General features: G+C 42.3%; 1 protein-coding gene across 2 annotated transcripts; it reads right to left on the bottom strand.

The window, feature by feature from the left end:
* Window positions 1–4,957: 4,957 nt before the first annotated feature.
* CHST15 (carbohydrate sulfotransferase 15) lies at window positions 4,958–49,020 on the bottom strand. 2 transcript variants are annotated; one of them, XM_010714863.4, is made up of 8 exons: window positions 48,865–49,020; window positions 21,560–22,622; window positions 20,476–20,815; window positions 17,161–17,307; window positions 12,958–13,114; window positions 9,150–9,306; window positions 6,781–6,928; window positions 4,958–5,600 (listed from the first exon to the last, which is right to left on the bottom strand). In XM_010714863.4, exons 2-8 carry the CDS (start codon window positions 22,124–22,126, stop codon window positions 5,410–5,412), a joined length of 1,707 nt encoding a protein of 568 aa, XP_010713165.1. In that variant the 5' UTR covers window positions 22,127–22,622; window positions 48,865–49,020; the 3' UTR covers window positions 4,958–5,409. The 2 variants fall into 2 exon arrangements, with proteins under 2 accessions (XP_010713165.1, XP_085085205.1); XM_085229079.1 differs by lacking the exon at window positions 48,865–49,020 and adding an exon at window positions 47,815–47,835.
* Window positions 49,021–72,089: the final 23,069 nt, after the last annotated feature.

A 72,089-nucleotide genomic window follows, 5' to 3' on the forward strand; every position in this document is an offset into this window, starting at 1 on the left:
AAATAGCTCAGCCAGTTACAAGGACAGGACTGCTCCACAGCACCATCTGCTGCAAATACACTCGGACTGCCATCCGCTTGGAGAAGCACACGGATTAGCTGTTAAATCAGCCACACATCATGCTCCTGCGGCTTTGGGTTGGGAACAGATGTTGTAGGATTCACTTTGGGATGGATGATGCAGCACTGCTACGCAGTGATTCAGAGACTGACTCATACATGCCTGTTTAAGAGGTGTTACTTAAATGTGTGGATTTTTCAGTCTAATAACTTTTTTTTTTTTTTTCATGCTTTGGTAGTACTATCAAGGCAGAAAATGCTTCAGCTCCCCTTGGTTTGGTAATACCACCATAAGGCAACACCGTACTTAACAAATATATTTAAGTGGCCCAATAAATACTGAACAGACCACTTAATGCACAACTGCCACAAAAGCATTTTTCAGTGCTGAAAAACTGTTCAACCGTCCTTTTCCCAATGCATGATGCTGTAGGATGCCCATCACGATAAGATAAGGAGTTTTCTTTTGCTCCTTTCAGAATCCTTAGTGTTGCACTGAGGTTTGAGAAGGGATTTGTGCTTGGCAGCCTGGGTCAGGGCAAGCAAGAAGAGTGCTGGTTATCTCTAGCAGGAGAGCAAAAGGGGATCTCACTGTCAATACCATGATACAAACAGCATTTTAGCACATACCCTCTGACACACAGATGGTCTTCTGTGCACGTTTTGTTTCTTTACCCCACTCCCCACTCAGTTGCCCTGGGCTACACTGAGTTACGCTGCATACGAGTCAACGTACACACCTTTGCTCTGTGCAGCACTGAGAATCACTTTCCCTCTATCGCTCAGTGCAATTCTGGGGGAGATTCTTACAAATCACAGGCTGTGGACACAGCACTGCCTTCGTCCCTCTTTTCGTCCCACAGCACTCCGACCCTGCGAGCCGCAGCCGAATTTCAGACGTGCGCTGCCCTCTGGTGGAAAATCAGCACCTGGGGAGCCCCGAGCAGCTGCAGCCCCCTGCTGCTGTGCATTACAGATAATTAACCAGGGAAAAATTAAAGAAAACTCTCCCAGTGCTGACACTTCCCTGTTCTTAGCTATACAGGTAGCATACAGCCTCTCTCAGATTTTTAACCTAGTCAAGCAACACGTATTTTATTTCAGTCCTTTCCTACAATAATCTAGTTGTTTTATTCCCTTTAAAAAGGTTTCCCCCTGCCCATTCACAACTGCAGTTCTGGACTCTGCTGTACATGTCAGACAGAGGCAGCGTGCAGCCCTTCTGCAGATCCATCCCACCCAGCCTTGGGGAGAGGGTTCCCAAAGACCAAAGTTCATGGTGAGCTCAGCTGACACCTTCCCAGCCAAACCGACATAGTTAAGCCCACTTATATCATTATTTTCATTTCCTAAGCCTCTCCAGAAAAAATCTATTTCTCTTTCTGTCTGACAGCCAAATGCCTCTCCTCCTTCTGCTTATTTCTCTGTCCGATTTCCCCCCCCCCCCCCCCCCCACTTTGCTTGGTTTTATTTTCTTCAGTGCAATTTTACCTGATCGATTTCTCTCAGTGCTCCAGGATTTAATTTGACTCAACTGCAGGATTCCCTTTTCACCCATCCCCCTACACCTGCTGTGCCCTTTGGTCCTCTCCCCAGGTGCCACCAGACAGGAGTTTTCATCACTTTACCTCTGATCTCAACACACCAGGGGAGGAGTTGGGGTGTGTAGGCCCCACCATCCACAAATGGGAAGACAGGGGAACACTTTTCAGCTTGCTGAAGAGGACAGTACAATTCCAGGAGCTTGCTCTCAGGCTGGGTTTGGCCTTCCACTGCAATGCTGTGTGTGCAAGCACAACCCTTCTCTTTGTTCATTCCCATTCATTATTAAAGTAAAAGAGGAGATCATTTTCTGCATGAGATATAGCCAGACCAAGAAATTAACTGCGAATTAGTCTGAGAATGGCCTTGCTTAAGGACAGCTTTCCTGTGCATTCCTTGGTTAAGATGCACGTGCAGTGCCACCAGCACCATGCCATGAGTTGTTAGCCCAGCAACTGCTACTCTGGTGGCTAAATAGCACTTCTAAAGCCCCTACTGTTATGTTTTCAGCATCTTCATTCCAGATTATCCATATCAGATGGATGTAAATGGCCCGCTGGGAGGGGGGGGTGGACGTGGACTCCTTCTGTCCCCACCCAGACCCAGAGACACTAACACAGCACACCACCCTAAGCTTTTCCACCAAGCAAATGGATGCTCAGCAGCCAAGAGAAAAAGGGACAGGAAGCATTTCCTTCCTGTGAAATGCAAAATGCTGATGACTATTTTTGTCTCCCTAAAGCCTTATTTTCTGTTAATTGTGGCTTAGTGTGCACACAGCAGGCTTCTAATTTCCAAAGGTACATTTCAGCCTGGCAATCCATTAAACCCCTGCCACACTGGCAATCACATTAAGCACTCTTCTACCGAGGAAGGCAGCACAGAGAGCTGTCAGTTTCCATAGGAGCTGTGACTTAAAGGCAAAAGTACCCAGCAGGACACTGCCAAAACCTCTCAAACCTCTACTGCTGATGATATTGCGTCTCTGACTGAAACCATGTTAGAGTTGGTACAGATAGAAGCATGGACCAAACCCTGCAGCAGCATCTCTGCAAACCAGGACTTTATTTATTGACACCTTTATCCCAGAAGTACTACAAAAATAAAGTGACCCAGCAAATCTGGGGATGCTAAAAGGATGTGTCTCTCCATTTTATCTACCTTTTCTTTTTCCACTGTTAGGGGGGAAAAGGAGGAAGACTCATTTCCACTGGATGAAGTATTGTGCACATTTACCATAGGATGGCACTGCAACACAAGGGTTTCTATTCGAAGAATGGAGCAGCTCAGAACAGACACCACTGGGGAGAGATATCCAGCAGGAATAACTTCGTAACACAGTTGTGCCCCATCTCTCATAAAACAGCGCCGGCTACAAGATGGATTAATTTCTTGGTAGAACAGTATATTCAGTACTACGATAAGTTCGCTGTTTATCTTATTTAGCTGAAGCCTACAAGCCTGTGCGCTGGACTCAGCAGATAACAACGTATTGTTTTTCTGCATAAATCACAGCCCGTTCTTCTTAGCAGGAGAGCCTTTGTTCTCACTGCATCTTCCAGCCGGTGTGCTTGGCCCGAGCGAGCAAGGTCTTACAGAGAACACATTTCACATTCTTCTGCAGTAACAGCAAAAAAACATCTGGAACTGACCCCTTCCCTGGTGCCTTTGGATTCAGGAAAGCTGAGTCTTCACCTGATTACTTTTGTTCAGCAGAGATAAGAGCAAACAGAGAGAGGAATGCATTTTCTGAGCTCTTTGCAAAGAGCCACTGCTACAGTTTGGCATACGCGAGAACACACAGTCTTGATGGCACGTCCAGTTTCTTGGCAAATTACTGCTTTGGGGAGGTAGGCCAACTCAGTGCTGCACTGAATAATAGTGCTGATACTGTATTCTTTCACATCTCCAGCTGTCAAGACGAAGGGTAAAGGGAAGTGGAAGATCTTGGGATGGGCCTGCTGTGAGTCCAGAGTGAAGCCACCGAAGGTCAGCGGTGCTCTTGCTGCAGGGGAGTGGCCCAACACCCACCATTACTCAAGAAAATCAAGTGTTACGTGATTTTCTGGAGCTCATGAAAGGGAAGAGGTGATGCAAAAGCAAACCCATTGGAAACTTCACTTTTGGAAGGACTACAGGCTCCTGCCATATTGTTGATAGTTATGGCTCCTTCTCCTCACATTATGGGGCTACACATAGCACAGTGACACGTAGAGCACAGCTCTCTGCTGAACTTACCCACACTTGGGAACACGTGGCCATCACCATCCACCTTCATACAGGGAACCTGTGAGGGGTGCTGAGGCTGATCCAACCTGGAGCAGAGATTTTGGCCATGCAGCATGTTTTAATTTAGACTGCACACACAGGCAATGGGACAGAACCTCCCTGGCAAGTGGTGAAATTCACCATCATGCCTCAGCACAGCACAAACTAATTTCTTGAACAAATCATACACGCTATAAACAATAATAAAACTCACTAGCACTTAGGGCTGGTGAGGTAATATCACAGCATCATAGAATCAACTGGTTGGAAAAGACCTCGAAGATCATCAAGATCATGGGTCCAGCTGACAACTAACTAGAAATACATGGCCATGAGAGTTCAGCTTCCCTGAGCACACCGTGTTGATTCTAACCCAGAGAACATGAAGTAATCCACTCTCAGTTCTCTAAGAACTCTTGATCTGTAAGCACTTCTGAAACAGAGTTAACCAGTTCTGGTCATCCATAGCTACTTACCCAAACTACTTATTTTAGCCATTCCAAACATTAGAATGAATCCAAAGTTTCTTGTTTTTAAAATAGCTTTTCATCAAGTCTTAATTCCAGCCCCTTTTTAGCTGTTTATACACACTTTTTCTGGAGAGGGAAAGATACAACATGCAACTGATTCAGCAGCTAACATAACTTTCCCATGAGGACACATGGTGCTGAGCATTCTGCTCAGATCACTTGTGTAACAACCAAAAGAAAACTCCATAAAAGCTCACCATGGCCAGCACTGGACTTAAAATCAAGCCCAACAGCTGTTTCTTGGGAAAATGTGCGATATGAATAGATGATATATATTTGTATTAATATAAACAAAGTACAGAAGTCAAATGGATTTGTTACTCTAAACTTTGAAGATGGCCAATTATTTAAATTTCGATCATTCATTCTTACGTGAATAGAAAATTTCTTTTAAGACAGCCACAAGAACTGTGGTTAGGAAAGCCCATTTACTAAAGATATAAATTAGCCTTGGAAATGTATGCAAATGTGATTATCTGTTAAGGTTACTTTCAGAATTAAGGAGATACAGAAATCCTAGTGTGAGTGAAGACCATTTGTGAACAAGAAGAAACAAAATTTTGGCTGAATTCCATTAAAAAAATTTAATGACTATATGACATTGATAGTTTGAAAAAAAAAATGAATGAATTACATATATTGAAAATGAGATTATAAGTGTAGTTGTAAGAAAATGATGCTGACTCCGTGTCGCAGCATCTTAGATAAGGTTACACTTCAACATCCCAGCCAAGAGTGTAAGACATCACCTTTGTACTAATGCATTTCCACTCCATATTTCTGCTGGGGTAAAAGAAGTTGCAAGAAACTGATAAGCAAGATTCTTTACATTCTCACAAGGAAAATGTGATATAGCTGTCGTGAAGTGTGCTGACTGAAGAGGAGTCTCATCTCAATCGGCATTTCTTTGGAATGGGAAAAAAAAAATGTAAATATCCACACACAAAAATAGAATTTAAAAAAATAAAAACTCCTTTAAGCACTGTATTTTGTGGCACTAGATTTACAGATTATGTCCTCTTCCATAAAAAAGCATCATCAAAAAGAACTTGTGCCAGTTTTGTATTAAAAGGCCTGTAGAAATCTCTTAAAATTGCCTTTGTTGTTGGTAGCATAGGTCCCAGGCTTCTGTCTTCAGGTCGTCTGGTGTTTGACGCAGGACTTTTCGTAATCAGAGCTTCTTGTTTCTCACTTAGAGGTCCTGTGGTAAAACAGAATACTATCTTAATATCTTTCACCAGCAATGCCCTTGCTAAAGAAGACAAATGACTAACTTGGAAGGCATGCCAAGGGAAGACAAATGGAATTTGTGTTAGCAGAGACTACATTTCAGAATACTGAGTGCAGGCTTAGATTAGTAAAATAAATCACTTTTAGTAAATATGGAAATAATACGTTTTTCCTCTCACATTAATTAATCATCCCTAAAACCAGCAATATAAATCACTTCTGAAGGAAAAGATCTGTTTTCAGAAAACAACAAAGACATTGAGTATAAATCCCCATCTATTTCAGAGTCAAACTTATATGCTTATTTCTTTTTATGAGGTGAGTTGTCTAATATCTGGTAGAAACTCCATTAGACTCACTTGTGTCACGAAAGGCCCTTTGTTGTTGTTTTTGAGGCTGTCAGTGGGATCAAACTGACACATAGCTATGATTGTACATATACATATTCCAGGATTACATTTTAGCCCTTGACTATGTATGACAGAAAGATAAGAACCCATAGACTTTTCCAACGTAAACCATTTTCAAGAAGATGCCAAGCTCTTCATCTGTTCGATCTGCTACATTCAAACTTTCTCATTATCTAGACCAGCCAGACTATTTTGCAGCCATATTTTTGTCCTCTTGCTACTGTCAAATCAACACTGGGCAACAGTTGGCCTACAGATTAGCAACAGATATCTCAGTCAACACAGCAAAAACACAGTTTCCCCCTTCTTCCCAGCTAAAAACACAACCTTTCATCATATGCAGATTTAGATGCTAGATCATTTTTAGCTGGCAACAGCATTCACAACCTGGTAGCACTTTAAGTTATTTAAGCTGCATGAGATAGATCTTGCACCTATGTAAGCCCACAACAAACAAGCCCTGCCTGCCTTCAGAAGCAAGGCTGGTTTCTTTCTGGTAAGCTTTCTCTCCATGCTATGCAAAGTTTTCATTTTTTTTTTCCTTAATGCATCTTTAAGTTCTCTTAATACCAACTGTTCTATGGGAATTTGGGAATTTTATTTGACTCCAGGCAACAACATTAATGTATCCTTCAAGACAGATTCACACATTTGTTTTGTCTGCTGATAAAGCAAAAATGACCTAGAGAAAAGATAACAATTTTGTGTGTACTTATCTCCAAGCAGCCAGAGAACACCTACCCAGATCCAGAAACTGGAACACCTTGTGCATGGTGTATTTCACATTTGATGCATGGTCCTCTAAGCGAAGAACGAGTATCTGATCTTTGTCAAAAACAGTCAGCCAGTCCAAAAGATACACAACATAAAGCCCAACCTGCAACCTTACCTGTAAGCACAGAAAAAAAATAAGAAAATAATTCATTTACAACACTTTGAGAAGTAACAAACCAACACTTGCCTGTGTCTTGTGGGCAAAACTCCCAGATTTGTTCTCTAGAAGGGACCATGAGAAGACAGTACCTGAGAATGTTTTAATCTTCCTCTTGTTTGCAGTGCAGCTTACGGAAATCTTTGCAGATGGTCTCAGGATGGAGAAATCATTTTACAAACGGCCTGACCATGCACTCCAAATGGCAAAAGCACCAATTTGTACAAACCAGAGAGGACAAGAATGGATGGGAAAGCTTGCCCTGACCTAATCTGTGTTTCTCTCCCCGCCTTGGTTTTACATTACAAGTTGCAGTATTAAAAGGGTTGTCTGACATTCTTAGAAGTCCAGCCTCTGGCTATGCTTATGAATATTTTTCTAAATCTCTTCAGGCTTAAGAGAGAGGAACACAATTCCCACATCATAAGTACTTTTCATAAAAGATACTTAACTTCAAGTCACATTTTCTCAGAACTGATGAAGGCAGTTAACAAGTCTCTTTTGTTTCTTACATTGACTCATGAAACCTACGCTGACACCTGAATTCCAGCAAAATAATCCATATTTTGAATTACTGCTAAGTCATTATTATCATAATGTCTTTTCCTAGCTATAGAATCTTAATTTTCTACCCTGAAATATGTTGTACTGACTTCTTTTTCACCATTACCCTTCCAGAACGTTACATCCTTCTTAAGTCCCAGTGTTTCCCCTGGGCATCAAAAGGCATTAATTTCCCAAGCCATTCTCCCTCCCATAACATCTGCACCTGCACATTTGATTTGATCACTGTGACCCTGCATGCCTTTCTCCCATTAACAAATTTTTCACTGATTCTTCACAAGGACAAGCCAACAAGCATCCCTTTCTGTACATGCTGGCACTTACAGTGACAACATCTATGACATTCCCCTCTCTTCTTTCAGGAACATATTAACCAGTAGCAAAACAAAACTCTTCTGTTACAACAATTAGCAAGAAGTCACAATTGGCAATCGAATGAGCTCTTAGGGGAAAATAATCCCTACATCTGCAGCAAACGATGCACATAAAAGAGCCTATTAACTTGGCTGAAGAAGAGGCTGAGGTCCATCAAGGAACCGTTAGCATCTGTGTTTTATTACAAACACCTGCCTGTGTTCATATCATTTTCTGAGGGCTGCCTAAGACAACAAATAAAGTGTGCTTCTGAAGAAGAGAGGAAAAAAAAAAAAAAAGGTTCTTTCCCTATACTAGAAGACATTTGTGCAGTCAGATGGCTAGCAAGTATCATAATGCTGCCTGGCAGCAGCTCATATCTGTGAGGTCCTGGAGGCTTCCATCCAAGCCTGGCAGCTCCCATCTACCTGCTGAAGTAAGGAAGAGGAGCACCCTGCAGCTCTTACAGCAGTTTGGCAAACAACTCGTGGTACGCTATTTATGGTTATTTTATTGACTGGAGGAGGCAATAGCTTCACCCTGGTGACAAAAGAAAGCAGTATTCCCTCCAAGCCCTTTGAAGTCTTAGCAAATAAAACAGGATTGAATGGCAAACTAGTGAGACTTGATACTTCAAGCCAATCTCTTCCATATTATTCTGCAAAGCCTTTCTTCTCACCCTCAAGCAAAATTTGAAGCCAGTTCTACACTGAACATGTGAATTCTGGTATGACAGGCTCAGCATTCTGATCTCCTGGCAGCAGTTTCTGTACTTCTCATCTTTTTTGGATGTCCACAATTCTAAAAAGAAAGTTTTATCTAGTTACTGTTAGCCTTTCCTTGAAAAAGAATACACAGTTTTTTCTGATTTTGAGGCAATTTCATACCACAAATATCCTTGTCAGAGCTACTTTCTGAGAGATCTGCAAAAAGCTTACACATTAAACTGCAATCTTCACTAAATGTGCTCTCCATACGCCTGCACAATAGAACAACCATATTATTGCTGTTGGCATTCATCGGGGAACAGACTGGTGAGACAGCTGAGCCAATACATCAGCTTTTACATGCCTGCATGTATATTTATGCCTGCAGGTAGTTTTGTATTTATTTATATTTATATTTATGTCATCCACTTTACAAATGAAAAGAGAATTTTACTTCTTGATGCTTATAGACATAGTTACTTGGGCACTTCAATAACCTCGACACAGCGTGTTGTTACACAAGCAAGGAATCCAATGGCTTTGGGAATACGTACAGGCATGGCATTGTTCAGGGTGTTGTTGTAGACACAGGCTCTCAGGGAGTAATCCAGCATGCAATTCTCAAACAGCTGCAGCGATTCCGCCACTTTTTCATGAAAATCTTCCACAGATTTATTAGCACTTGCAAAGTACAGATAATCGGAGTACAATCTGTGAGTGAAATACGTGACAGTAAATGAGAAAGGAAATGAAAGACCATCTATTTACATAACAATTGCAATCAGTGGCATGAATTGAGAGAAGAGCCATGTGTGAGTAGCACTGCCCTCCACCCTCACTGTTCAGCAACATCACGTTCGTACTCATTTTGATGGGTTTTGGCTCAGAATGGCAGTTATTCCAGGGAGCTGTTCGCCCTCATCCCTGCTTGCAAGGTCAGCACCATATGAAATCTAAACCCTAGTAAATTGCTTGAGCAAGTATTTCCTTCTAAAAGCAAAATTTTTTTGGACATGTAGAATGGCTTAGGTTGGAGGGGATGTTAAAGAACATTCAGTTCCAAGTGCCTGCTTTGTACAGGGTTGCCATCCAACAGCTGAGGCTGCCCAGAGCCTCATCCAGTCTGGCCTTGAGCATCCCCTGAGATGGGACACCCACAGCACATTTGTGTAACATGCTCAAGTGCCAGCCTGTTCCAGTGAACATACATAATTTGAACGTATGGTAGAACGAGTCTCAGGTGATATTGGTACCCCTCTGTACCACATGCTCTACGCTGCTATGGATAGAAACAGTCTCAAAAGCTTACAACTAAAACCAAAAGAGGAATGGAATGAGTTTGAAACAGTGATTTTTCTGCAAATTACTAAACTGGTTCTAACAAAAATCAAAAGTAGGAAAAATTCCAGTTATTGCAGTTATTCCACCTCAAATCCCAAATAGTTTCTACATCGACTTCTCAAAATTCCCCCAAATTACCAGTCCCGCTCCATTTTTGAGAACAGCAGGACACGGCCCCATCTCTTGGTAGGAGCAGAGCCTTGTGTCAGCCACCAGCAGCAGGAATTCCTCTAAGCTGCACCTCAGGAGGTATCCCCTCATGGCATAATTCTTAGTACGTGTTTTATGGTTGTTTAACATTGCTCAGAAAAGATCATCTAAAATCTTGTCCCTTGGGGGAAAGTGGAATGGAAAACAGTCTAAAACCTAGATCCAAACAACAGATCTACTTGTGTGTTAATCCTTAAGAACTTGATTAAACTCTTCCAACAACACCTGGTTGAAAGAGACAATGCAGACACTGTAGCGTGGCATCAGTATTAAGACAGTGAACCATCCGTGGAACACGGTATTTTCATTTTCTTTCTTATTTAGTCAACCTTGAAACACCTGAGAAGGAATTGCTTTCCCATTGTGTTTGCAGCATATCACAGCTCCACAACACCACCCCCTCAAACAAGTCCATTGATCCCATCAGCCTCATTCAAAAGACAAAGGCTCGCTTTATTGCTGTGGCAGCCTTTTGTACTGCACTAGCTTTATTTATTTTTAAACTTCCCTAGATTGCCACAGGTACTTTAAAATCCCTCACTTTATTCGGAAAGATTCGGCTCTAATCCAGCAAAGCACTTAAGCACAGGAATAGCCCCCTCTGCACTTATTTATTTTGGTGTTTTGCAACAACAGGATCTTAATTCCCACATGACATAGTTTTCATTTATCTGTTCACTTAAAAAGGAAGAGAAGAGATGCATATGTTGCAGACTAGCTTTCATTTAGTTTTTACGCCCTTTAAAATACAAGTTATGGCACACTATAAAAAAGAAGCAGTAGCACCCAATGCCACAACTATTAAGAAAGAATGACAATCCTGATTTTTGCCCAGTCCTTTCCAACTGGCAGATACCAACTTAGCGCCTAGGTGATGCTGCCTGGCATCAGCCCACAGAACACAGGCAGTGCACAGCCCCAGCCACTGCATTCCACCTTTGTTCTCTGTGATATAAGCAGAAAATTCACAAAGGTTTCTCCATTTACAGAATTTACTCCATTTACTATTCTGCCATACCATGCACTGCATGTTGTGTTTGAGAACTGCTTGGAGAAACACCTCAGCAGACTGTTTGCATCAGTGATACTCTACAGATACTAATTTAATGCCGATTGCCTGAAAAAAAAAAATAGATATTGAAACTGGCAGTTTGCTTCATATTTTGGAAAAATTACCACAAAAGTTAAGGATTAGTCCTGTTTCATGAGCAATAAAAGAAGGGAAAAAATGTACTTAAATGGAAGGGCTCTGTTTCTGAGCACAGGGACAGTACTAAGCACAGTACCCAGACTATGCAGTGCTGAGGACATTGATGCCCAACAGTGCCTGAGGATTGCAACCATGAGCTGGGACAGAGATATGGGGCAAAGCAGGCATCACATATAGCATGGGCATGATGTCACTTGTTTGAAAGGCTTAATAGGAGTGCTCAGTATTTCTAGTCATCCATTAAAAAAAGCCCAGATTGTTAGACTTGCTGACATCTTATGGAAAGCTACAATATTGAAGACAAGCTCTCTCTATCTCTCTCTGCAGAGCAAGAGTTTTTCTATATTTCTTCCCATCTGTTTTTAATTCTGGGGACATCTGCTTGGAAATAAAACCTTCACTGATTGGGATTTCAGCTGTTCCAGCTCCTTAAAGTCATTACCCTCGATACCCATCCACTACAATGGGATATAGATGCCCACCGTCCCAAACCTTGAGATTCTTCAAACATCCTCCATTCTGGGGGGGCCTCTCATGCACCAGGCTCTGTGCAACTCCTTCACCCTCCCAAATATTGCATGGTGACTGTCCCCAGGTGCCCCTTCTGCCATTCAGGTGAGCTGTCACCAACAAGGGCACTGGGAATTGTAAACAAAAAGAAGCCAATCGATTATGAAGACAGTAAGGGAGGTGAAGGTCACTTTCCATCTCATCCTTATTATAGATGGCACACACATTATGGAGGATGGTTAAAGCAATCAGGGAATTTGTTGCTAATTTACATCAGGGAGCCACTTCAACTACTTCTCCTGCATAGCATTATCATCTGCTCACTCCTTAGGTCAGGAGAAGCAGTTAAAAGCAGCAAATCTGTATTTGCTGTCGTGGGAGATGGGAAGCACTTGCACAGCTCTGCAGCTCACGTGTAGGTGTCTGCTGACATCTGCATCCTGCTTGCCTCTGTTATAGGCTGGAAAAGACCACTAAGATCACCAAGCTCAGCCCACCCCCACCATGCCCACTGACCACATCCCTCAGTACCACACTTCTACAGTTCTTGAACACCTCCAGGGACAAGGACCCCAGTGACCTGGCCCAAGTAACCTGAATAGGCCTCCTCCACTCTCCCCAGTATCTATCCTCCTCCTCATCCTCCTCCTGCAGAGGACACAGCAGAAAGAAATCCCCTAAAAGACTGGAGGAAGACCGGAGGGAGAAAAAGTGAAACGTAGACAGAAAGGACATTTGTGGCAAAAAAAAATAAAAATAAAAATGGAAAACCATTCAAGAGCAGCTTACACTTTTGCAAAGATAGAGCCCTTCCTTCACAAAGATAGGAAGGCCAAGGGTGAGCTCCTGAGTAGCTGTTAGTTCAGCAAGATAACACTGTCTAACTGAGCATTGAGTGGTGCATTAGGCATTTTATTACTAAAAAAGTTTATCACTTGCTGATTCTGGAGCTCTTTGTAATCTTACTTATATGGAGTGGTATGTCCTTGAAGGCATACAGCTTATTATTCAATATGATCTGAAGCACTTCACAGGATTATTTACACTGAAGCATGTAAATGTTCTCGCATACTTTTACAACCCTTGCTCACCTTTCAACAGGATCTCTCAGCATGATGATAAGTTTGGCATTTGGCTGGAAGGCATGGATAAAATCCTGGATTAAGAAGGGAGGTTCTCCTTCGCTACTGTTGTCGTAGAAGAAAATCCACGCGTTGTTGTCCCACATGGTGGAGGCACTGGCTTCCCCTGGAAAAAGAAAGCATCTCTCCTGGTAAATCATTTCATTTCTTGTATCAGAGTGGAATTCTGATCGCTATTATAGACCATTTAAAAGCTGCAAACTCCAGCACACCTGCAAAGTCCAGCACACCCTACTGGTTCTTGCAGACCTCTCTGGCTGCTGCTCCCCAGAGATGGAACACTGCAAGCTACAGCTTGCAACAAACCAGTGAAAGAAGTGGAAACCAGCACTTCAGTAGATCAGAATTGTTTAGAACAGAATCAGGAGAGCTGGCGAGCACGTGGGAAATACAGAACAAACTGAACTGGCACTGAATTCAGTCACTGCAATTTGAAGCATCCCTTTACAAAAGAAGATTAACACATGGTTAAGTGTCAGATTCTTACATTCTTAGATTCTTAAACTACTTACTCTCAAAGCAGTGCTACAGGGAGAAGCACAAACAGCAGCATCCCCTCCAGAGCAAGGTGTGTGATGCTTCAACTACTGAATAAACGATCTGGTATGATGCTTTGAATGGCTCAGCCTTCCCACTCTTTTGAAGTCATACTGGCATTCACGTGGCATGGATATGTTAATAAAACATATATAAAAACCTTTTGGCAACTTCCAGACTTTGAAAGTTTAATGAAAGCTAATTCTTGTTAATGAGATTTTTCATTATTTTTTTTTTCTTCAAAGGTAATGAGATGAAAAAAAAATAATAATGTTGCAGACCTGTAGACTTTCACATGATTTTCCTTGTTTTCCTCTCTTGGGAAAGTCCAATAAAGACTTTAAAAGATTGCCAAAACACAAAGTGAAATAGGTATTTGTTCCAAACCAGCTTAGCATAATGTGATTCATTAGTAAAGTCTTGGAGTCGTTAGAAAACACATTAATCTTCTGTCATGTTCATTTTGCCTCATTTCAAAGGGAGGAGATGAGGTCTGTTGGCTAAAGCTGGGTGTCCACAACAGCTCTGCTTTTCCGCTCTAAATTAATTAACCAAGGCACTGCCTGATCATCAGCGTGCTTTGATTTGTCAATTAAAATGCACTCGGCCCAGGTCCCATGCTGAGCGAAGCAGCAGCATAAAAGACCTAAGAGAGGACAAGAGGAGATGGCCAGGCCAGGAAGCATCACACAGCTGTACCTGTGCCAGCAGAGAAGGACAAGAGGCATGCCCAGAGCGACGGGGTAACGCGCTGCAGGGATGGAAGGGCCTTGGGCAGTCACCACGACATCTCTCCAACAGGAAAGGCTGAGCTGAAAACACTTCCTGAGCAACGTCTGCTTCAATCATGCTGATGATTGAAGTCTAGAACATCATTAAGAGCCTTAGCCCTGTGCTTCGTGGTCCCTACAATGGGAAGCATTCTGCACAGCACGTGTCTGGCTCACTGTAGACCCCCACCATCTCCACATCCTCTTATACGCAGCCTCTTCCTCTTTGTTTTTTTCTGATCTTCCTTCATATTCCACTGCTCCAAACACTTCTGATCATATCTGATGCTCTCTATAGGATTTTCCTTAATTAGCTCATGTAGAGTGAACAAAACTGAACACAATGTCTGCATACACAGATGCTAGCAGAACCAAATAAAGTCATTGCACTTAGTCATAAATGGGATGATATTCTTGCCACAGTCCAGAATACTCCACAGAAATAATCTCAGCTAGATCAGCTGCCACTACCTGCTTCTGCCCCACTTGTGGATGCTAAGGACAATTAGAGACACCAAACAGTGCTGGAGCATTAACAGAAGCTTAAGGTGCTGCCCTAACGCACACAGCCCTGGACATCTTGGGTTCCACAAGGCAACTCTTCTCAAAACAAGATGGCCATCAGGAATTAAAAAGGGAAAAAATAAGTAAATAAAATCATTCTGTTCTCTCCTGACTCTTATAATTTTAGCTTCCTGATACATCCAAAAAAAAAAACAAACCCACCTCCTAGTAATTTGACAGTATTCTCTTCAGTATAATAATACAGATTTAATATCTGCACAGAGTGAGCCATACTAGACATGGGATAAATTAAACACTGCTGATAATTACTTCTCATTACTGCAGAGCAACCAAAAAAATTATCTTTTCTTATGGATTTAAAGAAAATATGAATTAATAAGCTGCCTAAAGAATAAATGTATAACTTCTATATTTGGTCATTAATGGATTATAATCACATTACATTTTCAAAAGACAATCTTGTGAACTCATCCTATTAACGATCACAGATAAACAAGTCCTGCTCAGAATGCCTCAAGCTAGAGCAGCACTGTCCGCTTTGGCTCACCTCTCAGCAGACATCATTCATTTGCAAAAATGCAATTACCCAATAATATCCAACAAAGCTGAAATTCTCAAAATCATGTAGCATGATGAACAACTGAAATGCTAACAGCTTTAATTAGATTTTTGTTACCAATCATTCAAAATAAGAAAGAGGAGAATTTTAAGCAAACCTGATATTCATACAAATTCAAGTTAGACAAGCTAGCCTTGTTTTAGTGGTGTTGTTGTAGGTTGTGTGTTTTGTTTTGTTTTTTTTTTTTTTGAACCAAGGTAATAAAAAAAATGACTTAATGAGAATAATCATTCAAGACTTTTGCTGTAAACTTAATAAGAAAGGTGAACAGAACCTTAATGAAACAAGAAATGAGACTACAGGAAAAAGAAACACAATTGAGCTCCAGAAAAAGCTACAACAGGAGGTAAGTAATCAAAGATGTACATTGCTGATTAGATTAGGGAATATAATTAGTATAAACACTTCACCCATAAAAGGGCAGGAGATATTACTGTAAGTAGGAGGAAAATCTGCAGATGTCTTTGATGGCAATATTTCTTAGTCTTACAAGTTTTGCTCAGCACCGAGTACTTGATAGTTCAGATGGCAGACTTCAACAGAGGCTGAGGTGGTGTCACACAGACATGACTGCAGCCAAGGCTGGGCAATGGAAGACAATGTCACCATTTCATCAAGTCAACAATAGGTTCATTATTCTTTCGTCAGAATGAGATGAAGATTCTGAGGGCGTTCCCTCCAAGGGAGGGAAGCAAAAACCCTAACTTCTGTAGGACTTCAGCTTACTTCAAAAGTCTATTTTCAACAAACCAGCCTTTTCATGGAAACATCTAGTTTCCCTGGTTGATTTTGAAGCCAAAGTGTCTTCCCCTTGGTTTTCTGCTTCTAGCAGAAAGCAAAACCAGAACTTAAGAACCTGCTGACTTTCCTCCCAGGCACCACGATCCAGTTGCACAATGGTGCGTTGGCCACCATGTGTTGTGGAGAGCAAATCCAGGCACCCCTCACAGAGCCTGGATCTGACCACAAGCTTCCACACAGAGAAACACAAATGCACTTCTGAACTGGGCCTTCATGTTTCTAATGCTGAGTAAGTTAGTATCAACTGGAGCCATAACGTTATCTTCTGATTGGATCCTGTACCGTGCTTCTTAGTTCTACAAGATAGCCTCAGCTTGACCCTGTATTTTCCTGCTAGGAACTTGTGTTATCTCTGCTGGTAACAAGACAGCTCAAGGGTTTCACCAAGTTTCTTTCAGTCCACCATAGGCTACATAGGGATGATGGCACACAAAATGGTGGCCCCTTCCTACACATCTCTTATGATGGAACCTGAGAAGAACCAACTGGAGTTGCGTTTCTATCATGGAAAGCGTTGCTCAGGATTTCTATAGGACTGTAAAAACAAATGGCACAATTTGTTATGCTTGGGGAAACGTACCACTGCAGCATTTGAACCTGAGGCTACAGGCAAACCCTTTGTAATAATAACAAAATGCAAACTATAATGGAAGGAGTAACCAAATTCCCTTGTTCTCTTTTTATTGTATTATTTAAATAAAAGCTGATGTTCATCAGGCGTGCTTTGCTCTCTCAGGCATCTTATAACAACTTCTGCACTACCCACACACAGCAGAGGAAACCAATATCAGCAGCCCCATGCAGTGAATCAGTCACACCTAAAAGTGCCCCCCTCACGCATCAACTCCAGATACTAGGACCCCACAGATTCAAACATTTCAGAAGCTGTATCTGCCCTACCAATTATGATGTTATTCATCTCGCTGTGCTCTTTTGCTGCCTCGCTCTGCAGCACACCCTGAATTTGATGAGCTGCTAAGTCAAACAGATCAAGGTAGTCTTCCACTGGGTAGCGATCGTGAAATCCATCCCTGAGACGGATGATTCCTAGAAACAGTGAAAAAAGAGAAGTTAAATATATATATAGTAGAACAAGATTAACTGCTGGGTAGATGAAGACAGCCTCGTTAACATCTCTGGATATGAGCCAGCTAACAGCAGCACAAAATTAGAGCCATGAAGCGTAACACTCAGAAGTGCCAATAATGAAGTAGCTGAGATGCAAGATACTATACGATTAAGCCATAAATTCACAATGATAGCAGATATCTTAAGTAATCTCTTTTATAGCTCCTGCATGAATAGCTTGTATTTATTTTCTTCTGAATTTAGCTTTAAGAGTGAATATAAAAAACCAGATTCTGCTTACATTTACAACAGTATAAATCGGAGTAATATCAACTCCCACTAGAGTTACTGTATTGAGACTAAAACCAGACTTTAATGACAAATACGCAAACCAACTTGCACTCAACAAAATCAGAACTGGGAAATCATTCATGTGTTCCTCTTTCAGAAGAAGGAAAGCAAGCTACACATTGGCACTTTATTTCTCCTCTCCCACCTCACACTCCAGGGCACATTCAAGGACACCAGCTTTCTCCCTGCATGCACAGTGTCATTTATTGTCACCCCACACCTGTGAGTGGAAGCTGTAGCTAAGGGCCAGTAAAGAGAGACAGACAAGCTGGGACAAAGTCCTGCCAAGCATCAGCTATCCCAGCAGAACAGGAAAGCCATGATTTGTGAAATGAGACCTTCCCAGGAGGGTTATTTGGCTTTAGCTGAAATTAGTCAGTCTTGTAAAAATCACTGAATTAGAGAATGCCATAGAACAAAGAGACTTTCTTCTCCAGATAAGTGTTAGAAACTAAACGACTTAATAGCCAGCAGCATAGGAGTCATACCCACAAGCTGGCTTTTAAAGGGCGCTGACTCAGTTTCACAGCTTAGACTATTTGTTTTATGCACCTCCCCATCCAAATAGCAACCACCAGATAAAGCACTTCTGGGGAAACAAAAATTTAGTCTTCCTGAATGGCAGACAGCCTGAAATGATGAACAGGTCAGTTCTACTGATCTCCCTTCCACCAGATTCCGGGTTCTGCAAGCTTTCCTAATTCTTCAGCTTTAGAAAATTAAAAACATCAAAAAAATTATGAAAAGAAAGTTATCATGGATGAGATACTCTCATGGAAAGAACAAACTTGTACAGATGGCTTTGCTGATGGTCCCTGCACCTTCAGACCCACAGAGAAGCAGTGTGGCACTCACAGCATCCAAGTCTCAAATCCACTTTCCTCACTCTGACTTTCCTCCCTCAGCCCAGAAAGCAGTTCTTATCAACTCCTCATCAGCTAGCCTCTGCCTGTGCAGAATGAGCTCCTTCCCATGAGGCTCCCTGGTAACCATGATGGCTCTTGTTTGAGTTCTCAAGTAGCCCCAGGCACACTGGTACCTCCAGCATCTCCAGAACTGGAGCTAATTACCTCAAAAGCAAAACTGTGTTTTCATCATTCTGCTTTAACTCTTAATTTATAACAGGAAGTGTCTAAAATACTTTGAAGAGGATTAATTGTATTCAAAACCAAGAAAGCCAAGCTCACTGCTTCTGAGCTACTTCTGTGCTATGCTACATATGAGCTACCACTCAGAGTTTGAAATGAACCACTTTCTCACAGCACTTGCCAAGAAAGAAAATACAAATCCTGAGAAGAAAACAGAGCCATTTGTGTATAGGTTAGAAATCCCAGATCCATGGCTGAGCCCACCCCAGCAAGCAGTGAAGATCAAAACTCCTGTAATAGAAGTGTAGATAACCAGCATCTTCCTTCTGGAAATGGTTATATCACTGGAAAGCCTGTGAACTTTGATATGAGTGTCCCAGCTCTGAGCAGCTGGACCCAACCTCTATTATAGTGGGAAAACACAGAGCGTTCCTGGGTGGAATAAATTGAGTACTAAGGAAAGCACTAAGCACAAAACAAAGCCAAGAACTAAAATTGGACCGGTTGAGTCTCATCTAGTCTTTAACCACAAGACTGACCCGTGCTGGCACCCAGGGGAAAGAGAACATGAAGGACATAAACACTTCAGTTGAATAAAATGATGCAGTCAGGTCCATGGCTCTCAGCCACCCTTTGAAGAAGCAACCACAAGAAATGGATGTGCCTTGCTCCAGCAGGCTATAACCTCAGCTGCTGTCTGCCTCCAGAGATGAAGAGTCATGTCATGAAATATTGATGCCACTCAGGAGGAAAAGTGTTAGAAATACGTCCAGGTTCCTCAGTGGGAGAGAGCTGTCTCACACAGAGCATCTGACTACAGCTGTATCACTAGCTAAGCTGCTACCAAAACCAGCTGTATTTTACTGAATCAGAAGGACTGAAGAAATCCATGTATCAAATACCAACCCAGCACTATTCATTTAAAAAAGGCTTTACAGAAGAACACTGCAAAGCAAAACAGTTATTGTTATTCTTTAAATCTCCTATCACAACCTAGCTGTTATTCTTCCCGCTTTTACAAAACAGCACCACTTTTATCCAGGATTTCTTTTTTTTTTTTTTTTTCCCTATATTTTCCAAACCACTGCTAACAAACCAGATGAAACAAAGTCATCACAAGGTGGGAAAGAACCTACAAGATCATCTAGTCCATCTTAATATCACTAATACTACCCACTAAGCTACTAAACCATATCTTGTAGCACCTCATCCAGACTCCTCTCAAACACCACCAGGAACAGTGACTCCACCACCTCCCTGGGCAGCCCCTGCCTGTGCCTGACCACTCTTTGAGAGATAAAGTTTTTCCTTATATCTAATCTAAATCTCCCATGGTGCAACTTGCGGCCATTTCCTCAGGTCCTGTTTGTTGCCTGGGAGAAGAGGCCAAACCCTCCTCATCACAACCTCCCTTCAGGAAGTTGTAGAGTGCAATGAGGTCTTCCCTGAGCCTCCTCTTCTCCAGACTAAACAATCTCTGCTCCTCATAAGACTTGTGCTCCAGACTCCTCACTCCCTCACGTGCATCATCTCCAAAGGTTTAACCCAAAATATCACCAAACAAAAGCATTTGTCACTTGGATATACATTTTTTTAAAACAAGGTAAGTCAGTATGCAACAAATCCAGCAAATTCATCCCGGACACATACAAGAAGCAAAGCTTCATAGAGGCAGTTCTCCTGAATACCAGAAGGCACGTCGACTCACCAAAGCGCTTCCTCGTCCACCAGTGAGGCTCCTTGATGGCTGAGAACCTAACATCGGGGTGTAGCCGAAGCCTGTCGTACAGATCTGTCGTCCCACACTTGGGCTGCCCAATGATGTAGAAATGGGGGAGACAGCGCAGCCGGTAGTGTTTGTCCTTGTAATGGTACAAGTGGTTCCAAAACACCTTCCTGAGGTAATCGAATATGGTTCGAAAACGCTTTGAATAGAGTGCATAGGAGTTTGTTGTATAAGGGTCTGTGGTTGTGTTTCCTCTGTACTCTTCATACCAACAAGGATTCTTGCTATTTGGAAGGAATTTATTAGGAATTACTGAAAACATCTGCAACATAAAGAACAACAATTTCAGTACAGGCAACAACAAAAAAAAAAAATGGCAACTCTATTTTTCTAACTTAGCACAGTAAGCAAACAATAGAAACAGTATTTGGACATAACTCCTTAGCTCTTTAAAAAAAAAAGAACTTTTTTCTTCTAGTGGCATTGGAACCAAATCCAGTACAAACAGTTGGATTGGGAGAGGAATACAATGGGAAAGGCTTTGATTTTTAAGGCCAGAATCCATACTTCCCCACCTCTCTGCCACCCCAGGAATTAACTTTTCAAGTCAAAGTTGTAATGCTCAGATTAACTTCCAGTCTGAACTACAGTCGCTCTGAAGCACCAAGTTTGCAATGTCCACTTTTTTCAGGAATGCATACTGCTGACAGAAAGGCTGTTTTCTTATTTATCATTTCAGGTTGCTGGCAAATGTGACCAACTCAGAACGACTTTGAGTGAGACAAGGTTCTCAATTCAATTAGATTGTACAGCCATCGGAAGACTGCCTGATTTTCTGTTTCAGGTGTCAAGACCATTTAGACAGCCCATCCATTTTGCCTGTGACTCAGAAGGATGCGGTCTGTAATATCAGCTTTTCAACAGGAGTAAATCAGGAGGCTCTGGATGGCGTGAATCACAATGCATACATCAGAGTAGCTGCACTGTTTTGATCTCAGAAGATCAACCCCAAATCCTCGAAACAAACCAACATGCAGCAGTCTCAGATGCTTTAATTCATACTTACATGTGGCTCTTGTTTCCTCAGCTCTTCTAAACCAGGGCGCTGTCTCGTTATAAACTCTATCTTTGAAGTAATAGTGTCAATAATTAATTTAATGCTTGGATAATCCTTTACGTATGAAATATTAATTTTAGAAGGCTGGTAATGGTCTTTCATGTCACTAAGGCTTTCATTGTCCATTAAGCTTGGATTGCTAGTAAAAGCTCCGTAATGGAAAGGAGATGGTATTAACAACAGGCCATGCTTGGCTCCAGTCAGTACATAGGATGCCATCACTAGAGTCATTATAATCAACCCAAATATTAAGCTGCATAGCTTCCCCTTCTTCAAGCAGAAAAATCCATTCCAGCTTTCATTGTGATCAGTCCTTACTTCCAAAACTGCAAGCAACTTCATCTGCTTGCTATCAGCGTACAAAGGGATCCTATTCTCTCCTTTGCAAACAGGACACTTCTGGTTATTGTGGCTATGGCCACGACATCTGAAACACTGTCTGTTCAAGTCATTTGGTAATAAGTGTATGCAACAATTAATGCAATGCCTCATATTAATACTGTTAAACTCCTGCATTAACAAGCCAAGGACAGCCACAAAAACATTTCTGAAGCATGAGTCATCTTCTGCAAGACTGAAATTATTTAATTCCTTGAGTGATTCTATGAATTCTCTTCAACATAAAAGGGCAGGTTCAACCCAGAATAGTTAGCACTCCAAAAGCGACGTGTAGCATATGCAAAAAAAGAACACCAGCTTCAAAAATAGACGTACTGTGGACGTGATTTCCAGGAATTTGGCTCAGGAGGAGGAACGCAGCAAAGTGAGAATCAGCTGCACCATTGGCTCAAGTTTTTCCCATTGAACAAAACGGGAAAGAAGAAAAATTGTTACGTAGTGTGAAAATATGCAAAAAATAAAATGAATTCATTGTCCTCTGATTTATACTGGAATAGGCAAATGTGGGTAGAAATTCCCAGATATTCTTAAAGCACTCAGATTCCAAACCAGGCTGCTGCTCCTGGAAGCTTCATCATCCCAGAGATGCTCTCAAGGATCTGTGCTGTGTAACCTAAAGAAACAAAGCCGTATATACTGTCAACCAGAAGAACAAACTGAGTAATACTCACATTCACCTTCACTTGAGGTTATGGCAGAACTACAATCCATCACCAGCAATTTCACGCTAGCATTTGAAAGATGTCTCCTGCATGCTAAGGACGTTAATTACAGTACTCACAATATTAAACCTGGGAAGTGCTTGGCTTCAGGTCTACAACGGGTTGCTGTTTCTTTTCACCCACGCTCCTGCCCACATCAGCAAATAGTTGTGGCAGCCACAGGTAACACCACTGTCTCTCCTTCATCTGGTCACTGACCTCTGTAACAGCTTTTAATCTGCTTTTTTTGGGCAGCAGCCAGTAACACAAGTTAAATTCCCACCCTCTGTGCACAATAGCCTTACATTAACTTCCTTCAAATGGAAGGTCAGAAGATGAGGCAGGGACAAGACAATAGCCTGCTTTCAAGATCATAGGGAAGAAGGTCAAACAACAGCCAACCGAAGAAGCCACAAGGAAAGCATTCAGTAAATTGAAGGGCTGAAATATAGATGTAAGCAAAAACTCGCATCAGGATCTCTGGCTTCTGGACATAACGGCTCTGGGACAAGAGCAACTACCAGTAACACAGAGAAAAGTCAGCAAGATGCTTTCAGCATTCCTTGTCAAATATATCTTGAAAACATACTGCTCAATAAAAATGTCAAGATGTGTTAGTTAAATGAAATGTACAATCAGCACAGCAAATCCAAGACAAGGCCTTGACCCAGCAAATCCTCTCAAATGCCAGCACTTCAGTGCAGGCGAGGTTGTGCAGGAGCCACTCAAGTGGATGTTTCCTCATTCCAAGCACTTGAGCACTTGTGGGTGCCACATTCAGGCTGAAGGACCATGCTGCAAAAGCCACGTGCCACCCTGTAATAAGCACTTCTCCACTATGGTTGCTCAAAGCCAAAGAGCAGCCAGAGGTATTCAGAATCGTTTGCGCTAATCTTTGTGCTTATATTTGGCATTGTTAGGGTAGTATGGTTAGGCTGCGGTTGGACTTGATGATCTTCAAGGTCTTCTCCAACCTGAGCAATTTTGTGATTCTATGATTGCAGGCAGAACTCAGAGCAGACACTTAAATGCATAACCAAGTGATCAGCCTTCCAAGGGATGGTCATAATTAAAGCGCATTAAGGTGTAGTTCCTCTAGACTTCCTGGTTTTGGAGTGTATTAAATCCCTCACTGGGAATACTCCCATTTTCAGGTCAAAAGCAAATCTGTTTGGAGAAGACAAATGATCAAATACAAAAGCTGACAGATGATACATGTGCTTCAATATTCTAGCTAATACTTACGTTTTGTATTTCTAAGAATCCTAAGAATTACTTTGGTTTGAGAACTTAAGACGGGAAATATTTTAAGGCAATTTTGAAAAGCCAAAAATGAAGTAATAAACTTAAGAAAACCTGAAAAGGGAAATAACAGATGCTGAAAAAAATGAAGTTGTAACGTATGCCTTTGCAGGCCAACACTTATTTTGGCTTTTGTCACTTGATTTGGATAGAATGGTTCCATCACTTTGACACCCTTTGTCTGTCCCCATGTGGACATCTGCGAGAGCAGCCACCCGCTTCTCCCAGCACCTCCATTCTTCAGCACCAACATAATGGCAAGGAGAGAGGAGGATATAAGATTGAAGTGGGAAAAAGGTCAGCAGTTCTCTCTCATCAGGGAGATCACCTGGTCCAACACCATGACACGGACAGTCCCAAGTGCTGGAGAGAGTAAGGACAAGGAAGGGAGATTTTGGCAACAAGAGAAAAGTTTCCCCTTTGTCAGTCAACTGTTCAGGTGGCAATATGGCACCTGAGCAGGTAATTTCACTGAGGAAAAAAGATTGGTGGGAGGAGGCTGAAGGAGGGCTGATTTGGATATCATTCATGGAGGATGGAATAGAGGTTCCAAGAGGAGAAATCATGAAAACAGAAATAGTTCCATTTAAAAATAAAAACAAAAAACAAAAAACACTGCACATAAAGAGGAGATGGAAACAAGGGCCTCAGTAAGAAAATGGAGGTGAAAGCAGCAACCTCTGGGAAAAAAAATGCAGAAAGAACAGACAGCAGGTTATGCTGGTAGCTATAACATCTGGGTAGCTAGAAAAAACCATACAGCATCAGTACAATTAAACATACTAGGTGATACACATGTACTTTTGAGCAGTCCTTCCTCTCTAAGCTCCTCCACTCTGACACTCAGCCCACATCTCACAGGGACCAGTTACTATGCACTGCTAAAAGAAAAATCTATTTTTATATTCCAGTCCTCCTCTAATTGGGACCTAAAACTCGTTTGGTGTTAGCGCCTGAACAGATTGATCTGAGACACTCCTGCACAATCAATTCAAGGTTTGGGTACTTGATATTTAAACTTCTTGAAAGAGCCATCTGAGATGCATTAATGGATCCAGAGCACAGGATTATACAAATGCTGCATAAGCTTCTCCATACAATTTTATGTCCATTTGCATGTTAATAAAATGGACTGGAATTTATTGAACCCTCGTCAGGTGCAGTGAATATATTATAAACTCAAAGAAAAATCTTACTAACTACATCTTGGCAAGCTGAAGAAAATGCTTTATGGGGAAGGTGATACAAGGGCAAAAGAAAAAAAGAAATATGCTTAGGCTACAGCATAAATGAGATCTTAATCACACCAGTCAGGAGGGAGAATTTGAAGTTCACCAGCAACCATAACTCTGCCAGCTTACACACTGCAACAAGCTGCTTCAATAGATGATCTCTGAAGACCTACCACAGGGCAGTATGGCACTACTCAGCTAGCAGAACACAGAGAGGTGGGTCTGTAAGTGTTAGTTGCAGACTTGCATTTAATATGATTTCCCACTGTCGTGTTCATGCCATAAAACCCCACTGTAATAAACACGCGAAAGCCAGAACATAATTCCCTACAGCCACTCCCTTTCTTCACCAAGAGGTTTTAATTAAATTCATTCCCCATTCTTTCACTGTGCAGTGCAGGATGCACGCCAGGATTTTCCTCAGTGAAGCAGCCCAAGCTTTCCTCATTCATCCTACAAAAACAAGCCATCCAAAGCATCTCTTTGTCACTTCTCTCATTCAGCATTTCCAGTAGTTGTACTCACAAGCATAGTTTACCTTTTTTGTATTTCAGTACTGACTGAAGTAGGAAGCAAACTGCAGACAGAAGAAAATCTATGAGACTTGAGTTGATAATAAACCATTTATGTCTTTTTATTTTAGTTGCAAAACTGCTATTGGTTCACTGGCAGAATCTTACACTCTTTACACAACAGGCAGCGTCTTTGTACATTCCTGAATTATGTAGCATGTAATTTCCTCTTGTTGAGATGAATGGTGAATTATTTATGATCATGTCTACGCATGTAAATAAATATATACCAGCTGACGAAGCAGGAATCCACAGAAACCTTTTCAAGTGCCTTGGCCAAATCAGCTCTCTTCTTAAAAATGAAAATATCTGGGAAATCTCCTAAGTAGGAGACATAAATATAATAGAGAGACAACACACCAGAATGGGGAAAGAATCTCTATCTCAAATTTCAATAAAATCCTGCTGAAGCCAACGGGTCCCACGTTATTTCTTTAAACTGAAGCAGACTCCAGCTAATACAGATAACAGAGGATTTAATAGGACTATTAAAACCAGATTTTGTATATTTAGTTTCTCTGTGCAACTCCTTATTTATGTACATCTGTCCCATACTGCACAGGCTGAGCAGCCAGAAGACTGAATATGGAGTATCCACCATATCTTAATTATTACCAAAGCAAAGCTAAATAGGATAAAAAGATAGATACCACCAAGAATAAATAAATACTCGTGTATTTTCAAATACCATCTAGAAAATACTTGAAATTTTATTTTATGTATTTTAAATAAAGACTTAATATAATCTTCCTCCTTTCTTTTAAAGGATTGTAGGGGAAGACTAATCAAAATAACTATGAAAAGAAGTTACTTTCATATGTTCAGCCAAAATCCCCTTCCTCGAGAATAACATAAACTAGATGGAATAGATTTTAAACATGGACACACATCTTCCGGACATCTCAGCATACAACTTCTACTTTTCAGGTCACCGTCCTTAATTTTTAATGTACTGTTCCTTTCTCCTATTTCTTTAAAACGAAGACAAATTTTCACTAGTATGCTTAATTCTGCATTTTCTATTAGCCTTGTTATTCTTTAGATATGATCAGCTTTTCCTTCTGCCACATCAAAGAGTGGCGTGCTGCAAATCCATAGTAAACACACTTCAAGTAGACCAGCAACATATTTCCCAAATAATATGATGTATAACAGTTCTTCCCTGTTTGATATCAGTGGAGCCACATCACTTTGTTTCCTTTCTTCACACAATATAATTAAAACATGGATCTCAGCAAGGCCAAAAGTTAGAAAGCATTTAGAAGACACTAAACAATAAATTAATATATTGATGGTTGCTATCCCTAATTCCCACAAGCTTGAAGAGCTGGGGTTGGGAGAATCTATAAATATCTGCTCATATCATTCTTTCACTGAGTAAGGCCATGCTCACTAATGGCCACGGCCAGAGGCAGAAACCAGGGACAGAGACATCAGTGCCATTAGAAGATGAAACCTGGGAAGGTTGTCCTGTTAGGCAAGTCACAACCTGAAAGTGTCAAAGACAAATTACAAAACCATCCACCAACCAGATGAAAGGAAATCCAGCCAACGCACACCCCTCACACACCTCCCACAGATGGGCTCTGCAGTCTCACCAATTCAGATTCGAGATTTTCTCTTTTCTGCCAGTCCATTTTCCTATCACCACCCATGCCAGGCACACTAAGGTTTTGTCTGCTGATGTATGTTCTTTTGTCATTTTTGTTGTTGTTGTTGTTTTTTGTTTTTTGTTTTTTGTAAAAACACAAGAGAAAGAAAGGTTTTTTCCATAATGAATCTTCTTAATTTTGGGTGTAAATTAATTTTTGGTGGGAAAAAGAGTGTAATGCATTGGAACAGGCTGCCCAGGGAGTTGTTGGAGTCATCATCTCTGGAGGCATTTCAGAACTGTGGAGATATGGCACAGAGGGTCACGGTTAGTGGGCAATACTGTTCTATCCATAGTTTTCTGATAGTATTTATCCAGGCTGCTGAAAACAATCTGCCTAAGCGCTTTCCTTGCAGAAAATCAGCGCAATTCAAATTCACAGTTTGTGCTTTTAAGGCTTTTTGGGATCTCAGAGCAAAGCTCTGATCCCACATCCTCCAGGAAAGCTTCAGACACTAGTTCACCTCTAGTGAGAGCTCATGCCCGGAGCTCCTGTGAGGCCGCACAAGATGATGTGGGGCTTTAAGCAAAAGAGCTCACAACCATATCATCACAAGGAGCAATCAGGGGCTGTAACAGGCTGCCCGCAGAGGTGGTTGAGCCACTCTTCCTGGAGGTGTTGAAGAAAAAGTTAGATGCTGTACTGAGGGGCATGGTTTAGCGGGCAAATATTGATGGTAGGTAGACAGTTGGACTGGATGATGTTTGGAGGTCTTTTCCAACCTTGGTGATTCTGTGATCAACTTCCATGACTCACATGAAGAGAGAAAGGAAGAAGAGAAGGCTAGTACCATGAAATCATCATGAAATTTTCATATAAGAAAAATAATTGATACTCCAAGCACTGCAGCACAGTCACATCATTTATTTCCCTTTCCCACATCGCCTGTTGACCCAGTAGCTTTTTTTCCCCCCCATACAAGCTTACTGAAAAGGACAAGGCCAAGATTAGAGGCTGCACAAAGGTTTCTGCTTTCAAACACAGTCTCATCCGGGCAAGCCAAGGTATTTGTGCAAGCAGTGCAAGGAAGTTCATCCTGTCAGTGGGCAGGAGGCACCCATTCTATAAACAAACAGTACGAGTAATAAAAACTGGGTCTATAGGAAAGAAAACAAGCTCAGGAAAGGAGAGGAATAATTGTGGATTTGCTCTGTCCTGCTTATTGTACACATTTGGCTGCTCAAGTTAGCACTTCTAGAAATAAACTTTGCCTGAACTCTCCCCTATTTACCTCAAAGAAATCAAACAGCTGCCAAAAAAAAAAAATAATGATAAATCAATAAAATGAGAATCTTGATTCACTAATCTCTGCAACCTCCTTGCAAGATATACAAATAAGCATTAAATAAAAGAATAATCCAAAAATGCTCCTGCAGAGGTTTTAGAAAAGCACAGCAGCCTCTTGCAGATTGAAGTTGTGTAGTTCCTCCATTTGCTCAAAACATGAATGTATATTCATTTATATATATTAAAAAAAATAAATAAATGCAACTGCCAAGAAATGACATCAAGCCACCACAGATGTTCTTAAGGCAATCACTTAAGAACTGGTTGCAGTTTAAAAGCCAGAATATAGTGGTCATAACCCATGGTTATACACTCAGTCTGTTGAGCAACTGCTGAACACTTGTTCACGAGCACAATATTCTTCAAAGCATGCAGTCCTAAAGCCTTTGGAGCCAAAGCAAACCTCCTGAATCGACACTAAATTGCCAATCTTGCCAAAAGCATAATTGCGGCTTCTTCCCTAACTGAGATGGTTTCTTCCTCAAGATCTAAACCAAACAGACTCTGCTCCTGACTCATCAAGGGACTTCCCAGGAAAATGCAAGAAGGGAACAAGTAAAACCCTCTATTTGCAGAAAACCTGCAAACTCTCTAAAATCATAGCAACACTAGTATTTTCAGTCACATAAGGACCCACTCTTATTATTTGTCCAACAGCACTCAGGAAACAGTTACTAAATTTGAGTCGCCACTTAATTAGGGCATGAATACTGCCAGAGTAAAGGGATTATTGGAAGCAAGGAGAAAAAGGGAGATGTGGAAAGAGGAGCAATGCCTTCCCCAGAAACCCATCACCACATTTGAAGTCTCCTGCAGGTTCCTGGAAATGATGCAGGCTTCTTGCTGCTGTGAAAATAACGGTTCAGCCTGATATTGTCCACTTTTAAGTCAAATTATTTTTCAGTAAAAGACACATCACTAAAAATTTCCACAACAAAACAAAAATCCTGTATCTTAACAATTCACTTGTTTTACCTTGACCTAGAATCAGGCCCATCATTTCTTTGAGTTAAGTGCAAATCAAAATGTCCAGACAGCCACCCTCCGTCCTACTGATAAACACCAAAGCACATCATGGTCTCTCAGTTAGACCTAAACTAGAATTAAGGTTTAGAAGACAAGGGTTGCATTCCTCCACATTTAAAGCAGGGACAAGGCCTAGTCAGTAGTTGCCGTAGATTCACACAAGGGCATTTTCTAAAAACAATTCCCATGCAAGATCTATACCAAAGATGAGAGCTGAAGCAAAGTGTAGAGTCTTTGGGCATGGAACAGGCTGCCCAGAGAGGCTGTGGATGCCCCGCCCATCCCTGGAGGTATTCTAGGCCAGGTTGGATGGGGCCCTGGACTGCCTGGGCTGGTATTAAATGTGGAAGTTGGTGGCCCTGCATGTGGCAGGAGGTTGGAGATTCATGATCGTTGAGGTTCCTTCTAACCCTGGCCATTCTGTGGGGCTTCATCTGCAATAAAAACCCTAAAAGAACAAAAACCACCACAGCCAGCCACCAGGCTGCTAGCACCGCATGTCCCATGCACTGAGAATCCCTCACCCCACGTCCAGATGGAGCTCACACCACTGTGTTTAAGACACTCCTCCTCCCCAAGTATGGAGCAAAATGTTATGCTGACGTATTTATAAGGATAACTCAGAGCAGAATTTTGCCTACAGTGCTCACTGGGCACACAGCACTTGATCAAAGAACATTGCTGTGATGTGTAGCATCTCCAGCAATTCATCCTTTCGCTTCACTTATTTTCTATTCATCTCGCATAGCGGATTGCTAGGGAAACACTAATGGATTTATACTGAATATGGAAAAAGTTGCACACTGTATAAAAACTTCATCTTTACCTTAATTACAGCAGTGCATGCCTTCTCACAGAAGAGCCATTTTAAGTCTGAATCTGGCTTAGAACATTATGCATGGTCAAAGTTCAGTATCCTTTTTTTATTATTATTACTCACTAGTTACTGTAAGCAAGCTCCTGATATAGCCTACACAGTTCTTGAGGTCACTCTACAAAAACAGAGAAAGTGATGCATCCATTCCGTATGGTTCACAGATTCCTTTCCCAAAAATAAGGAACCAGACTTAAAAGTCATGGCATTCAGAATACAAGCAGAAATCAGATCCATTTAACAGCTATCAAAGCAGCTGGCCGCTCGCTGAATGTGACCAAGTCACCACAAGCCAGACGTTATGCGAAGTACCGGTGTTAATCTCAACTAACTTTTATCCCTTGCTGGAAGAAAAGTCATGTTTTCTTAAATCTCCAGAAAAATATCCAGTATAAAATGTAAGATCAAAACAGACAGGAGGTTAAACCACTCAGCAGTTTAATATCACTGAAAATTCTTCAGGATGGATTTGCCATATGCATTTTCTTTTGTTATGAAGCAAAAGAAAAAGAATCAAGAAACTCATGGTAGAGGCAAAGAGAACACCCAAAATACATCTTCAGGCACAGCAGAACTGATAAGCCTGGCTGTGCCACAAGCGTTTTTATTACGTATTTAATAAGATTAAACAGCCCTTGAAGTTTCATTTTCAGTACAGGATATCATAGTACTTCACGATGACGAAACTTCTTGCCTACATGCACTTTGAAGGAATAAATCACACCGTTATCCTGCAAATCAGTGGCACTAATTAAACACAGAAACATGAAACAAGGGTTTAATCTGATAAAGGATTTTTCCACTCCAACTATTTTTATCACCAAAATCCAGGAGAAGAGAGACAGGTAGGAAAAGCTTTCATATCTAAATACAGCTCCCATACACCCTGTAATCAAAGACAAATAAGTACTTCAGAAAGCTCCAGAGGCAAAGAGCTGCTGTAGTACAGGAAGAATTCACTTACTAAATGAAGGCTGTTTTTTTTTTTTTTATCATGCACTTCTTTCTGGCTGCGGTCCATCCCACTTTCTTTTTAGACTCCCAAGCCCTCTCTCCTGTCTGGGTCCCTGGACAGGCATTGCTGTTATTCACTTAAAAGTGCTCTTCTGGAGCAACTCGTTTAACAGAGATATGCCTTTTGTGTTCCTGCAAAACTGGCTTTGGTGAGGACAGTGTGCTTGTTTCCATCACCTTATCTGACCACGTGAAAATTGCTCTCCATGCTCACACCAGGACACCAAATAGTCCTGATACACTGAGTACAGAACACACAGATACTACAGCAGTGATGGCTTCCAAGCCACTAAGAGTGAAGTTCAGCAGTGAGCTTGGGTCAAGCTCTTTCTTTCACCAAAGAACAAGACTGTGTGGCTTGTGCAGCCTTCAAGGCAGTCAGACAGCACACAGCAAGATCTTGGGCAGATAACAGCTCTTCTTGAGCACTGGGCAAGCACTAATCTTAAAATTGCAGTACACGTAACCCACAACAAAGATAACCTGGAAGGAGAAGATGTCCCCAGCACTGCCTTGTCATTCCTGAGACAAACAGAATTTCCCCATGGGGATCTGAGAGGTCTTTTCCAAGCCAAGTCCAACCCCAGCCCACCCTCACCATGCCCACTGCCCACATCCCTCAGTGCCACATCCCCATGGCTCTGGAACACCTCCAGGGATGGTGACCCCACCACTCCCTGGGCAGCTGTGCCACTGCATCGCCACTCTTTCAGAGAAGAAAGTCTTCCTAATATTCAAGCATTCTACTTCCTTCCAAGACCTAATGTGTTAAATACAGACACCCTAAGAGCAGAGACACATAAATTTAGATTATAGCGCAGTCGTCTCACGCCATTTACCAAACTGTATAAACAAGAGTATGATTAATGCAGTGAAGCAAGTAAAAGTCCGTTCTCCAAGCTTTTGTAAAAATAACATCTCTGGAATGTATATTATTAGAGCATTAACCTGCAGAAGCAATGCTGCTTGTATCTGCCTGCACAATCCAGAACTCATTCAAAAAATAAGCGTTTCCTGGGTGTGTTCAACCAATCTAATTTTAACCAAGCAGCTTTATAAATTTACACTGGGTGGCAAGCCAAACCAAGTATCCATCTGGCAATTCCATACTTTTAGTTTTCCTCAAAAACATTGACAAATTTGTGTTTGAGCTGAAAGTCATGGAATCATAGAATGGCCTGGGTTGGAAACTATCATAATGATCATCTAGTTTCAACCCTTCTGCCACGGGCAGGGTTGCCAATCACCAAACCAGGCTGCCCAGAGGCTGCATCCAGCTTAACGATGCACTCACACCTGAAGACCCACTTAAGAAAACCAAAAATCAGAAGAGATGAAATTCATCAGGAAAGTAGATGCCACAAACCTACACACAATCCAATCACGCTGGACATTCAAGAGTCACCTGTTGGGAGCAGCCAAAAGAAAAGCCACATCCTCGGAAAGCCTCTTTCCTGGGCACTGGTTGCAACATGAAAGTCAAGTGACTGTCTCAGATTTAGGCTTACACCATCCACACCCCTAAGGTGAGATGCACACCAAAGCTTCACCGTGCTGAAGAGAAATAAATCTTCACATTCAGAGCATCTAACGACTCTTGCTCAAGAAAGAGATGCAGATAGAGTATAACACAGCTGAATTTGCAGGAAGAGATCTTTTGGTGCTGAAGAGTTATTTTCAGCATGGGTCTTTGTCTCCTGCATTGATTATGGGTCCAGAACCAACACGTGGGAGATAAATGTTCCCAGAGTATTTCCAGCGGTCTTGCCAAGCATTTTTAGTCTCAGCACGCTGCAAAATAGTGGGCATTCACAGTTATGTTACTCTGATTACCATCTTGTTCTTTTTACACATTTGATTTTACTTGATTTTAGCAGCTGCTACCTCAAGTTTAAAGTGAGAAACATATTCTTTCCACCATCTGAAATCTAATACTTTCTGTCACTTTGCAAACAGTAGGCAGTAGAAATGGCTAAAACTTGTGGGCTGTGAGAAATCAGCTGCTTATTTAAGGATGCTTTTGAGGGATGAATAACATTATATGGAATAAATAGAATATCCATAATATGATGCCTTCAGTACCCGTTCATGTTATAGTTTGGTGAAATTTATCTGCTTACAATAGTACTACAAAAGGGCATCTACTAGAATCCATTTGATACACCTTCATGCTTCAATAAATAGGCAGCCTTTCTGAAGGGGACTGGTTGATGCCCAAGGAGGCTGTGGATGCCCATCCCTGGAGGCATTCAAGGCCAGGTTGGATGTGGCTCTGGGCAGTTTGGTCTGCTGGTTGGCGACCCTACACATAGCAGGGGGTTGGGACTAGATGAGCATTGTGATCCTTTTCAACCCAGGACGTTCTATGATTCTATGATGCAACAGTTAAACACAATATTGTTCTGGCAACTCTAGAGTATATGCTAGAAGTCGCTCTCTGATTTTCTGACTGGAAAAGGGATTTTCCTCCACCTCCAAACTGAATTTTCTCCATAAACTTTGTTATCTTAACCCTGTCATCTGAAATTTGCCATCGTGACTCATATATGGTACCTTCTCCATGAGACATGCATTAAAACGGATGGAAAAACATATCTCATCTGTGCATAAGTACCGTGTAAGTACTTCTTCATGAATAGGGCATTTCATCTCTCATCTAGTGCTGAGTGTGTGAAAGGAAACATACACAGCTGCATCCTGAAAAGACAAACTGAATATTAGAGTCTGTCATTAAAGTTTCTTGTAAATTCAAACAAAAATTAGTCAACAGAAACTAGTCATTGATACCAGATCACAACTGTGGCTTTGTCTCTATACATAAAGAAAAGAAATAAGTGTTCCAAGAGCAGCAGTAACTTCTGTAAACGCTCAATAACTTGCATTCTTTAAGTAATGATACAGCAGATAAGTCTCAGCCAGCTAAAGTACCATGAAAGTACACATTTGCACCAAAGTGAAGTCAGTTCAGAGCCTGAGAAAGTCCAAGTATTATCCAGTACTTGCTATCTTCCTGATGAAGACAGCATGACTGCACTCTGTTATCTGTTGATACCAATCTGTATATTCAGAGGCAGAGCACGTGATAGATATGGAACCTAATGCCATTTGATAATGGCTTTATTGCTTATCATCCTCTCATTTCTTCAGATAACCACAGTTAAAGGATAACATTCAGACCACAAACTGAAGGAAAGTCAAATATCTTCATTTGCTGATACTTACTACTACTGCAAAGAAAAGTCTTTCATCAGCCTCTCACAAATTTACTGCTCTTCATGCAGCTTTCATAGCTCAGAAAACTATAGCCCAGTGATCTTTTAACAGCACAAAGATCCCAGTTTACAATGGAACAACAAATAAAGCTATGCCATATATGGGACCAACCTGTTCCCAGTAAGCACACACCAAAATACCCAAGAACAACAATACCATAAATCTATTCCTTATCCACAGGGTCACTGGTTCCTTGGACTCGGCCGTGTGCTCCTATAGATTTTGCCCATGTTTGGTTTTGCTGTATTTATTTTACTCTAGGAAAGAATATAAGCACAAATGTTTTTGCGTGCTTTATGTCTCACTTAACCAGACTGCAGATTGTGAACAAACACAATAAAAATCTGAGAAACAGGTTAAAAAAAAAAAAAAAAAGAGAGAGAGAGAACAACCTCCACCTCTGCTTACCGATGAATGCACCAAGAGAAACTTGGCATGCATTCTCCTCACCTTTCCTCTTCTGTAAAGTCTTCTCTAACATAAAGGCAGCATTTAGCACAGCAATCCAGACAGTCTTTATCTGTGGCTCAGAAGTCAGCCAAGGCAAGCTCTTGAAGAGAATCTTTTCCCAATGGAGATGTTAAGTAATTAAGTCACAATATGAAGGGCTCAAAACTAATTTCTTAAACCTTTGCATTGAGAACATGAAAAAGAAAAACTTCACCCTTAAGGCACCTCTACTTGAGCACCAGGGGGAAGCTCACAGGAGGACAGATGTTCCTTAGGACACTGCAGCTGAGATCTAGACCCACAGAAGTTACAGAGCCCGGGTTCCTCTTCTTGTAATGAATCGTTTACTGAAGCAATTCACAGAAAAATGGAAAGTGACAAGTTCTAGCAATTACAGTTGGCAGCCAGTTTCTCCAGAACAGATGCCTGACTGTAATGAGAACATAAAAAGCTTAGTTTCTATCTCAAATTTTCTGTCATTAGAGTACGGGCATTACAAAACTCCACGAAGAATGAGAAGCACCTACAGAAAACACCTCGAGAAATGTTTTGTGAGGACTTATGAACTCCAACTTTAGCCAAATTAATGTACCTAATCAAAACCAGCTCCAGCAGAAGCACCTCTGAAGTGTTGAAATACATTTCCATCTGTTAGATTTCTCTTTTTCCAATAGTGTTTACTCTACCTCGAATTAAAGACACAAGTCTTTGATTTTATGAGCTTAATGCAATAACTTAATTTAGGTTGTTTATGTGTTGAAGGCCTTCAGACACCCAGGAGACTCAGATAGCATCAGGAGCATACAGATGCTTTTGGAGGGGATATTTCTTTTTTTTTTTATGTGAAATAAACTGTGAATTCCTTAATATATGTCTGCAGAAAGGTCTATACTGAAATAAAAGCTTAAAAGGGTGTCTTAGGGCTAGAAGAGGTGGTTTCCAAGCCCACTTATGGTTTCTAACCACAACTATGCAATATAAATAATGACATCATAAAAAAAATCCCTAAAATACTGTCTATAAATGACAACACAAGCATTCTAGGAAAGCAGGGTTTGTTTCTCAAAAGTGATACTCATTGCTACAACAAGGACGAATAGAATGTGTGTGTGTTAGGCAGATAACGGTGTGGAAATATGCCTCTGTTATGGTACATTTGGCAGTGGAAGCGCAAGCTGCAGCTGATGCATTAAACTGCAGCTCAATGGATGGCCCTTGTTTTAGGGCCTCAAGTCCAGAGAAATGTGAAAAAAAAGGCTCCGTGCTGACCTGCTCTATAAATAATGCTATTGAATTACGCCTCCAGCTTTATTAAGGGCACCAGAAGGAGTTTTATGGTTTCAGAAATACGGCATTGTACAATTTGGTCTGCGCTTGGTTTCCTTTAATGCTTTCCACCCTCAAGAATGCTGTTAACAAAACACGCCGTGCGCTGCAGAAGGTCATATCAATCATTGTCTTCTGCAAAGATCACTCCACGCCTACACCCAAAGTCAGCAACATGCAATAAAGTGCTGCTAAATGCCACATCTCTCATCACAGCTGAGTGTGACTCAGCAGCCAGCAAGAGCCCGCTCAGATGGAGCAGCCCTGCAGCACAGAGGTGTAAAGCTGGCTCTGTCATCCCTCCGTGTCTAAAAACACCTCCATCACCAGGGCAGCCAGAACATCATTATCCACATGTGGGGGTCTCTCAATTCAAACAGTAAGGCTGTCAGCCAAACTGGTTAGTTATTATTATTATTCAATCATTTTGCTTTGGCCAACGAGAACTCTCCACCTTTTGGCACTAACACTAGTGGTGCACCCAATGGACAAAGGCTTTGTAGTGTGCAAAAGTGAAGCCCACTGTGAAAGTCACTCACCTCCTGCTTTTACAGCACCTAACCAGTGGAGAAATAAGGCAAGCTAGAAAACCATCCTAGTGGCACAGGAGAAATGAGAGCCTCGTCATTGACCATTCAATTTAATTCATAATTCTCTCACTTGTTTAAATCCTGAAAAATGCTTTCACTATCCAAAACTTTCATCAAAGTAAGTGGCTCCACAGGTTCTGAATAATCCATAAACCCAGACAATTTCACAGCTGTCCTCACTACACAAAAAAGTTACATGGTGATGTTCCTCAGTTTATTTATTGCATAACTCAGTACCATAAATTAGACTTTGATAATAAAAGCTAATCAAAATAAAGACATACAATTCTACATTTTTTCCTTCCTTTGAAAGTTATCCCTGCGTTTTCCTCAAAGATGCTGCTTGTACAGGGCTAAGCTAGACCAGCAAAACCAATATGGAAAAGACAAAATGCATTCTCCAGACATGAACAATTAAAAAATGTAAAGACAATATTCTTAGCTGCAAACACTTATGGCTAAGCAGCAGACTTGGGAGGATGACAGAGTGCACTCACACTTACTCAGAGGTTTGATCGGATCCTCGTGGTATGGACACTATTTATTTATTTTCCATGGAGCATCATCCAGTGGCAGATGCCAGATGCATTGCAGAGGTACTCTTTGGTTTGTGGATGACAAAATGACTGAGTACTGATATATGTTACCTATATTGCCATATGGTGTAAAATGGTAGAATTCCAAGAACAACCTAGATATCCAACCAACCAGAAACCCATTACTCAGGGATTGAGGGACACTAGCCAAAATTCAGACAAGCACTGTACAAGTGCTGGCAAACCAAACTCTAAATAAACCATCTAAAGCAGCACTGAATCTTATAAATTCCCCCTAGTAGCCACACTAAACCGGGCAAACCTCAATCTCGCTGCGAGCTTCAAAAGAATAAGCAGATCGTTTTTAAGTGACGCACGGGACGCACCGCTTCCGGTAGCGCGGAGCGCTCCATGGGCTCACAGGGCACGGCCGAGCAACGCCCCCCGGCCCGCCCTGCCCGCGCTGGGCCGCCCCACGCCCCGGTCGCGGTCGCAGGTGGCATTTTGGAGATACTGCGGCGAACCCTGCAGCTAGGAAGTGAAACCGTCGGGCTCGTAAACAGCAGTCAGTTAATACACTGGAGCCCTCATTAATATAATCAGTTTCGTATTAGCTGCTAAAACAACAGTTTGCCCCATTTATTAGTCAATGCCGTTTCTCTTAAGCAATGTGTTGTTCTCTGGTTTAAAAAAAGGGGGGGGGAAAGAAAGGTCTGTGTCATAAACTCTTGCCTCAAGTTACTGAATGTCATATTAGAGCACATTTTTCACCATGGATGAAAAATGAAGGTAGGTAGTCTTTCAAAACAGCTACTCCTGAGGACCTCAAAGGAAGAGATGGGAGAGAAACAACATTGTTTATGTCAAACAATGGATTTATGCCCTCCAATCTGCATGAGACACACAGAACAATGATGACAACAACCCAAAATGAAATCTACAGTGGAAACATTTAAAACATTAAAAACAAACAACAGCAAAGAAACAAAATCAGAAAAGCACTAATCATCCCCCCCCCCCCCCCCCCAAAAAAAAAAAAAAATCCTCTTTTCAGTCTATTTACTTCAAGTCCAGTAAATTCAGTTTCTACTTTCTCACAGTACTGTCTTTGGAAAAAGACCAAGTATGCAGCAGAGATTTAGCATCACCGGTAATGGGAGGGAAGAAACACTGCTTAACACAAGGACCCAGAACATGAGCTCTTTGCTCACCAGTGAGAATAATCAATCAGCCATCACATCCTACTCTACTCACTGAGACAGGTTATGCTCATTGGAGATGGAAGAAGTTTTACATTGGGCACCAAGTGTTTCTTCTACAGTTTAGAACACATCTATCCAGATTTACATTCTGCTTTAAAGACTTTAAAACCAGAGGATGAGTGGATGCTGTTATCCAGTTTTAGAAGTGGCCCTTCCCGTCTTCACATCCTTCCACCTTGCTTTCAGTCCTCCATGAGTTTGATTCATCTCACTGTTTTTAAATTGACCACTGATGTAAAATCTTGCTTAAGCATCTTTAATAATTGTGTAGTTCATAATAAAAGAACATGTCCTTTCCATAAAATGTAAATTCATCCTTCTGAAAATTCAGTAAGCCTATTAATTATGCTTTTAAGGATTGGAATTCAAAATGTCACTGCTGACATTTAAGGCTCATAAAAAATGCAATGTCTATCTTGTCTGTGAGAAACAGGACCATACAATCTATTTTAAGATGAAAATATTTATTAAGGAAGGCAACTTGCCAATTATGAGTACAAACAGGAACAAATCCATTTAGAGCAAGCTGCTATTTTTCTTTTTGTAATGTTCTACACTCAGGGACACGTTTCTCCCCAACACAGCGCACAAACTAAGTGACATCTGGTGGCTACAGGCTGTAATATAAGTCAGCAAGTCATCACAATGCTGTTAACCATTTCAGTTAAGTTTATTGCTTCCTAGTAAAGCCCTGAAGCTTCTTAGATGTTTTATTTATTTATTTTGACATAGATACTTCTAAGACTCTCATTTACTGTGATCCCCAGCAATGGTGACAACTGCTGTTAGCTAATTAAAGTGGGGTTGTCACATTCACATTGGGGAAAAGAAGAAAAAAAAAAAAACACCACAAAAACACAGGATTCCAAAAAGGAATTAGCAAAGCATAGCAAACCAGCACTGAGGTTTAGCCAAGCTACCCCAGTGCACATCCCAGAGCCAGGGCGTACGGAAAGGCTGCACACACACAGTTTTGAGAAGGAAATCCTTCAGGCACTCAAATTATTGAATATTAGTTTGGATTTCTCCAGATTGTTAGATTTTAATTTGCTAACTTTAAAAACAAAAACAACAACAACAAAAAATAGGTGTGATTTTTATGTTGGGTTCAGCAACATGCTGATAACTAAGCCTTTAACAAACCTGGAAGTCTTTGCTCTTTTCATCCCTTCTCAATCCTCACCAATGGTCCCATCTAATCCATTTATGCCCTCTGCACCTACACTTGCACTGCAAGTGAAGCAATTAGAGCTGCCCTTCCAACTCCTGCAGCCAGAAACATTGTTTCCTTTTAGAAAATAATAAGCCTTTCTTGGATAATCAGCAAAGATGTGGCCAGCTATGGTTAAAATTACAAAACTGCCATCAGCACATTTTCAAATCTTGTGATACCAATCTCCCCAGTAATAAGTATTTACAGAAAAAAAAAAAGTCAGTAAGCACTATCTAGCAGAAAATCAGATGGAATATAAACAGAGTCTAAATATTTATCAGCAAAGGAAGTTCAAAATTATCTCTGCAAAGTAAAGCGGATGGCAGGCTAAATCCAGAGCCACTAAGTGTTCTTCAATGGATGTGCTAGGAGGAACTCAGTTTTCAGTTTGACATCACTAAGTCAAATTAATTCCTTCCTCCTATTCAATTGCTACCTAAAAAAATCCTCAGTGCCAAAAGGACAACACTAGAAATGGCCCTAAGATCATTCCTGGATGCTGCCCCAATGCAAAAGGCTGAACTCCTATTCACGCAATGCAATAGTCTAAATAAAGAGGTAGATTCTGGGGGTTGCCATCACCTTTAGGGCCTAAATATCCATAGCAGGGAAATCCACCTGCACACTCAACTTCCCTTAACCCTGAAACCTGCACAACTCCAAGGTACCTGAAAAAAAGGGGACCCCTGGCATGGAGTTGCATCAGGAGAGAGTAACACTGGGGGATGGGGAAAAGCTGTGCCCCAGAGGGCGGTGGGCAGAGAACAGGACAGAGGGCACAGCCCCTTGCTGCTAGAGCTCAGGGAACACTGGGACAATGCTCTCAGACACCGGGTTTGGACTTTGGGTGGTTGTGTTTGGAGGCAGGGATTGGACGCAATGATCCTTACAGATCCTTCCCAGCTGAGGACATTCCCTATGCTCTATAAATAATGCTCTGTGAAGTAATAGAGCAGTAGTGGTGTTATCAAATGAAAGCATCATCCCCTTTCACGAGCTCTCAACCCCAGCAGACATCACTTCCTCCTTCAGACTTTCCGGCTGAACTAAGGAACATGTGCACAGAAATCTACAGCTGCATGACTCCAGCTTCAGCAACTCATCGAGAAAACTTTTTAAGATCTCATTTCAATTTATTTTTATTTTTTAAATCCTGGCATGCTTAAGTCAGCAGGAAGAGTTTTCATTGATTTTGATGAAGCCAGAAGTTTATCCTGAGAACTGCTGTGCTGGAATGAGCACAGCATTTATATTACCTAATTTGAAACCCTGTAATTTGTTGGTAAATGCAGCTTAATGATACTGCCTATTGCAGAATTATTTGTTACCTTCAAGATACACAAATAAAGTTATTAAAATATTGCAGTGTAACATTTTTTGGGATTATGGTTGGGAGAGTCCTGTTTCAGTGACAAGCAAGCAGGTTTAATGCACAAGTTGTCATAAAATTTCACTTCAGTTTCTAATACTGAAAAGCCTGTGCAAAATACCTAGGAATTACAATAGCCCAACAAAAGCCATTTACATGGCTTTGGTATTTACATGGTTACATGTATTTTCAAAGTACATTTTTCAGTATTTCTGTCATTTATTATCCAACGTAGCAGTACAGCAAGATGAAAACCTACATAACTGGAGAGATTACTACACCCACTTAATGGCTACCATTAAAAGACAAAGCTATTAAGTCACAGCAGAAGCTTTTTATGCATTCCACTGTATTAGACCAAAAACGAGTTACTGCAACATAGAAACTGTTATTTCCAGCAGCAAGAATACCGATTTATTTATTTATTTATTTTAAGCTGCAGGCAGAAATAAGCAGTAGATGACTTGAAGCCACCTAGGAAGGATACCTTATCCAAAGAGTTACTGAAACCTGTCTAAAAAAGGAAAAATAATAATAAATAAAAAAGGCAGTAGAGACTTAGATTCCTTACTGTCACTGTCTAGCAGCGTTAAAGGCACCAGAGAATACTCCAATCCACTCCTGATTCACACAGTCAATACTGAACCTTTCCAAAACAACTGGAAAACGTTTCCATTGCACACAGATTGGAAAGCCAAATACTGGTTTACCTTACATAACAGAACCAGAAAGTTTAGAAAAGACCACCAAGACCATCAAGTCCAAACATCAACTTACCACTACCATGCCCACTAACACCATGCCCCTCAGTGAACACTGAGAGTTGAGCTGCTCCTGACCAACCCCAATGCAAGAGAAACCCATGTGGGATTTCCATGGATACCTATATATATATATGTTCCTTTTTACTACAGTGAGTATTTTTAATTGGCTGCTTTCCTTAGCAATGTGCCAAGGATCTCCTCTGAAGAGTTAAACAATTCAGTATTTAAATAGCCTGATGTTAGACAAATCAATTTTTCCTCCCTCTTGTAATGAGAGCAATGAGTTTAGGATCCACTGTTCCCTTCTGCTCACCTCTCACAACTCATTTCTTGTTCAAACTGTTTTAAAGCTGACATAAATAGCTTTGCAAAGTAATTCTAATACTGAATGTCAAGAGCAATAGTGGTTTCATTCTGATTTATTCTTATCTCTTCCTCAGGCAAGTTAATCCTCAACCTGAGATACTGTTTTCATAGCTCTATAATTTATGATTTCTTTTTTCATCTAAGTTATTTTCCTTATGAATAGGTCCAACGAGTTGCTCAAGGCCTGAAGCTGTAATAGTCAATGCTGAAGTGCTCAAGAACAAGTTTTTGTCCTTTTATACAGGGAGACAACCATAGCTCATGCAGCAATTGCTCTTGGTAGCTTCTCACCCAGCAAAACTCAGTCACTTTATCTGAGCTCTGCATTTTCAATAAATGCAAAACTACTATCCAAATATCGTGGTTAAAATTCCAGAGAGCCAGCAAACTAGCAAGGAGTTCCTGAAGCACAGCTGCAGAGCGTGAACCCATCCTCCTTTGTGGAGCTGACCTGCCATCAGCTCTGCATGAGCTCAAAGCCTGATGTACACATGCAGACTGCCCCTCTTCCACTTCAACAAAATAGCATCTAAAATGCTTTACAGAAATGATCCCAAGCAATTTTCTAAAGTCTCAGCAATCAAGCCAAAAGGATCAACTCTATACAGCAGTAGTTTACTAACGTGCTAACCATGACTGCAGAGGGAAGAGCACAACCCTTGGCATCCCACTGTGAAACAGATCTAAACCTCAGTTCTTCACAGATGTTCCTTAACAGTCTCAAATTTTAGATTTCTGTTTTACTTATTTAACATTGCCTGCTTCGCATTATCTGTTTTATATCTTTATCTGTCTCTGTTGGAAGATAGATTTCTGATCTAACAAGTAGCCAAAGTCCAAGAGGTTGGAAAGGAGTACAAGGTAAGCCATGTGAGGGCCCTGCAAAAGAAGTATTGGCTTTAAGACTTTTTAAAGAGTTTTCAAAGGATGAAGCTTCCTAGGGAAGAGCTGGCCTTGCAGGCAAAGCCATCTCATTACATGATAAATATTCCTAATATTAAATGATCCCTTTCAATTTCCTCCCATTCCTTGCTTTACACAGTCAGACCTTCTGGCTATACCAATCTTTCTTCTTTGAAAGAATAAAGTCTGGTATTCACAGGTCATTACATCCTAGCTTAGGCACCATACAGTTAACACTGCACTCAAATGCACAACTTAAGGATCTACAATCCAGGACCTACACTGACTCCTGCATTTTAGATTGCTTCCAGAGGATGGATTGAAAGACCAAAACTGCACCTGGATTGGGGCTGCCAGAAGGATACTGCAGAGCAGTTTCAGTCTGGAGAAGGGCCACAGTGCTTCACTCTCACAGAATGGACAGGGTTGGAATCCTCAAGGATCGTGAATCTCCAACCCCCTGCCACACGTAGGGCCACCAACCTCCCCATTTAATACCAGACCAGGCTGTCCAGGGCCCCATCCAGCTTGGCCTTGAACACCTCCAGGGATGGGGTATCCACAGCCTCTCTGGGCAGCTGTTCCAGCACCTCACTGATCTCATAGTAAAGAACTTCCCCCTGACATCCAATCAAAATCTTCCCTCCCTCAACTTAAAACCGTTTCCCCTTGTCCTGCAGTTATCTACCCTTTCAAAGAGTTGATTCCCCTCCTGTTTGTAGGCTCCCTAGGTTCTACCAAATTGTAGGTGCCATGTTAGATACTGTGTCTTTCAATATTTCACTTCCATCTTATCATGAAATTCTAAAGCCTGTGGCATTTCCCTACTACTACCTTCATCTGGGTCCAGCAGGAGTAGGCAATGGGCTGGTGTTGTCCAACCACTGACTCCAGCGTGCAGCCACAGGAGGACACAGAGGACAGTCACCCATCGCTACCCAACTAGATTTCATTTCAAGTGTTTCTTCTTGCTAGGCACCAAGCACCTCACCTGTTTACCTCTTTAACAAGGATGCCATGCCCCTCCAAGGCGTGTTTGCAAGCCGTATCCAACAGCTGCTGGAAGCCAGGTGTAACATAAATCAATAAATATTCCACAGCAAAGCTACATTAACTGCTTGCCCCTAAAGTGCTGTTTAGTGGCATGTCGGGCACAGCTGTGTAATCAAAGGATTACAGAGCTCCCATTGCAGCACGTCTGCTGCTGTCCAGCTCCTCGCGAGCCTTCCCTTCTCCCTCGCGTGTAAAAACCAAACCAAGCAACTGGGGTAGAATCGTAATCACGTCCGTCCGATCAGAAACACAAATGGAAAGGTCGTACAGACAAACAGCCAGTGTGGCTGAGCACACAGCGTGCTTTCTGTTAGATACACACAGGCAGCCCAACATATTTTTAAGGGAGCGGGTCAACAATGCTACGCATAACCAGGCAGTTTTACTGAGATGGCAGTCAAAGTAGAGAGATCAGTGTAATTCAGGCTGCTTTGAGATAAGAGCTTGTGGGAGCTTACAGATCCCGTCCCCTCGTGTGAATAGCTGTATTTAGACTCCAATCTGGCACCGCAGTTCTTCAGTTAAAAAGCAATGCTGCACTCCACTAATTGCTTAAATAAATAATAGTAATTTGTGGGGGGAAACACTGAAAAATTTGTTCTTTTATTGGAAACGTAACTTATTTTTCCACTGTGGTTTGCATTCTTCAGCCAAGAAGTGTGGTGGGAATGCAAGGTAAGGAGGAAAATGGGTGGGGTGGGACTGAGCCTGAATAGAGCCCTGCTCAAGCCAGGGGAGGCTCCTGTAAACTCTGAGCTGCTGGAAATGAGGCAATTCACATCACCTGAGTTTTCAGAGCAGCACCGAGTGATTTAACAGCACATTTCCTTGCAGTTTCTAATAGCAGGATACATAGCCCTTAAGGACAGAGTAACTGCAGGTGTAATTAAGACCTAGGAGGTAGAAGGAGTATATTGACACCTATTTAAGTCATGGCTCTCTTTGCCTGAGCAATGCATCAGTACTGAAACAGCAGCACAGCTAAATGTTGCAGCTCCCTGGGTCAGTATGCCATTTGGGCAACATTAGCTGCTGCCTCTCTCTCTATGGAAAGGTTCTGAACAACATTTAGAACCCAAAATGTAAAAGTAACACAGTGTTGAGTTACAGCTTCTTAATATCACAGAATGGCCTGGGTTGAAAAGGACCACAGTGCTCATCCAGTTCCAACCCCCTGCTGTGTGCAGGTCGCCAACCAGCAGCCCAGGCTGCCCAGAGCCACATCCAGCCTGACCCTGAATGCCTGCAGGGATGGGGCATCCACAGCCTCCTTGGGCAACCTGTTCCAGTGCCTCACCACCCTCTGTGTGAAAAACTTCTTCCTAATATCTAATCTAAGCCTCCCCCGTCTCAATTTAAAACCATTCCCCTTGTCCTATCACTATCAACTCATGTAAACATACAATAAACCCATATATATACATATCAAGTAGTATGCTGCATCTTTGAGCAATGGAATTTTTTTAATAATGAGAAGGATCCCCCATCCAGGCAGCAGATAGACTTTAATAAAAAAAGTAACCCTTACATGGTGATGGGGATGTAGTATCATAATCAACAACAACCCGTGAATGTTGGGAGCTTACTGCCATCCCTAACTAAATAACAATTGGGCAAAAATGCTGGGACATGTTCCATTATTGAAAATAACTCCCAATGAAATCACCTGGGCTACCATCTCTGCCTATTGAAGCACCTGGTTCTCATACAGCTCCTGCCACAGGTGTCTGCTACCAGCCCACAAAAGCTAAAATCACCCTCCATGGCACTTCAATAAGGTCTGAGACTGTTATGGAGTGCTGGCAAGCACTGCGAGGTCATTAGCATCATGATAAATCACAAAACAATGATTTATCAATCGGTATTAGAATTGTTCATCCCAATTTGTGACCATTTCTGGCACAAGTGCCAATGACTTTCTGGCTACTTCCATTTTTCCCACCATAAAAACCTGCCATGTGTTTCAGATTATATTAATTTGATAGTTACCAGCCTGTTTCTACCAAATCAACCCATTCCAGCCAGTAACTACAGAGCAATATTCTGTACTTCAAGACGACAGCTCCCAAATCACGCTGCCTCCAGGTACAAATAGCACAGTGTCTGTGTTGCTTAAAATAGCTGTAAAATATCAGCAGAATCTTATTTGCCTCTCTTTGATTATGCCCACATAATCCCATCCTTCCTAATGCTGCGAGTGGATTATATAACTTCATCCTTCCACTTCAGCCACACGAAATAATCCAAACTCCAGAGCCTGCTCCAACCTGCTCATTTGGAGTTCCCAGATAACTCCTTTTTGTTTAGCAAAGAAGATAAAATCCATTACTGTCTTCCACTGCATTAGTGGAATTAAGTGTTTTGTCATGCAAATCTCCACTGTTTCATCATGTTCCTGTTCCAGACCTTCAAATAAAGCACTCTGAATTTAAGATTAGTCTTCCTATTACAAAATTTGAACCATAAAACTGTTTTGTTATTGATTTCAGAACTGCACACTGGCTGCACTTGGAGGCACAGGATCTAAGTGCCATTTAAAGGGGAAAAAAAAAACACGAATTAGTTTCCCTACTAAATCACCATAGAGGTAGTTTCATCTTTTCTGCATGCAAATTGATTTTGTTCCTGGTGGCACACGAAGAGCCAGATGAATACTTTGACTCAGTGCCCAACAGTGGGATGGCACCAGGAGCAGAGGAGCTCTCAAGTCAAGAGATGTGGGTGGGACAACATTTTGATTGCTATCAAAGAAAAGCTCCAGGACACCTATTCCATCAGTATTTACTGTTTAAGGGTGAGTATGTATAGATATGTGTGTGTGTGTCTCTATATATGAAATACTTGTATCAGTTTATGTGATTGGCAACAATCGTGTACACACAGATTCACAGAGATGCTGTAACATCTCACTAATGGAAATTTCCCTTCTTGCCAGAGACCAGGCATCCCCAGTTAGCATGAAGTGCAATGCTGTTCGTTTAGGCACCTGTTTACACCCATGAGCACATAAAATTTTCAGTAAGACCTTAAAAATATTTACCCTTCACGAATAGCTCCAGCAAACTTGGAGTTCTAACCTGCAATCTGCTCAGCCCTTTTCTTGCTCACCACACACGAAAGGCACACGCTGGTACTCTGGATGGTCACGATTTTCAAGAAGCGAAACTTTCCTTATGTCACATGCAAATAAATCAGTAGGAAGACACCTTTAGGCCCAAAACCATAGACTACAATGAAAGAAAAAAAAAAAAAATTCTATTTCTGAAAGTTTGGTCAGTGTTGAGATGCGTCATCTAAGAACTGAACTCTGTCATCCTGCTCTATCATCCCAGGGCACTGCAGAGTAGCGTTACAATCAAGCAGCCACAGGAACACAACAGACCAACCCACCCTCCAACAACTCACTTTATGACACCGACAAAGTTCAGATGGAGAACTGTTGCTGAAGATCCTCTCACCATAAAAACCCATTCCCAAACCCTGACTGCACTCTCGGCAGACGCACGCAGGAAGCTATTTTTACCAGCTAGCAGCTCGCATTTAAGAAATACCCCTCTTCACCTAAAAATACACAGCGATGAATGGCAACATCCATCCTCAGCTTCGTTCCAGAGACGCGATGCCCGAATGGGATGCAACCCTCATGCAGCCGCTCTCCCAAATCTCAGCAACCGGCACAGCGCTTCCCCGGCACGGCCAGCGAGGAGCCGACAGCGAATCTTTGTCACCGTCCCCAAAGCAAATCCCATTATCCCCGTCACCATCCCTTCGGCAATCCCCATTCCCCGCGCCCCACGTGCGGGCACATCCCCCCGCGTTCCCCCAGCACCCACCCGCGGTGAGAGGAGCTCCCACTCCCAGACCCCGCTTCCCAAGGCGAGGGTTACTGGGGTACCGGCACGCTTCGCTCCGAGCCCGCGGTTCCTCCGGGTGGCGACGGCAGCAGCAGCATCGCACCCCCGGGGCCGCCCCCTCCGGGCTCCGCGATGCGGGGACTGCGCGCTTCTAACTTCCCTCAAAGTCCCCGCTGGCTTCCCAAACTTGAGGAGAGGTGACCCAGGGAGCCCCAAACCCGGCGGTGATCTCTTACCTCCTCCTTCTCCCTGCAGCCGGGAGGCGCGCCCGCAGCTCGCTCCGTCCGCCCATCCGCGCTGCACCCGCCGCCTTCTGCCCTGCGGGAGGGGGAGGAGGAGGAAGAAAAAGAGGCAGGGAGGGAGGGAGCAGCCCCGCGCCACTCCTCGGCCGCGCTGCGCAACCCATTAGGAGGCGTGCTCTGCTCCGCGGGGGAGGAGGTCCCCAGCAGTGCCTCCCCCCCCAAAATATACGCACGCATATACCGCGCTCCGACCCGCCAGGAGGAAGCGTTCCGAAGGAGATGGGCTTTTCCCGAGGGATCCCGCAGGAAATTCCGTCCCTCCCGAGCGAACAGTGCGGGATGCTGGGGGGGGAGGCGGCATCGCAGAGCATGGCGGGGGGGGATAGGGGAAGGTAGAGCCGAGGAGGGACGCGGCTCGTGTCGGGTCCCCATCCCTCCTCGCGGTAACGCCATCGTCAGTTTTGTAATGAAATGCTCACAAACACTGACTAAGAAGCCAGGAGCCAGTACTCAATAAGTACAACGTTCATTAGTATCCTGCCGTGTGTACCTATACCTGTTTATGTGAATGCACAGCCCGTTTATTAAAGCATCCACATAAGGTGTGCACGTACCTTCTGGGACACAACATGCAGCCCTCCACGCAGCCCTCCACACTGCCCTGCCCTCCAGTCACTGCATGAAGCCTCGGACGGGCTTCAATCCACACACTTAAAGCTCAGCAGTGTTACTGCCAACAAGTTGATGTAATGAAGCATGAGCTAAACGTGAAAATACTGCATTTTGGGACAAGGTTTTCCCTTTCAGAAGCATCTAAAACATCCATTTGTGGGAATATCCTTTGAAGTGAAACCATAGCAAAATACAAATTTAATAGTATAAGAAACCACGTATAATGTAATAGTAAAATAAAAAACAGAGCCTTCCAAACTGTACTTAGGATTTGGAGCCAAGCAGGTTAAAAATTTCCAATGGGTGATTGATTATACAACTGTGAGACCACATGTAGATAATGAAGGGATGGACTTAAAAACACACATCCACAGGTTCCCTTCCCTGCGGTGCATGTGAGCTCAGGATGGATTAGAGAACCTCTGTTCGGGTCACGCTGGAATCTCACTGATTTTTCATTGTAAAATCCTCCCAGAGCAGAACAGCTGACTGAGGGAAACCTGTGACTTTGGGAATATTCACACACACCCCACATTCCTGCCCTGGGTTAAACATGCTGCCCTTCATGGCCTTTTTAGGCCTCATGAGATGCTCTGAACTGCAATTACGTGCAGTCATATCACTACATAATTATACTCCCTTCCTTCCTTTTAATGTATTTTAAACAATTTCAAAGAAACGTCAGGAAAACAAAATCTTTGCTCCTTGGGGAATGCTCTGTAACGCTATTCCCTACCAACAAACACCTGGAGTCAGTGTTTCTCTGCAGCATCCACAATGTCCCAGATTGTCCCTGAAGGTTGTCTCTTCACAGTGTATTTTCAGTGCTATCTGGTGAGGTGGAGAGGGAAATCCAACATGTTTGGGCATCATGAGTCACTCTCCAGCAACTAATTATGTTATTGTGGACAATTATACTCGGTAAAAAAAAAGAGCAATCAGAATAAATCACTTATACAGCCAAGTTTGGGCTTTGATTCTCATGATTCAAGATCATAGAATCATAGAAGCACTATTCTTCTGAACCACAGTAGAGGTTGGGAAAAACCTCTAAGACCATCAAGCCCATCCCCAACCCATCCCCACCATGCCCACTCACCATGACACTCAGTGCCACATTCTCCCTTCAATTTCAATACAGATTTCAATAGAGAAATCATAGGAACGTTGTCTCTATCAAGTTTGGTTTTCATAAAACCTCCTGACCTCCGCCTCTGTTCATGTGATTTCTGCTGCTTTCCAGGCTCATCCTGCAACACAGAGGATCACCCCATTTCTCAAACAAGTTTGAACATATTCCTTTGCTCTGAGCAAGTTTATCTAGAAGAAAAAGGTGGGACAGCCTTCTTTCCCATTGAAAAGTACAACTGGGAGTGCACATGTATGAAGGCGAAAAGTGATTTTTTTAAGGCAAGCCAGTCCTTCTTCAGTGTCGTCACAAGTTGCTGACCATGCTGGGGGCAGAGGACTGGAGGAGAGGCTCACTGGCTGGGTTTGCCCATAGAGCTGCACACTTACAGCCAGATGTAACTTTGTGATAAACTAGTAAGAATGAGTCCTCAGAGCACAGTTTGGATGGGATACTAATCTGGGGAAATGGACTTCACTATAGTGTCAGCATCTTTAGGTTACCCTTGCAAAGAGAGGTGGAAATGATGACGTTTCTGCTCTGTGTTTCATGCACTGAATGGAGAAGTTCATTGCCCATAACCAGAAGCTTTTGCTTCCTCCTCCTGCTGCTCTTGGGGAGCCCTTTTCCCATAACCTCCCAGGCACAGTTTCCAAAGTCTTACTCAAGGCTTGGTTGGAGTTGGAACGGACCTCTAAAGGCCATGTGGTCCAACCCCCTGCAACGCACAGGAATGCCCACAGCTCCATCAGGTGCTCAGAGCCCATCCCCTGACCTTGGGTGTCTGCAATGAGAAAGACCGAAAGCCCCCGATCTGCAAGAGCTATCAGGTTGGGATTGCCCCCTGGCTGGGGACCTCTGGCTCTTTCCAGGCAGTTTCCATGCAGTAAGCCCTAAGAACCACAAGGTGATGTATGTAGATATCCGTGGTAGCAGTTTTAGGAATCACAGCGCTGTGCCGCTGCTCCGCTCTGCTGATCAAGGCATGGCCAAGTCTGATTTCATGCTGATATTCAATCCTGTTCAATGCACAGTTGCTTTCTAAGACAGGCTGGGGTCAGGGCTGCCACACCATGGCATTTCTTCCCTTTTGGCACTTCTTTCAGCTGCACAATGGCTCTACGAGAAAATTAGAGAAAGATTTATTCTTCCTTGTGAACTGTTTTCCCATTAAAATATTGGTACAGCTCTCACCAGAATTAATGGAATGTGTATGTTGTAAAGAAATGTGTTATTACTTTTATTTTCCCCGTGGTATCCAGGCAACAGACACATTCTTAAAATTCAGATCACTGGTTTCATGTCTTATACCTCCTTTGGTGCTGGGTAAAGGGTATATCAACCTTCAAAAGCTCTGAACATTTCTTTGCTGTTTTCCCAACTTGCCATTGGGAGTGATGCCTGTTTCCCATACATCCCTGGACTGCATCTAGGAGTCCTCTCTCAATCTTTAATTGAAGACAATGGGATATTTTTTACAATCATAGGCAAAAAATTAATACTGCAGCAGGGTTAGACAAATGTGTCGGGATTTAGTTTCCCATAAATGGTCTGTTAGACTTTAACGATGTATGTTCAGAGCCAGTTTCCCTTTGCCTAACACCATCCTTTTATCCCAAGTGGTGCGTCCTTCAGCGCCCTAAATAATTCCTTTTTATTTGTGATATTTATGCCCTCCAAGTACTTTTTGAAGGGTATCGTTTCCCTCTTAGTCATCATTGAGCCAAGTGATTCATATTAAGTTCCTTTAATCTTCACTCATAACTCAGTCTCTTCAGACCCTTAATCATTTTTAATGCTCTTCTATGAATTCCTCCCAGTTTGTCTGCATCTCTCTAGCAATGAGGTACCCAGAGTTGAACGCCGTATTTTAGGCGTGATCTCCCTGCAGCACTACAGAAGATGTTACCTCCTGCTACTTTTATCTACAACTCATTTAACAACATGCTGGAATCACGAAGTAGCCAGGAATCAATTAGAATAGATTTTTAATGGTTCAGCGCTCAGAATTATCATAATGCTTTTGTGGCTCTGCATGCAACAAGAAGGCTTGGAGTTGGTTGAAGCCTGCTGCTTTTGGAAATATAAAATGCCTTTAGCTCCTAGGGCAGGCGAAGCTTTTCAGCTCAGCGCTCTGTGATCCTCTAAAAGAATACGAGCGAGGAGTTGGGATTTAGAAGAAAGTGGAGATGGGTTCCAGTTGGCACCAGAAAGAGCTCATGTGTGCCGATTTGCATTGCTCCTTCTCTCAAGTGTGTGGCACCAACTAAGGGCTCTTCACAGCCGTGGTACATCCATGTGAGCTGGCAGCCAAGAGGCTCAACATTTGGCTGGTTCTGGCTCTTATTTAAATCATTTGTTTTCATGAAGAAAATAAGTCTTCCCATGTGCACAGCTCAATTGTTGCCTATTGCTTTTGTGAGCGAGGAGGGAAGAGTGTTGCTCTGTGCTGCAGTAATCTTTTCTCCTCTGCGTCATGTATTTAAAACGTCTCTCTCCAGGAACATTATAAAATCCACATCCTTTACCCCTGTGCCTTTGGCAGGGAATTGTAGGTCACTGGGACATTCTGTGTGCACTCCACTGCCCAGCATTTCTCCTTCCGTGTCATGCATTATTATCCTCCAGCTCCTGGATTCCAAATGAAACATTTAAAATTTGATCAGGTACATGTTCTAACCAATACTTGGATTCTGCATCTCTTATTTCCTCATGTTGACCATTCTGCCTCAAGAAAAACCAGATTAACTGTGTTTAAAAGAAGTTATACATCTTATAAATGTAAGTAAGTTTGCATACCCTATTCCTTTCCCCTTTGCCATCTGTTCATGCCTAAAGGTAAGTTCCATCCAAACCCCAACCTTCAACAGCACCTTCAGCACTGAAAAAAGATTGTAGCATGAATCTCATGCACATTTAATAAACATGCAGTCATGGAATCATAGAATTACAGAATATCTCCAGTTGGAAGAGACCTGTAAGGATCATTGAGTCCAACTCCCAGCTCCACACAGGACCACTCAAAAACCAGGCCATGCATGCATGCATGCATGCATCTTAAGAATTATTCACATTCTGAACAAACACTTCACATTGCTTAGGGGAAAAGATAATAATGAAATGAAAAAGACTGTTTCTTTTAGCCATGATGTGTAAATATTTCAATTACCAGGGTTGTTTTGTTTATTGGAATACTTGGGGATCATGGTCACTCTATGGACTTGCCATTTGCTGCAGTAGAAATCCTATATATGAAGAGCAAATCCCATGCTTGTATGAGAGGGGATCCAGGAGGTGCTCAGAGCTGGCAAGACGCTGCTAATTGGCTGCAGTGAGGTTAGAGGGGCCAAAATGTGGAGCCCAACCACAGGCTGCGGCCTCTCAGTGTTTTTGTAGGCGCTGATTTCATCCTCAGGCAGCATCCCCTAATGGTGCTGGGTGCAGGGAACGGCATTGCCAGTGCAGTTCCATAGGCCTGAAGTCACGACGAGGTCAGCGCGTGAGGTCAGACCCTTTAGCAGAGGGTTTGGATGTGCAACAGCAACTCATGCCATGCTTCCTTCCCCCCAGGCCGGATGAGGAACCCTGATCCTATCCAGCTGCAGGGCGATGCTGCCAGCACACTTTGCTGTGTTTGCCTTTGTTTTGTGTACACGAATAAAGTCATTTAACTTGCTAGATGTGATGTGAAAAACATTGAGCTGGATTGGTTGTCTTTACCTTCAAAGTTATGAAAGCCGTTATTACGAAGATAAACCACATACCTCCGCGCTGACATACTGATAAATGTTTTCTCCAAGTGTAATTCTCTCTGCTAATTTCAGAAAAAAAATGAATATTCCTTTTGTTTTCTGCCTTTTTTTCTGCCTTTTTTCCCCCTAAGTCAGGCTTCATTACAGAGCCATTTTGACGTGCAATCATTCTTCCAGTACATCTGCAATGATAAAACTGGTAAACACTTTCTTATCTCATCATTTTTAATGACTGCCCTCACTGCAACAGAATTTTGACTTCAGGGGGAGTGCCAGAGGTGGCAGAAAACAGGGAGGCAGCGTTCAGTCTGCATCATACAAAGAAACAGCATGGGAGGGATGAATCCCGTGTGTATATTACCTATTCTTACTGCATATTTTTCACTGATGAGTTTATACTCACACAGTTAAAACACTGCCATGCACAAAGCCATAAGGGATCTCCTGTTTTCTCTTCATGATGATTGCTTCCCCTCTCCCGGTGTTTAAAAGCTGCAGATCCTCTGTGCTGGTAACATCTTGCTGAATCAGGCACCTTGGTGCAAAGCCAATTTCTCTGACTCCCGTGGTCTCGCATGAGAAATTACTTCTGTTGAATAAGCATTGACCATGTAATATACAGCACCCATGACTCACAGAGTATTCCAAGAGAGCTTCCAGATATCTTGATACTGCCTCAGTATTTTTACAGCCTGAACGTGTTCCCTTAAGGTTTGTTCATCTCTGCGTTCTTTTTTCTCATCCACATTTCCAGGGGTAGGAGGGAGCCTCCCCACTGCAGGCAGTTCACCCCATCTGGCACAGTCCCGTCCTTTTCAGTTCACCCACCTGGAAATTGGGAACAATAATCAGCACTTAAGAGAGAGTATTCACACATCTTGCTCGAGACTCCCAATGCTGGGCTCTCCAGTGGCTCCGTGGAGAGAAATAGCTCCTCATTTAGATGACTTGAATGGCCATCTGATGGGGCCTGCTTCTCTCTGCTGATGGTAAATTCTTAACTCAAGCACTCCAACATCAGACTCTTCAGTCGGTGCCAAACAATGTGAGCATCCTCTCTCATTTTTCATCCTTCAATCACTTCCATGCTCTGCTTTCCACTGATTAAGTCAGTGGTCTCCCATGTGTGCAAAGCTGAGCGAGTTGAAGGATGAAGCTCTTACATACCCTCAGTGATCAGAGAGGGTGAATGAATTAGTATTTCAGCAGCACTTTAACTGTGCTAAGCACGGTGAAAGTGCTATTAATTATCAATATGGTCAGTCATTACTATTCATTAGTGGTTACAGCAAACTACCAAGAATTGAGCTCTTTGTGTTTCAGGCTCAAGACTGAAACCGTGTGACATTGAATAGGTCACTTTGCCTCTCCCATCCTTATTCTTCTTGTCATGAGGATATCTGCCCCATTCTTAAAGGTAATGTGAATCTTAATTAGCTTTGAAAAGAGCTTTGAGAGCTTCTGGTGAAAAATGAAATATCAAGCTTTACTTGACGTAAGGTTGTATGAAACACGTGGAAGCCCAGGGAGGTGATGGAGTGCCCATCCTGGGAGGTGTTCAGGAACCGTGGAGATGTGGCACTGAGGAATATGGTTAGTGAGTATGGTGGGGGGTTGGGGTTGGACCTCGGGATCTGAAAGGTCTTTTCCAGCCTTAATGATTTTCTGATTCTTACCCAGAAGTACTGAGGACAGAGATGCACACTGAGCCAGCACTCCTCAAAGTGAGAGCAGAGGAGCACCACTGGAGGGATCAGATTTGGAAAACCTGCATCTCTACTGCTTATTTCTTGTTGCGTTGGCAAACTGTCCATTGTTAAACACTACTGGATATTAAGGCATCAAAATATTCACTCTTGACCACAATAATTACAGTTTCTGTTGGTTTCACATAGAAGGACTGGCACAGAAATCAATCTTCACTTCAGAAAATGTTCACTTAGGTGTTCAGAGTCTTTCTGTTGATTCTATGAATTAAAATCATATTACAAATTAGTTTTACGTTCCAGATACTGATGTGCTTTGCTCAAGAACCAAGACTTTCTGCATTTCATCATCATTCTGTTTCAGAATGATTTGGCTTTCCTGGCAATCATGAGGAATGTTTATTTCCCCGGAGTATTTCTGAATGGTAAAATTATCATGTTGGATATGAGCAACTGATGCTGCATTAACTTGCCAAGGGTATATTGTCATATTTACTCACAGTGTTTGGGAACCTGACCACTTTCCTCCACACCTCTGGATGTCAAGATACCCTCTGGGCATTATTAATTTATTCAACCCATTTTTATACTTCATACTGTCAGCTGCTGATGGCTTGAAAGCAAGACAAAATTAAAAAAAAAAAAAAGACTTTGACATAACAATCGTGGGAGGCCTTATAAACACTCTATGGAGTGCTGTAAATCAGAGTGATGAAGAAGGACAGATCAGCAATGCCAGTGTGGAAAGGTGAACAAACAAGCTGGAATCCATGTTTTTCTGTAAAACTCAGCTACGTTTCATTTATACCCAAGGCTAGTAACATTGTCATAATAGTGCAAGAAACAGGACTGTGTTGATAGCTCAGTCAAGCTCTCATGCCATTCATGAAGCTCTCCAGGATCATTGATTAATTACTGCAGGATCCCATAGTAATACAGCCACATCTCCTTACCATCTTCTTTACATTTACAAATCAGAAATTCCAGGCTGTCAGGTTCAATCAGTTATTTTCCATTTTGAATCTCTCCTAACTTCTACTACCAGGTGCTTGTAGATAGTCTCCATCCCACTATAAATCCCAGAAACCACCAAACTGGAAAGCCAAGCCTAAATACCTGAGACTATATTTTGATACAAATATACTCTGAGATGCTGTTACCACAAGTGAATATTTTGGATAATGTAGTGACATCACTTAATGCAGATTTTCTGTGATTTTGACCACAAGTTCCCTCCCCCAGAAGTTTACACCGAACAAGTCTATATTAATGCAACATCAGGCTTGACATTTACCATCTGTTAAACCAGGAAACTGAAGTTAAATTCACTGCAAGAACCAGTGCTTGGTTGTTCTGCAGTTCCATCTGTAGTATCTCACACCAGTGTTTATTCTGTTAAATTTATGCCTTAGTGTATAAAAATGTCCACCAACTATAAAAGCAAATGAGCAATGTGACAGGGTTCAGTGTAGGAAGGACAATAACTTTAAAATTATCAGCTTTTGCAGACTTAAAAATCTCAAGGTTTAAGCTTACATAAGCTCTTGGTTTTTAAGTTTAAGATATCCATGCTCAGCATTTGAAATCTTGCAATATCTTTTTTCCTTCTGACTGCACATTCAGCACTCCGGCTTAACTCTCATTTCAGACTAAGGAGGTACCATATGTTTGAGAGCAATTTGTTGAGAATAGATTATTCTCTCTGCTGTAGAACGTACTACTGCTTGGTATTAATTGCTCCTATAGGAGGTTTTTAGGTCAGCACAGTCTATAGTGGAGTAAAGTCATGCAAAAAGCTTTGGTGCTCAGCTTGACGTGCTCAGCTTGATGTGCTCTCAATGCCAAATTCAGCTGTCTCCTGAACAGAAAAAAATGTTTCAGAAATACACAGGGATGCAAAAATCTCTGCATTTGATTATTTACTTGGAGGTGACTATTTTTAAAGAACATGGGATGATCTAATGATCTGTTTGACTCACTTAAATAGTGCCACAATGCATTTGCTTCCACAAAATTTTCTGTTCTGATGGCTTGCAATTGCAGGGTGTTGTCCCCTTGAGCACAGCTCCCAGTGACTCATGCCAAGCAACATGACCTCTGGAACTCACAGACATGGCTCCTGCAGTCATAGAGATCAAAAGAACATCGCAGCCATCCCAGTGCCTCCAGGCTGTGCCGGGCCAAGTGCTCGTGCCTTGCACAGATGGGATGGAGCGATGCAGCCAGTTGGACATACTCCACACCACCTGAGCTGGCTGTGTGCTCTCAGATCCTCCTCTGACACAATGTCTGAGCCCCCCTGGAAGCTTGCACTTCCCCAGGACATGACCCCAGCTTTGCTCTATTTTACAGAGCAGGACCAAAACCAGGGCAGTGAAGGTGGTCTGATACATCCTGGCAAGCAGCAAAGGTGGCTGCATGCACTGCTGGCACACGACCCATAGGGATGAGCAATCAAAGAGGAAAAGCTGTTCGGACGAGACAACGCAGAACTGTCTCGGAAGTCTGCTGTAACACCATTGCTTTTTTGATTCTGGATCAAAAAAGAGAAATGTCAGTCTGACCCATATGCTAGTATTCGCGCCGAACCCCTAAAGACCTGTATATGTGCTGGAAGAAATGCACATATGGTGTCTTCATTCATGGCAGTGCTGATAGGCAGCAGAATTGTCTTGGGAAAGAATTGGGGCTGAGAAGATATTTTTAGTAAGAGAAACAACACTGATCTGTGAAAGGAAATAACCACTGAATCTTTTTTTCCTGTATCAAGGTTACTGTTAACTTAATAATCATTTTCATTTACACTAGTGCAAAGTCATTAATGAGATAAGAGTGTTATTATCTTTGTAATGCTACGTATTTATTAAGAGCATGTGCAGTTAAAATTGGTAATATAACAATGCACTGTAAAGTAGAATGCAATGAATCCCTAAGGAAGAATAATAAAGATTTCTGGCTCTTTTTATTCCTCCCAACAACTGCAGTATAAAAAAAGCAAGATAACAATGAAGGCTTGAACTCACTTATCAGAATTTGCAAGTTCTCCAAGTGTTTATCCTCAGTGAGAGGGGGAGGCATCCATTTTTAGCAGATGATTAGGGTCTGCTGCTTTAGCAAGAAACGGCTGTGCTGTTTTTATTTAATTAAACCGCTGCTGTCAATTATGGCCTGCAAGCAACGGAGAAATACTGATGCTGAACTTCATGGGGCACCGTGCAGTCACCAGGGCATTGCAAACTCACATCTCTTGGAGGTGGGAGGTATGAAGCAGAATCAACTCTCCATCTTCCAACTTCTTTCAAGGAAATAAAAGCAATATGCAGCCAATGTGACGGCGTTGACGAAAACATCGCTGTTTGCATCCCAAGCTGCAACATTTGCTTTCCTCTCCAATACTTTATGTTTGTCTGTCATTTCCTGTTGACTCAGCAAGTGCTTCCTGTAGCAGGATGCTGCCAGCAATGGGGACTCCTAGCCACTGCTGGTGAGCGGCCCAGGCACAGCCTTGCAGCCACTCCTTCCTCATTCCCCTTCCTGCAACCCCTCCCCATTGGTTCTGCACCCAGTGCTTGGTTTGATCCCTGCACTTTTCTATTTCAGCAGTGGCCAGCCATGTACTCAGCTGTTTCCCCTACAGCTCACAGCAACAGAAAGGTTTGATGTTCCCAACACAAACGGACATAAACAGTCACACTGTGTCCCCACCACACGGCTGGAGACTTCCTACTGCCTGTTCTGGTTTCCTTTCCTACTGGTCACAGCTGAGCTGGGGCTCCTGGCGCTTTCTTCTGTGGGACAGATGAAAAAGTGACTTGAGCCAATTTTTCAGGCAAAAACCATTTTGCTCCTGCTGCAACTTTGGGCCGGAACTGAGGAGTGCAGCTTGGTTATCAGCTGCTCCAGATGACCCCTCCCTTCTTCAAAGTCTCCAAAAAAATGTTAAGAACAACAATAATTGGCCTTATTTGGTCTTAATATGGTGTTAGCAGATTTAGATGCAATCTTTTTATTGGTGATGGGGTCACCATCCCTGGAGGTTTTCAAAACAAAGGCAGAAGTCACACTGAGTGACATGGCTTAGCAGTATGGTGGGGATAGGCTGATAGTTGGACTAGATGACCTTAGTGGTCCTTCCAACCTTAATAATGCTATGATTCTCTGACAAAAGTGGCTGAATTCTTTGGAAGATGCAACCAGAGAAGCCCCACTGACCAGTCTCTTTTTTTGGAGCAGAATTTCTCTGTAGGGATCTCTTTCCAGAGGGGATGAAAGATTTGTCCTAAGGCTCCAATTGAAATGGGACACAGCACCAAGCCAACATATCAATCACAACTTCATTTTCAGCACTTCAATTCATACTGTTTTCACATGTACATTAAAAACACTGATCCAGTAAATAGTTTCTAAATTATACTAATGTTTCTTTTAGGGTTCTGAGTAGCTTTTCTGATCTTTTTCCCATTTCAGGTGCTATGCTCATTTTGAATCTGAGATGTTACTTAGAATAATAATAATAATATGAACACAAGAAAACAGAGGCGAAAGAGCCACCGCTGAAATTGCACAATTATTTTGTACCCCAGATGCCTTTACCTTTTCCTGACTATTCAAATTCTCTCATCTCTTCGTATTACAGATTTAGCTTTCATCCATCCTGGCAGAATCAACAATCTTTTGCATAAGTTCTTTTCAGAGTAAGCCATTTTTGTGATAAGAACTGAAATGGAATGAAGAGAAGATTTGGATTATATTTCTGTGTGCCTGGACTATTGATCTGCTAGTCCAGGAAATGAAAATTATAATGAAATGAGCGTTATTTATAAATTTTGCCTGGAGAGGGGGTCGGGATGAAGCCAAACACAGGCCAATAATATGATTCTGCTGGAACTCCAGCCACCTCAGAAAATCAAGTTCAGCTGTCAGTAGGACATAAGTTTTGCTTCTAGAACCACAGGGGACCTGGTTTGCTTTGTAATTTGCCTCTCTGGGGTTACATACATGGTGTAGAGAGGTGGTCACAGAATCACAGGATGGCCAGGGTTGGAAGGGACCTCAAGAATCATCAAGCTCCAACCTTCCATGTTACATGCAGGGCCACCAATCTCCACATTTAATACTAGACCAGATAGCCCAGGGCCCCATCCAACCTGGCCTTAAACACCTTCAGGGACGGGGCATCCACAGCCTCTCTGGGCAGCTGTTCCAGCACCTCACCACCCTCATAGTAAAGAACTTCCCCCTGACATCCAACCAAAATCTTCTCTCCTTCAATTTAAAACCGTTTCCCCTTGTCCTGCTGTTATCTACCCTTCCAAAGAATTGAAAGAGTGGTGCTGCATTCCTGCCTTGAACACATTCACCAAAATCCAGTTTTGATTCCTATTATTTGACCAGGCCCTTTCCCTCAAGGAAGGTGGAGAAAGTGGTAGAAATCAGGAGGCATATTGGTCTGAGGGAAATCAGTAATACTCATCGTCCAAGTCTGCCTCCTCTCATCAATACAACTTCGTGCCATAGGTCTTCAAGGTCTGCAGTACTTCCCCTGTGCATTGAGCCATCCCCACAGTCTAGTCAATGGTTATTTTTATTGCGCACTCTGACAGAACGGAACAGTGCAAGAACCATCCATTTTTAACCTCAGGAAGCTCTTCATTAAGCAACAAATAACTCTCAGCCACTGCTTGGTGTTTGTCACACAACATGCCTGCTTTCCTCCCTCCCCAGCCTGGTGTGGCGGTTCCACTCGGCTGACAGAGCCAATGCATGCCTAATAACTGTAAATTACATTATGCCTTCTGATCCTCTGACTTTAGTATGAAAAAAACAGCATCGTTTTTATCCTCAGTGAATTTAGCTCAAAATCTTCTGCTAACTCATCAGTATTTTCAGATGTTACCAAGCTGTATACCACAGGACCAGTTCCCAGTGCTACCATGCAGAAATAGTTTTATGGCTCAAACACCACCACCCTTGCTAATGGCATTTCCACACCAAAAGGTGCTGGCCAAAATAACGAGCTGTACTTTCTGCTAGCACTCATGCTCTGCTCCTGGCTGTGTCCCACCAGGGTGCCCAGTGGCTATGGCGTCCTGAGCCTTGAGGACCTTCACTTGGGAGCCCTCAGCCCCTTCACAAATCCTTCCTTCCCCTGGGGCAAGTGATTTCCCAACTCTCTGAAACATGCATTATTAATTTTCAAGACACAGCGTGTCTAAAAGCCAACCACCACACTGGGAAGCATGTCATAAAACAAATATTCCTTTCCTGCTGAAATGCATTATTAAAGCCTCTATGCCATAAATCCCAAGTAGATAACACTCTCCATGGCACCTTGTAAAATAAGCAATTTTCTGCTACCAAGGAAACAAATTCTTTTTCTCAGTCGTATCTAAACTCCACCAACATGGTGACAGACATAACATTGCTTCTGAGTTTGTTTCTGACAGCCTCGTACATTTCTAACTCTTCAAGCACAAATGCATGAAGCTTTTTACTTAAAAAAGCTCTGTAGCAAAATAGACTTTCTGGGACCTGGCTCACCCTTGTCTATACCAGACTTTATTCTCTAACATTTCCCCCCATTCCTACTACTGCTTCATTGCAACAGAAGGTATAACTTGAGCTGAGATCAGAAGTTTGCAAATCTGAGAGCTGCCTTTTGCAGAAGATAGTGAGGATAGGATTAGAAAGATACATAAACAGCTCAGACTCCAAGAAATAGGCTTTTTCACCAATAGAACATGTCAGCACAAAGGTGACAGTGTAGTATATCCTGTGGTAGACAGTGTTGGGGCAGAAAGAGCTTCTGCCTGCCCAGTCAGACTGCCCATACATAGGATACCATAACACAAAAGCATCTGATGCCAGCAGATTCAATAGTATTCTTGGAAAATTCTTACTCCACTGTTAACACATGAGAAAAGTGAGCTGCAGGACAGCTCTGTACTGTGTGGCTTCCATAGCTTTTGCTAGTAAAGGTGTGGAACATGACCAGAATAAGTGCAGTTTTGTAGCATAATCCGAGATAACACATCAATTCTTACTACATCTGCTGGATTCCTAATGAAACTGACACTATTTTGTTTTGATAAGCTGCTAGCTTTGTTGATTCTTCTTTTCTTTTTTCAATAGCACCACAATAGTGTTTCTTGATTACAATTGCATCAGCAAATTCTAACTTTTTATTTTATTTTGGAGTAAAAAAGAAATGAAGAAATTCCAGTATTTGCCTACAAAGCGAAGCTGCAGGCAGGGAAAGAGTCTGAGCAGTTTGGTTTCAAGAACAGAGGATTTATTAAAGATGGAATAAAATCAAAAGGAGGGGGATGAATTCAGTGACAGGATCACACCTTAACATCATACACATATTTTTTACTCCCTAGCAACTCAAAAGTGATCTGCAGTGACCTTATGAACATTGGTGTGCTACCTCAGTTCACAAAAGAATGCCAGGCAGGGCTGTGTTGCCACCCTGGAGCAGTCAGTTCCAGATGTACCGGACACCCCTCTCAAAGAAGGCAAGCTGGCACTATCAGTTGTGGCATAGTGCTTGGCTGTCTTTGGCTCCAGTTTGTACTGAAGTTCTAGTATGTCTGATACCACAGCACTCAGCAGTGGCATGACTTCATTCAGACCATAATAGTCCACTGATAGCCTCCACTTTACCTTGGTCTGGCCATACGGGTTCCTTGGTTCTACAGTTGATGAACCAGTTACCTCCCCATTGAGAGGGTGATGCTATAGAGCTTATCAACCCTGTCATCAAGAGTATCTGCATAATTGGGTCTGAAGAAGCATATGAGGACTGCAGTACCACAGAGATGGGAAGGACACTGTCCAAGTAGCTAGAACAAGGCGGTGAAGCATGCTAGGTCTCAGGACTGACCTCTCTTTAGTGCTGTTTTTCCTCTGATAAAACTTGTAACAGACTATTTCCCTTCTCACTGGGGATGAAGAAACCCAGACCCTATGCCCTTGAGAAAGGGCCACAATGTCACTCAGTCCTGCTATGAAAACCAATTAAAATTCCTTCATCGAAAAACTAATTTTTTTTTTTAAGAGCGCTATTATAAATAATAGTGAGGAAAAACAAAGTTCTCAATTTGTCCAAATGCTTTGACAATGCAGCATTTCATCCTTGCATAAATATTGCTCCTGTAACATGGCCAAGGAATGGCCTTGAGCGTCTGCAGCGCAAAACACAGATCTGCTCCCATCCAAGTCCCTGAGACCTCTGTATATCTCATGTTTACAGCTGGCATTCCAGCTCTTCGAAAATTTCCAGCAGCACTTCCTGACAGGGAATCCAAACTGCCATGTCCTGAACTCCTCTGTAGCATTTTCAAGGGTGGCCAAGGCTTTTTCGCAGGGAGAAGTACTTTCTGTACACAAACTAACAAAACTGGAGGGAGAGGGCAAGCTTTTCAAATAAGCCATTCCTTTCAGTATGTCTGGCCTTGAGTGCCTGGGTGCTTATCTGTTGTCTTACGCTGATCCAACATAAGATAAACTTTCTGCTCCAAAAAGCTATTGCCTCACTTGAACCCTAGATGATCATGCTTGAAATACCATAACTGAGACAAAAAAAAAAAAAGGGAATCTGTTTAAACAAAGAGACTAACTTTATACAAAATGATGGGAAATACAATGGTTCTACTTCATCACCTGGCTGAAGTCTTCAGCTTCTCCAACCTGCATGAGAGTGATGGTGAGATATTGGAACAGGGCGCCCAGGGAGGTAGTTGGGTCACCATCCCAGGAGGTGTCCAAGAAAAGGGCAACGTCCCATTGAGTGACATGGTTTAGTGGTGTGGTGGTGATGGGTCAGTGGTTGGACTTGATAATCTTAGCAGTCTTTCCAATCTTAATGATTCTCTGATGGAGGGAAATGTCCAGGAAATGTCCAATAAGAAGCGGTATCAGTAAGGAGATGCCTCAGCTTTGAAGTTTCCACTGGACTTAGATTCCTGTGTCTCACTCTATATGATCTCTCACTACTAGGCTCAAGTCTTTCTATGATGGTTCTAGAAACACTTTAAGTGAGGGTTCAAGCAGCACTTGTGAAAATTGATGTGAAACTAAATAAAATTCACACAGTGCTGGAAAACACAGTTGAAGCTTGAAGACCTGCAGGCATTTAATGATTCTGCCATTTCATAACCCAAGAGTTTCACATTTGCAGATAAAATTAGAGATGGAGTTAAAATTAAAAATCCGTTTGCACTAGCTCTTTGATTTTGATGGAGTGTGGACCCAGACTAGACTTTTCATTTCAAGCCAGCGGTTAGTTACAGTGTTAACTGTAATCTAAAGTTTGGGAAGTCACACACAGGAAGAGCTGCCAAAGAGCTACCTAACTTCCCAAGTGGAGCTTCTTCCTTCTACACACCCACAGGCTAAGAGGAAAGCCTCCAATAAAGTACAGACATCTTCTAGCTGAGGTTCTTGAGTGTGCACTGCATAACTTAAACAGTTCTCCAGCTTGCTGCTGCTTTAGAAGGATGCTTTGGTGCAGTAGATACATGCAGACTGTTCATCATATCTATAGATATCTGCAGATGGCTTTGTGCTCATAAACTCTTGAATATAGGAAGCTTCTGAACATGCCTGCTCGATACCAAAGAAGGAAAATGGTGGGAGCACTATCTGCTGAGGAATTTGTAGAAGTTCAGTTATAGCCAGTGCTGTTAATATGTCTGAGAAATAAATTAATAGATATTTTAATGAGCAAAGTTGACATTACTGCATCTTCCTGCATAGAAATGTCTGTAGGCTTATAACACTTATTTTTCAAATCTCTGTCGTCCAACTATAGGAAGAAAAAATTCACATTCTTATGGGTCACTATAATGCCAGGTATATAACTCCCAACTTATTTAGAAATTCTGGTAATCAAACCTACACCAGAGAGAGAGAGGAAGGTAAAGGGAGAGAGAGAGAGCTATTCATAGCCATAACCCACAGGAAACATGTACTTGCAAGGGAAGATTTAATCTTAAAAGACATGGTAGTTAAAATACCCACCTACTTCTTTGATTTCACGTGCAACCCAGCCTCACTGATATGTCCTATGTCATCTCAAAGAATCACTTCCCAAAAGCCAAGGAGGAAGATTTCATAGATGCTATTCTTGAACTGGTTTCCTATTACAGTCCCTGTTTTCTGCAGGAGCTGGAGAGCGAACACAGGTCTCCATTGCACAATTGCTTTCATGATCCATGCGTATAATTTTCTGATGTCAACTATAGTTCAAGGAAATAAGAAAATTGAAATTGTCTGGTCAAAGGAGTTAACTTTTCTCAGGTTAAAGCAAGCTGTAAGTAATGTTGCTGTATGAATTCAAAGGCTCTTATCCATATACCATAGACTAGGGCAAGAGGATAAAAACCAGCGTGAGATCTGAATCCTGTATCTATCTAAGCACTTCTGTGTCTCACCTGTGGCTTTTCTATTTAGCTTTGCTCCTCACCATCCTCTGTGAGCAGATGCATCACCACTGACCACTTAAAATTAGCACTCGTGGAGGACTGAGGAGACAGAAAATGCAAAAGTTTCACAACAGAAGTTGTGAAATTGAAGCTTGTCTTTATTCTGGCACTGGAGCCAGTCAGAAAGATGGTCTGATTAATGAAAGACACAGCCTGATTACTTGTGAGTTTAGGCTCCTTTTCAAAAGTTCACATGGGTTGCAAATGGTTGGTATTCCACCCTTCCAAGATTTAACCACATTTACCACCCCAAGGTCTTTCTGTCAATTATTTGCTGCTCTCTGGACAATACTAAACAAAACATTTTGGAAAGAACTGAAATTATTGGCAACACAGATGGGAAAAAAAAAAAAAAAAAAAATGGAAACAGGGCCTGAACTTCAGGTGCTTGGGCACCAATATTTTTTTTCTGAGTGTGTGAGGAACAGAGGCACGGACTCTGCTAAGACTGCCTACTCTAGAGAGAGGTATAGGATTTTCCTGTGTCCTGTATGAGTGTGCTTTCCTTAGCAAAACCTCAAGAACTGAGACAGCAGCTCTGCTCCACAAATGAGCCCACTATTAAATCTCTGACATCTCACTGCCATTAAAAGCATTTGCTGGTAAAAGCTAGCATAGCCAGTGAGCTTTAAGTGTGGACGAGCTACAAGTTATCAGTAGGCATCACTACGTCCAACCACTGGATCTAGTCTAATTATTCTGTTCTTCAAGGTCAGAAAATGGTGAAACAGTGAAATTGTTGCAGGAAAGTATGTTTTATGTAATGCTCCTCTCAGCTGTGAACCAAGAACTCTGAGAGTAGCCTGGAGGAGATCAGTGTCTTTCATCCACTTCCAAGAAAGTCTGGAAACACTCACACTTAAGCTTGCTAAGTATGCTCTAACCTTTTCTCCCTTTTCATTCCATTGCTGTGGTCTCTCCACATGTGACTCCTTCCTGTTTACTAGTTTGCTTTCTTGTATTAAAAGATGAGAATTGCTGAGATGCTCCCCTCAGCCTCTAATGGAGTTGCTATGAGCAGGAGTACACTGCTCTGAACTTCAACTTGCTTCACAATTTCTCAATAGATGTGAAATCCTCTGTTGTCACCTTTGCTGCCTATACCTGCTGCCCTGTGAGCAGGATCCTCACTTCACTTGCTTCTCTTCTCTGGTATTTGCTGTCTTCAAACATTTTAATAAAAAGGTGCTTAATCTTAATAAAGCCATCACTTGCTAAGTCCATAGGTTTATAACTAGAAAACAGGAAGACAGTGAAGAGAAGATCTCACTTTATGAGAAGTACATGAACAGGGTAGGATCCAGTGCTGAGCTGGTACTGCAGCTCCATCCCATCATCACAGCTGGCCATGCTCCCACACAACACACCAAACAGAATCCATCCTCAGGTAGCATCACTCCACCAGGCTAGCAGAAGTAAAATTTAATTAAAGGATGGCAGCTTATTTGATTGCTGAGCTGTAACTGGATGTGTAAGAGGTGCATCACTTCGCATTTTGAGATGCCAACTTTTATAGAGCCGCTGCTCCTGGTTAAGCAGCTTATAAGCACGCTGGCATTGTTATTGAAAGTGCATTTCAATTCCACTCACAACATTTTTTTGCACATTTATGCACAGACAGGGACACTGCCCTGAAGCACTCTTCACAGGAAAAGAGCACAGGAAGCCAAAACGGTGACAGGGAGAAGGAGAAAGTGCTTCCCTAGGAAACCAAGCAAAAAGTGATCATGTCATGTACCCTGTAATTAGCAGCACTGGGGTGTGCTTGTTGTTTCTGCAGGCTGGATTCATCCAGCAGCTGGGGAAGTAAAAGCTCACAACAGGAATTATAGAATCATTGAGGTTGGAAAAGACTATTAAGATCAACAACTCCAACCCATCCCACCATGCCCACTGACCACATCCCTCAGTACCACATCTCCACAGTTCCTGAACACCTCCAGGGAGGGGGGACCCTGCCATCTCCCTGTGTGGCCTGTTCTAAGCATTACCACTCTTTCTGAGAAGAAATTTTTCCTGATATCCAAACTGAAGAACAGGAGAACCCGCTCAGATGCTGCTCAGCTGCCCATTGGCAATGCCTGCACGAGGCAGCTGGATCCCAAAGGTAGAAAATGAAAGGTACCCGCTTTGGGCAGCTCCAGCACTCAGCTTTCTTTTGGTGCCAGGGGCATCAAGTCCTGTATTTGCCATGGGAAGCCCCAAGAGCTGGATGTGCCTATGAGAAACTGTGTTTGCTGTGGAAAACCAGAAGGCAGGAGGGGCCAGTCTCCTGCTCCTACCCAAGCACTTCCCAAGGCCACCCTGGGCACTAGGATCTGGCTTTGAGCAGAGCTGGGCTCTCCAACAGCAAGCCAGCCTATAATTAAAAACCTGCTATTTTCTACTTTCCTACACTTAAAACATCTGTAAGCATAATTATAGTGCACCATTTAAACAGCTTAATACGAGGCAGGAGCTCTTCTTTGCTGAGAGATGGCTTTTAACAGCCTGTTGTACAGTTGGATTTACAGATAAGGCCAGAAGTGCACCTAATTATCTCTCTGCTGGCAGCTGCTATACTTAAACTCACATTTTCATAGCAACACGTGGGGCTTTTTGTTCTGCCTCATGATGACTCCTATTCCCTATTAATGCTTAATTCTCCATCCACCAATTTAAAAAGGAGGGATACAGACCTGAGCCTGGGTTCCCACTAGCCAATTAACTGCAAATAACGTTAGGGAGCCTGGTGCCATGTCCTTACACGTTCCCAGCTCATTACTTTGAACGGTGCTGATGGCACTTTTTGTTAGCTGAGAAGGATGTTTAATACCTGTTTAGCAGATTTTTGCTGAAAAACACAGTGCTTGCATAGATCATGATATTTGTAGTGAAGTAAAGGTACTGGGAAGGAGAATGAGTGCATTTCATGGCTAGAGCTCAGCTCACAATTCTACAGCCTTCAGCATCTCAGCCATGCCTCTCTTGAAGTGAAGGAACCAATGTTTCTCAAGATAAGAGGCTGTTTTTAATCTCAAATTGAAAGATTAGAAAGATCATACACTCATAGAATGGCTTGGGTTGGAAGGGAGCTTCAAGCCCAACCAGATCCATGCTGTGGGCTGGTTGTTCCCTACCAGCTCAGTTTGCCCAAGGCCCCATCCACAGTCTTGAGCACCTCCAGAGTTGGGGCACTCACAGTTTCTCTGTTCCAGCACCTCATCACGAGATATATGGGATAAACTGGGTGATCCCATAAGAGTGGGAGGATCTGGAGTTTCTTCCTTTGCTGGAGAAGGTGCTGATCAGCATGAAAGTAAAAAGCAGAACTGTGAGAGTTTCTGTCTTCACAAAGTCTGAGGTTTTTTGTGTTTTTTTTTTTTGTTTTGTTTTGTTTTTTTTTTTTTGCATGGGAAACAGACAGAGAGAGAAGAGCAGCTGTCTGAATAGAAACTGGCCAGGAATAGCAAATTTTGTGAATAAACTTCAGTCATGCAGGAAGAGGTCAAATCTGGGCTGAGGAAGAGGATTCAGAGAGAATTAAGTTCCAGGATGCTAGATGCTAATGTGCTTGAGAGGAGAGAAAGAGAAATGAAGAAATCAACACTTGTAAAATTAAAATGAAATATTACAAAAAGCAATCGCAAAAAGCAATTGCAAGAGCAAAATGAAAACTTGCAAAGAGAGAGGGAGAGAACAAATGAGCAGAGAAGCTAGAATGCTCTGTGCGGCTTCTGCTCTCCTGTTTGCCTGCCAAGTGGTGACTGCTAGAGGAGCAAACGTGAGCATTGCTGTTCCCCAAGCAGATGGGCACATCGCAGCACACTGCACTCAGGCAGCATAGGAGCTTTGGTTTGGATCTGTGAGGTTTTTTTTCATCTCTCATGATAACAACCCTCAGTAGCTGCTGGTCCCCTGGGTGACTGTGCAAGCTTCCTGTGACGAGTCCTCTCTTGCATCTACTTTCCTTCGTCAGAGACAAACACTCATCACCATGAGATTTTGCAATTGTGTAAGCCAGCTGCCAGAAAAGCTGCTTCTGACCTGACCACAGGTGACCTCTGGAGCCATCCTTCAGGTCTCATTCAGGCTACAACATGGTGACTGTCCCATAGGTATAGAATCCTGAAATAGAATCATAGAATGGCTGGGGTTGGAAGGGACCTCAAAGAGCTTCAAGCTCCAACTCCCCTGCCACATGCAGGGCCACCAACCTCCGTATCTAATATTAGACCAGGTTGCCCAGGGCCCCATCCAACCTGGCCACCAATCTCCAGGGATGGGGCATCCACAGCCTCTCTGAGGAGCTTGTTCCCAGCACCTCGCCACTCTATGTGAAGAGCTTCCCCCTGATATCCAGTCAAAATCTTTCCTCCCTCAACTTAAAACCATTTCCTTCATCCTCAGCCGTGAAAGCCTGAGGGTGTACATTCAGGATGACTTTGTTCCCTAGAATTTTGTATGTCGGAACTTGCATCCCAGTAGTCTTACTAAGAAGATTCCTGTACAGCCATGCATGAAGTAAATACATATTTATTGAATTTCACCGAAAGATTTGGACTATCGGAAATGGCACTCTTCTCTGTCCAACAGTGAAACATTTTTAAATGCATTCTTCTGAATAGAAGAGTTATACAGAGACTGTATTTTCATACCCATCAAACTGGGAAGGTTATTCATCCAATTATTTTTTGCCTGCAAGACCAGTGAAAACTAGAAAGTACATGCTACCAGAGTTATACAGATGAATGTATGCATTTTTGGAAACATATGGTTAGGAAGACAAGTTCCCAAGAATTTGAAAGTCTGCATTAAAACAAATAACATAAATGAGACATGCCTAATCTCTGGCTGGATTCCTATCAGACCTGAGTTCTGTTGTGGCTCAAGCCATAGAAAAAAATTTATTTATTTATTTATTTTAAATAAGCCTATGTCTTTCTCTCCTACCATAAATGGAACTAGAAGTATTTTTAAAAATCAACTTTTCTTCTTACTAATTTATTAAACATTAGTTTTCTCTGACAGTATTTTTCTATGTCAGTTGACCCACAATAAAACAGGATATCCTGCAGGTGAGAACCCAGTTGCTATCCCCACCTAACAGTTTTTTCAGCATAGGTCTGAACATTAAGTGGTCTGAGGCTGCCTCTGCACTGCTGCTGCCACACTGTGTGACCATACATAAGTCAACCTCCAAAACTCAGACATCCTAATTGAAAAATGAAGATAGTTCCCTCCTAGCTCACAGGAAGTTATGATCTCTAACCAAATAGAGTGAAAAGATATCACTTTGAGCAACAAAGATGTACCATAAAAGAACAAATTCCATTCCTCAGACTCAGGGAAAACTCAGTATTGACCTCAAAATCTAAGAAATACAGAAAGGAAATTTCTGTTTGCGAAAGCAGAGAACTGCACGCATGTCAGCAGATGATATAGGCTCATAAAACGCTGATTATTTTTCAAGGATCTGAAGAGAATATTCTCC

Source organism: Meleagris gallopavo, chromosome 8 (genome assembly GCF_905368555.1).
Source record: "Meleagris gallopavo chromosome 8, MGAL_WU_HG_1.1, whole genome shotgun sequence".
NCBI classification, from domain to species: domain Eukaryota; kingdom Metazoa; phylum Chordata; class Aves; order Galliformes; family Phasianidae; genus Meleagris; species Meleagris gallopavo.

Excerpts from the sequence above, each read along its gene's own strand:
- CHST15 (XM_010714863.4), bottom strand. The coding sequence starts at position 22,126 with ATGCAGGAGTTTAACAGTATTAATATGAGGCATTGCATTAATTGTTGC. Across the intron at positions 13,115-17,160 it reads GATGAATAACATCATAATTG|GGGAAGCCAGTGCCTCCACC; the intron begins GTAGGGCAGATA and ends TTCTTTTTCCAG. Across the intron at positions 5,601-6,780 it reads GTTCCAGTTTCTGGATCTGG|GACCTCTAAGTGAGAAACAA; the intron begins GTAGGTGTTCTC and ends GTTTTACCACAG.